This window comes from Sinohyriopsis cumingii, unplaced genomic scaffold (assembly GCF_028554795.1).
Source record: "Sinohyriopsis cumingii isolate HCF-2022 unplaced genomic scaffold, ASM2855479v2 utg000354l, whole genome shotgun sequence".
Lineage (NCBI taxonomy): Eukaryota > Metazoa > Mollusca > Bivalvia > Unionida > Unionidae > Sinohyriopsis > Sinohyriopsis cumingii.
The window spans coordinates 1,297,798-1,369,886 of NW_028315890.1; positions in this window are offsets into that span (position 1 = coordinate 1,297,798).

Genomic DNA, 72,089 nt, shown 5'->3' on the forward strand with positions numbered 1-72,089 from the left:
TCTGACGCTAGACTAATTTTGATACATCTTGCATCATTCGTTTCTCTTGACTCCAATTTGTGTCACTTATGCATTTGAAAGCAGATAGGAACTAATGTATTCTCTTCACAGTTACTTAATGTTAGATAAAGATCAACTTTTGATTACGTTTTGATTAAACTGTGGCACTTATAACACTGACTGGACTATTGGAGCCTCTTGACATCGATTTCTGGCAATCATGCTTTTGTCAGTAGACAAGAACCCTTTATATCTCTTTACAACCTCATAATGAGAATTACAAATGCACTTTGGACTACATTTTTACGACTCTCATTTATGGAACTCATTCAATGATCCTTGTCTTATTACAAAAATTACATGCTATCATGCATTTATCAGAAGAAAATAACCATTTTATTCTCTTCTCATCATCGTTATCCACTTTTGAGAACTTATTCGTCAGAATTTTGATCTTAATAATCTGATTGGGCTGTTTGAATCTCTTGACGTCCATTTCTTGCAATCACTCTTTTGTCAGTAGGAAAGGACATCTTTTGTTCGCATTACAATGATTTATTGACAAATAAAATGTCTTTTTGAGAATGTTTTTCTGACACTATTATATTAAACCTACATCTGATGTGATTCGTTTCTCTTGACGGTAATTTGTGTCATTGATGCATTCGTACGAAGATAGGAGCTAATTATTTCTCTTGACAGTTACTTAATGTTAGATAAACATCTCATTTTGAGAACGTTTTCTTTCGACTTAGTTATTTCTAAAGCTGACTTGAGTGTTCGTACCTCTTGACGACGATTTCTGGCAATCATGCATTTGTAAGTAGACTGGAAACCAATATATATCTTTACATCTTTTGTGACTAGAATTAAAAATGCATATTTGTCTACGTTAGATGACACGCATCTTTGGGACGCATTCAATGATTCTTGTCTTTTTACGCAAATTACATTCAATCATACATTTTTCAGAAGAAAAGATCCATTTTGTTCTCTTCCCAGCAACATAATGTTAGATAACTATATAGTTTCTAGAACATTTTCTTCAGACTTATGCAGTTATTAAACTGATTGGACTGTTTGAGTCCCTTGACACACATTTCTTGCACTCATGCATTTTTCAGTAGAAATGGACATCTTATTTCTCATCACAAGATTTTATTGACAATCAAAATACCTTTCTGAGAATGATTTAATGACGTTAATCTTTTTATGAGACATCTTGTATCGATGGCGTCTCTTGACGCGAATTTGTGTCATTGCTGCATTTGTTATGAGATGGAAACCAATCATTCCTCTTCATAGTTACTTAGTATTAGATAAACATCCACTTTTGAGAAAGATTTGTTTAGGCTTAGGCATTTTTTAAAGTGATATTAAAGTTCGAGTTTCTTGACATCGATTTTTGGTTATCAGACATTTGTCAATAGAGGGGAACACATTATATCTCTTCACAACTACATAATGACAGTTGCACATGCAAATTTGACTACTTTTATGACGACACTTACACATTTGCGCAACTCGTTCAAGATAATCCTCTATTCACTCAAAATACATATCATCATGCATTTGTCAGAAGGAAAGAACCATTTTATTATTTTCTCCGCAACTTAATGTTAGATAAATATCCACATCTGAGCACGTTTGCATCAGACTTATGCATTTGTTAAACTGATTTGTCTGTTTATGCCTCTTGACGTATATTTCTTGCTGTCATGCATTTTTGAGTAGAAACTGACCTCTTCTTTCCCTTCACAAGACCTTATTGACAAATACAATGCCTTTTTGAGCATGTTTTTCTGACGCTAGACTAATTTTGATACATCTTGTATCATTCTTTTCTCTTGACTCCAATTTGTGTCACTTATGCATTTGAAAGCAGATAGGAACTAATGTATTCTCTTCACAGTTACTTAATGTTAGATAAAGATCAACTTTTGATTACGTTTTGATTAAACTGTGGCATTTATAACACTGACTGGACTAATGGAGCCTCTTGACATCGGTTTCGGGCGATCATGCTTTTGTCAGTAGACAAGAACCCTTTATATCTCTTTACAACCTCATAATGAGAGTTACAAATGTACTTTGGACTACATTTTTACGACTCTCATTTATGGAACTCGTTCAATGATCCTTGTCTTATTACACAAATTACATGCTGTCATGCATTTATCAGAAGAAAATAACCATTTTATTCTCTACTCAGCAACGTTATCCACTTTTGAGAACTTATTCGTCAGAATTTTGATTTTATTAATCTGATTGGGCTGTTTGAATCTCTTGACGTCCATTTCTTGCAATCCTTCATTTGTCAGTAGAAAACGACATCTTTTGTTCGCATTACAATGATTTATTGACAGCTAAAATGTCTTTTTGAGAATGTTTTTCTGACACTATTATATTAAACCTACATCTGATGTGATTCGTTTCTCTTGACGGTAATTATGTCATTGATGCATTCGTACGAAGATAGGAGCTAATTATTTCCCTTGACAGTTACTTAATGTTAGATAAACATCTCATTTTGAGAACGTTTTCTTTCGACTTAGTTATTTATAAAACTGACTTGAGTGTTCGTACCTCTTGACGTCGTTTTCTGGCAATCATGCATTTGTCAGTAGACTGCAACCCAATATATATCTTTACATCTTTGCAATTAGAATTAAAAATGCATATTTGACTACGTTAGATGACACGCATCTTTGGGACGCATTCAATGATTCTTGTATTTTTACGCAAATTACATTCAATCATACATTTTTCAGAAGAAAAGGTCCATTTTGTTCTCTTCCCAGCAACATAATGTTAGATAACTATCTAGTTTCTAGAACATTTTCTTCAGACTTATGCAGTTATTAAACTGATTGGACTGTTTGAGTCCCTTGACACCCATTTCTTGCACTCATGCATTCTTCAGTAGAAATGGACATCTTATTTCTCATCACAAGATTTGATTGACAATCAAAATACCTTTCTGAGAATGATTTGCTGACGCTAATCTTTTTATGATACATCTTGTATCGATGATGTCTCTTGACGCGAATTTGTGTCATTGCTGCATTTGTTATGAGATGGAAACCAATCATTCCTCTAATTAGTTACTTAATATTAGATAAACATCCACTTCTGAGAAAGATTTGTTTAGGCTAAGGCATTTTTTAAAGTAATATTAAAGTTCGAGTTTCTTGACATCGATTTTTGGCTATCACACATTTGTCAATAGAGGGGAACACATTATATCTCTTCACAACTACATAATGAAAGTTGCACATGCCAATTAGACTACTTTTATGACGACACTTACACATTTGCGCAACTCGTTCAAGATAATTCTCTATTCACTCAAATTACATATCATCATGCATTTGTCAGAAGGAAAGAACCATTTTATTATTTTCTACGCAACTTAATGTTAGATAAATATCCACATCTGAGAACGTTTGCATCAGACTTATGCATTTGTTAAATTGATTTGTCTGTTTATGCCTCTTGACGTAGATTTCTTGCTGTCATGCATTTTTGAGTAGAAACTGACCTCTTATTTCTCTTCACAAGACCTTATTGACAAATACAATGCCTTTTTGAGCATGTTTTTCTGACGCTAGACTAATTTTGATACATCTTGCATCATTCGTTTCTCTTGACTCCAATTTGTGTCACTTATGCATTTGAAAGCAGATAGGAACTAATGTATTCTCTTCACAGTTATTTAATGTTAGATAAAGATCAACTTTTGATTACGTTTTGATTAAACTGTGGCATTTATAACACTGATTGGACTAATGGAGCCTCATGACATCGATTTCTGGCAATCATGCTTTTGTCAGTAGACAAGAACCTTTTATATCTCTTTACAACCTCATAATGAGAGTCACAAATGTACTTTGGACTACATTTTTACGACTCTCATTTATGGAACTCATTCAATGATCCTTGTATTATTACACAAATTACATGCTATCATGCATTTATCAGAAGAAAATAACCATTTTATTCTCTTCTCAGCAATGTTATCAACTTTTGAGAACTTATTCGTCAGAATTTTGATTTTAATAATCTGATTGGGCTATTTGAATCTCTTGACGTCCATTTCTTGTAATCACTCTTTTGTCAGTAGGAAAGGACATCTTTTGTTCGCATTACAATGATTTATTGACAAATAAAATGTCTTTTTGAGAATGTTCTTCGGACACTATTATATTAAACCTACATCTGATGTGATTCGTTTCTCTTGACGTTAATTTGTGTCATTGATGAATTCGTACGAAGATAGGAGCTAATTATTTCTCTTGACAGTTACTTAATGTTAGATAAACATCTCATTTTGAGAACGTTTTATTTCGACTTAGTTATTTATAAAACTGACTTGAGTGTTCGTACCTCTTGACGTCGTTTTCTGGCAATCATGCATTTGTCAGTAGACTGCAACCCAATACATATCTTTACATCTTTGCAATTAGAATTAAAAATGCATATTTGACTGCGTTAGATGACACGCATCTTTGGGACGCATTCATTGATTCTTGTCTTTTTACGCAAATTACATTCAATCATACATTTTTCAGAAGAAAAGGTCCATTTTGTTCTCTTCCCAGCAACATAATGTTAGATAACTATCTAGTTTCAAGAACATTTTCCTCAGACTTATGCAGTTATTAAACTGATTGGACTGTTTGAGTCCCTTGACACCCATTTCTTGCACTGATGCATTCTTCAGTAGAAATGGACGTCTTATATCTCATCACAAGATTTTATTGACAATCAAAATACCTTTCTGAGAATGATTTGCTGACGCTAATCTTTTTATGATACATCTTGTATCGATGGCGTCTCTTGACGCGAATTTGTGTCATTGCTGCATTTGTTATGAGATGGAAACCAATCATTCCTCTTCATAGTTACTTATTATTAGATAAACATCCACTTTTGAGAAAGATTTCTTTAGGCTTAGGCATTTTTTAAAGTGATATTAAAGTTCGAGTTTCTTGACATCGATTTTTGGCTAACACACATTTGTCAATAGAGGGGAACACATTATATCTCTTCACAACTACATAATTAAAGTTGCACCTGCAAATTAGACTACTTTTATGACGACACTTACACATTTGCGCAACTCGTTCTAGATAATTCTCTATTCACTCAAATTACATATCATCATGTATTTGTCAGAAGGAAAGAACCATTTTATTATTTTCTACGCAACTTAATGTTAGATAAATATCCACATCTGAGAACGTTTGCATCAGACTTATGCATTTGTTAAATTGATTTGTCTGTTTATGCCTTATGACGTATATTTCTTGCTGTCATGAATTTTTGAATAGAATCTGACCTCTTATTTTTCTTCACAGGACCTTATTGACAAATACAATGCCTTTTTGAGCATGTTTTTCTGACGATAAACTAATTTTGATACATCTTGTATCATTCGTTTCTCTTGACTCCAATTTGTGTCACTTATGCATTTGAAAGCAGATAGGAACTAATGTATTCTCTTCACAGTTACTTAATGTTAGATAAAGATCAACTTTTGATTACGTTTTGATTAAACTGTGGCACTTATAACACTGACTGGACTATTGGAGCCTCTTGACATCGATTTCTGGCAATCATGCTTTTGTCAGTAGACAAGAACCCTTTATATCTCTTTACAACCTCATAATGAGAATTACAAATGCACTTTGGACTACATTTTTACGACTCTCATTTATGGAACTCATTCAATGATCCTTGTCTTATTACAAAAATTACATGCTATCATGCATTTATCAGAAGAAAATAACCATTTTATTCTCTTCTCATCAACGTTATCCACTTTTGAGAACTTATTCGTCAGAATTTTGATCTTAATAATCTGATTGGGCTGTTTGAATCTCTTGACGTCCATTTCTTGCAATCACTCTTTTGTCAGTAGGAAAGGACATCTTTTGTTCGCATTACAATGATTTATTGACAAATAAAATGTCTTTTTGAGAATGTTTTTCTGACACTATTATATTAAACCTACATCTGATGTGATTCGTTTCTCTTGACGGTAATTTGTGTCATTGATGCATTCGTACGAAGATAGGAGCTAATTATTTCTCTTGACAGTTACTTAATGTTAGATAAACATCTCATTTTGAGAACGTTTTCTTTCGACTTAGTTATTTCTAAAGCTGACTTGAGTGTTCGTACCTCTTGACGACGATTTCTGGCAATCATGCATTTGTAAGTAGACTGGAAACCAATATATATCTTTACATATTTTGTGACTAGAATTAAAAATGCATATTTGTCTACGTTAGATGACACGCATCTTTGGGACGCATTAAATGATTCTTGTCTTTTTACGCAAATTACATTCAATCATACATTTTTCAGAAGAAAAGATCCATTTTGTTCTCTTCCCAGCAACATAATGTTAGATAACTATATAGTTTCTAGAACATTTTCTTCAGACTTATGCAGTTATTAAACTGATTGGACTGTTTGAGTCCCTTGACACCCATTTCTTGCACTCATGCATTTTTCAGTAGAAATGGACATCTTATTTCTCATCACAAGATTTTATTGACAATCAAAATACCTTTCTGAGAATGATTTGATGACGCTAATCTTTTTATGAGACATCTTGTATCGATGGCGTCTCTTGACGCGAATTTGTGTCATTGCTGCATTTGTTATGAGATGGAAACCAATCATTCCTCTTCATAGTTACTTAATATTAGATAAACATCCACTTTTGAGAAAGATTTGTTTTGGCTTAGGCATTTTTTAAAGTGATATTAAAGTTCGAGTTTCTTGACATCGATTTTTGGTTATCAGACATTTGTCAATAGAGGGGAACACATTATATCTCTTCACAACTACATAATGACAGTTGCACATGCAAATTTGACTACTTTTATGACGACACTTACACATTTGCGCAACTCGTTCAAGATAATCCTCTATTCACTCAAATTACATATCATCATGCATTTGTCAGAAGGAAAGAACCATTTTATTATTTTCTCCGCAACTTAATGTTAGATAAATATCCACATCTGAGCACGTTTGCATCAGACTTATGCATTTGTTAAACTGATTTGTCTGTTTATGCCTCTTGACGTATATTTCTTGCTGTCATGCATTTTTGAGTAGAAACTGACCTCTTCTTTCCCTTCACAAGACCTTATTGACAAATACAATGCCTTTTTGAGCATGTTTTTCTGACGCTAGACTAATTTTGATACATCTTGTATCATTCTTTTCTCTTGACTCCAATTTGTGTCACTTATGCATTTGAAAGCAGATAGGAACTAATGTATTCTCTTCACAGTTACTTAATGTTAGATAAAGATCAACTTTTGATTACGTTTTGATTAAACTGTGGCATTTATAACACTGACTGGACTAATGGAGCCTCTTGACATCGGTTTCTGGCAATCATGCTTTTGTCAGTAGACAAGAACCCTTTATATCTCTTTACAACCTCATAATGAGAGTTACAAATGTACTTTGGACTACATTTTTACGACTCTCATTTATGGAACTCGTTCAATGATCCTTGTCTTATTACACAAATTACATGCTGTCATGCATTTATCAGAAGAAAATAACCATTTTATTCTCTACTCAGCAACGTTATCCACTTTTGAGAACTTATTCGTCAGAATTTTGATTTTATTAATCTGATTGGGCTGTTTGAATCTCTTGACGTCCATTTCTTGCAATCCTTCATTTGTCAGTAGAAAACGACATCTTTTGTTCGCATTACAATGATTTATTGACAGCTAAAATGTCTTTTTGAGAATGTTTTTCTGACACTATTATATTAAACCTACATCTGATGTGATTCGTTTCTCTTGACGGTAATTTGTGTCATTGATGCATTCGTACGAAGATAGGAGCTAATTATTTCCCTTGACAGTTACTTAATGTTAGATAAACATCTCATTTTCAGAACGTTTTCTTTCGGCTTAGTTATTTATAAAACTGACTTGAGTGTTCGTACCTCTTGACGTCGTTTTCTGGCAATCATGCATTTGTCAGTAGACTGCAACCCAATATATATCTTTACATCTTTGCAATTAGAATTAAAAATGCATATTTGACTACGTTAGATGACACGCATCTTTGGGACGCATTCAATGATTCTTGTATTTTTACGCAAATTACATTCAATCATACATTTTTCAGAAGAAAAGGTCCATTGTGTTCTCTTCCCAGCAACATAATGTTAGATAACTATCTAGTTTCTAGAACATTTTCTTCAGACTTATGCAGTTATTAAACTGATTGGACTGTTTGAGTCCCTTGACACCCATTTCTTGCACTCATGCATTCTTCAGTAGAAATGGACATCTTATTTCTCATCACAAGATTTTATTGACAATCAAAATACCTTTCTGAGAATGATTTGCTGACGCTCATCTTTTTATGATACATCTTGTATCGATGATGTCTTTTGACGCGAATTTGTGTCATTGCTGCATTTGTTATGAGATGGAAACCAATCATTCCTCTAATTAGTTACTTAATATTAGATAAACATCCACTTCTGAGAAAGATTTGTTTAGGCTAAGGCATTTTTTAAAGTGATATTAAAGTTCGAGTTTCTTGACATCGATTTTTGGCTATCACACATTTGTCAATAGAGGGGAACACATTATATCTCTTCACAACTACATAATGAAAGTTGCACATGCCAATTAGACTACTTTTATGACGACACTTACACATTTGCGCAACTCGTTCAAGATAATTCTCTATTCACTCAAATTACATATCATCATGCATTTGTCAGAAGGAAAGAACCATTTTATTATTTTCTCCGCAACTTAATGTTAGATAAATATCCACATCTGAGAACGTTTGCATCAGACTTATGCATTTGTTAAATTGATTTGTCTGTTTATGCCTCTTGACGTAGATTTCTTGCTGTCATGCATTTTTGAGTAGAAACTGACCTCTTATTTCTCTTCACAAGACCTTATTGACAAATACAATGCCTTTTTGAGCATGTTTTTCTGACGCTAGACTAATTTTGATACATCTTGCATCATTCGTTTCTCTTGACTCCAATTTGTGTCACTTATGCATTTGAAAGCAGATAGGAACTAATGTATTCTCTTCACAGTTACTTAATGTTAGATAAAGATCAACTTTTGATTACGTTTTGATTAAACTGTGGCACTTATAACACTGACTGGACTATTGGAGCCTCTTGACATCGATTTCTGGCAATCATGCTTTTGTCAGTAGACAAGAACCCTTTATATCTCTTTACAACCTCATAATGAGAATTACAAATGCACTTTGGACTACATTTTTACGACTCTCATTTATGGAACTCATTCAATGATCCTTGTCTTATTACAAAAATTACATGCTATCATGCATTTATCAGAAGAAAATAACCATTTTATTCTCTTCTCATCAACGTTATCCACTTTTGAGAACTTATTCGTCAGAATTTTGATCTTAATAATCTGATTGGGCTGTTTGAATCTCTTGACGTCCATTTCTTGCAATCACTCTTTTGTCAGTAGGAAAGGACATCTTTTGTTCGCATTACAATGATTTATTGACAAATAAAATGTCTTTTTGAGAATGTTTTTCTGACACTATTATATTAAACCTACATCTGATGTGATTCGTTTCTCTTGACGGTAATTTGTGTCATTGATGCATTCGTACGAAGATAGGAGCTAAATATTTCCCTTGACAGTTACTTAATGTTAGATAAACATCTCATTTTGAGAACGTTTTCTTTCGACTTAGTTATTTATAAAACTGACTTGAGTGTTCGTACCTCTTGACGTCGTTTTCTGGCAATCATGCATTTGTCAGTAGACTGCAACCCAATATATATCTTTACATCTTTGCAATTAGAATTAAAAATGCATATTTGACTACGTTAGATGACACGCATCTTTGGGACGCATTCAATGATTCTTGTATTTTTACGCAAATTACATTCAATCATACATTTTTCAGAAGAAAAGGTCCATTGTGTTCTCTTCCCAGCAACATAATGTTAGATAACTATCTAGTTTCTAGAACATTTTCTTCAGACTTATGCAGTTATTAAACTGATTGGACTGTTTGAGTCCCTTGACACCCATTTCTTGCACTCATGCATTCTTCAGTAGAAATGGACATCTTATTTCTCATCACAAGATTTTATTGACAATCAAAATACCTTTCTGAGAATGATTTGCTGACGCTAATCTTTTTATGATACATCTTGTATCGATGATGTCTTTTGACGCGAATTTGTGTCATTGCTGCATTTGTTATGAGATGGAAACCAATCATTCCTCTAATTAGTTACTTAATATTAGATAAACATCCACTTCTGAGAAAGATTTGTTTAGGCTAAGGCATTTTTTAAAGTGATATTAAAGTTCGAGTTTCTTGACATCGATTTTTGGCTATCACACATTTGTCAATAGAGGGGAACACATTATATCTCTTCACAACTACATAATGAAAGTTGCACATGCCAATTAGACTACTTTTATGACGACACTTACACATTTGCGCAACTCGTTCAAGATAATTCTCTATTCACTCAAATTACATATCATCATGCATTTGTCAGAAGGAAAGAACCATTTTATTATTTTCTCCGCAACTTAATGTTAGATAAATATCCACATCTGAGAACGTTTGCATCAGACTTATGCATTTGTTAAATTGATTTGTCTGTTTATGCCTCTTGACGTATATTTCTTGCTGTCATGCATTTTTGAGTAGAAACTGACCTCTTATTTCTCTTCACAAGACCTTATTGACAAATACAATGCCTTTTTGAGCATGTTTTTCTGACGCTAGACTAATTTTGATACATCTTGCATCATTCGTTTCTCTTGACTCCAATTTGTGTCACTTATGCATTTGAAAGCAGATAGGAACTAATGTATTCTCTTCACAGTTACTTAATGTTAGATAAAGATCAACTTTTGATTACGTTTTGATTAAACTGTGGCACTTATAACACTGACTGGACTATTGGAGCCTCTTGACATCGATTTCTGGCAATCATGCTTTTGTCAGTAGACAAGAACCCTTTATATCTCTTTACAACCTCATAATGAGAATTACAAATGCACTTTGGACTACATTTTTACGACTCTCATTTATGGAACTCATTCAATGATCCTTGTCTTATTACAAAAATTACATGCTATCATGCATTTATCAGAAGAAAATAACCATTTTATTCTCTTCTCATCAACGTTATCCACTTTTGAGAACTTATTCGTCAGAATTTCGATCTTAATAATCGGATTGGGCTGTTTGAATCTCTTGACGTCCATTTCTTGCAATCACTCTTTTGTCAGTAGGAAAGGACATCTTTTGTTCGCATTACAATGATTTATTGACAAATAAAATGTCTTTTTGAGAATGTTTTTCTGACACTATTATATTAAACCTACATCTGATGTGATTCGTTTCTCTTGACGGTAATTTGTGTCATTGATGCATTCGTACGAAGATAGGAGCTAAATATTTCCCTTGACAGTTACTTAATGTTAGATAAACATCTCATTTTGAGAACGTTTTCTTTCGACTTAGTTATTTATAAAACTGACTTGAGTGTTCGTACCTCTTGACGTCGTTTTCTGGCAATCATGCATTTGTCAGTAGACTGCAACCCAATATATATCTTTACATCTTTGCAATTAGAATTAAAAATGCATATTTGACTACGTTAGATGACACGCATCTTTGGGACGCATTCAATGATTCTTGTATTTTTACGCAAATTACATTCAATCATACATTTTTCAGAAGAAAAGGTCCATTGTGTTCTCTTCCCAGCAACATAATGTTAGATAACTATCTAGTTTCTAGAACATTTTCTTCAGACTTATGCAGTTATTAAACTGATTGGACTGTTTGAGTCCCTTGACACCCATTTCTTGCACTCATGCATTCTTCAGTAGAAATGGACATCTTATTTCTCATCACAAGATTTTATTGACAATCAAAATACCTTTCTGAGAATGATTTGCTGACGCTAATCTTTTTATGATACATCTTGTATCGATGATGTCTTTTGACGCGAATTTGTGTCATTGCTGCATTTGTTATGAGATGGAAACCAATCATTCCTCTAATTAGTTACTTAATATTAGATAAACATCCACTTCTGAGAAAGATTTGTTTAGGCTAAGGCATTTTTTAAAGTGATATTAAAGTTCGAGTTTCTTGACATCGATTTTTGGCTATCACACATTTGTCAATAGAGGGGAACACATTATATCTCTTCACAACTACATAATGAAAGTTGCACATGCCAATTAGACTACTTTTATGACGACACTTACACATTTGCGCAACTCGTTCAAGATAATTCTCTATTCACTCAAATTACATATCATCATGCATTTGTCAGAAGGAAAGAACCATTTTATTATTTTCTCCGCAACTTAATGTTAGATAAATATCCACATCTGAGAACGTTTGCATCAGACTTATGCATTTGTTAAATTGATTTGTCTGTTTATGCCTCTTGACGTATATTTCTTGCTGTCATGCATTTTTGAGTAGAAACTGACCTCTTATTTCTCTTCACAAGACCTTATTGACAAATACAATGCCTTTTTGAGCATGTTTTTCTGACGCTAGACTAATTTTGATACATCTTGCATCATTCGTTTCTCTTGACTCCAATTTGTGTCACTTATGCATTTGAAAGCAGATAGGAACTAATGTATTCTCTTCACAGTTACTTAATGTTAGATAAAGATCAACTTTTGATTACGTTTTGATTAAACTGTGGCACTTATAACACTGACTGGACTATTGGAGCCTCTTGACATCGATTTCTGGCAATCATGCTTTTGTCAGTAGACAAGAACCCTTTATATCTCTTTACAACCTCATAATGAGAATTACAAATGCACTTTGGACTACATTTTTACGACTCTCATTTATGGAACTCATTCAATGATCCTTGTCTTATTACAAAAATTACATGCTATCATGCATTTATCAGAAGAAAATAACCATTTTATTCTCTTCTCATCAACGTTATCCACTTTTGAGAACTTATTCGTCAGAATTTCGATCTTAATAATCGGATTGGGCTGTTTGAATCTCTTGACGTCCATTTCTTGCAATCACTCTTTTGTCAGTAGGAAAGGACATCTTTTGTTCGCATTACAATGATTTATTGACAAATAAAATGTCTTTTTGAGAATGTTTTTCTGACACTATTATATTAAACCTACATCTGATGTGATTCGTTTCTCTTGACGGTAATTTGTGTCATTGATGCATTCGTACGAAGATAGGAGCTAATTATTTCTCTTGACAGTTACTTAATGTTAGATAAACATCTCATTTTGAGAACGTTTTCTTTCGACTTAGTTATTTCTAAAGCTGACTTGAGTGTTCGTACCTCTTGACGACGATTTCTGGCAATCATGCATTTGTAAGTAGACTGGAAACCAATATATATCTTTACATCTTTTGTGACTAGAATTAAAAATGCATATTTGTCTACGTTAGATGACACGCATCTTTGGGACGCATTCAATGATTCTTGTCTTTTTACGCAAATTACATTCAATCATACATTTTTCAGAAGAAAAGATCCATTTTGTTCTCTTCCCAGCAACATAATGTTAGATAACTATATAGTTTCTAGAACATTTTCTTCAGACTTATGCAGTTATTAAACTGATTGGACTGTTTGAGTCCCTTGACACCCATTTCTTGCACTCATGCATTTTTCAGTAGAAATGAACATCTTATTTCTCATCACAAGATTTTATTGACAATCAAAATACCTTTCTGAGAATGATTTGATGACGCTCATCTTTTTATGAGACATCTTGTATCGATGGCGTCTCTTGACGCGAATTTGTGTCATTGCTGCATTTGTTATGAGATGGAAACCAATCATTCCTCTTCATAGTTACTTAATATTAGATAAACATCCACTTTTGAGAAAGATTTGTTTAGGCTTAGGCATTTTTTAAAGTGATATTAAAGTTCGAGTTTCTTGACATCGATTTTTGGTTATCAGACATTTGTCAATAGAGGGGAACACATTATATCTCTTCACAACTACATAATGACAGTTGCACATGCAAATTTGACTACTTTTATGACGACACTTACACATTTGCGCAACTCGTTCATGATAATCCTCTATTCACTCAAATTACATATCATCATGCATTTGTCAGAAGGAAAGAACCATTTTATTATTTTCTCCGCAACTTAATGTTAGATAAATATCCACATCTGAGCACGTTTGCATCAGACTTATGCATTTGTTAAACTGATTTGTCTGTTTATGCCTCTTGACGTATATTTCTTGCTGTCATGCATTTTTGAGTAGAAACTGACCTCTTCTTTCCCTTCACAAGACCTTATTGACAAATACAATGCCTTTTTGAGCATGTTTTTCTGACGCTAGACTAATTTTGATACATCTTGTATCATTCTTTTCTCTTGACTCCAATTTGTGTCACTTATGCATTTGAAAGCAGATAGGAACTAATGTATTCTCTTCACAGTTACTTAATGTTAGATAAAGATCAACTTTTGATTACGTTTTGATTAAACTGTGGCATTTATAACACTGACTGGACTAATGGAGACTCTTGACATCGATTTCTGGCAATCATGCTTTTGTCAGTAGACAAGAACCCTTTATATCTCTTTACAACCTCATAATGAGAGTTACAAATGTACTTTGGACTACATTTTTACGACTCTCATTTATGGAACTCGTTCAATGATCCTTGTCTTATTACACAAATTACATGCTGTCATGCATTTATCAGAAGAAAATAACCATTTTATTCTCTACTCAGCAACGTTATCCACTTTTGAGAACTTATTCGTCAGAATTTTGATTTTATTAATCTGATTGGGCTGTTTGAATCTCTTGACGTCCATTTCTTGCAATCCTTCATTTGTCAGTAGAAAACGACATCTTTTGTTCGCATTACAATGATTTACTGACAGCTAAAATGTCTTTTTGAGAATGTTTTTCTGACACTATTATATTAAACCTACATCTGATGTGATTCGTTTCTCTTGACGGTAATTTGTGTCATTGATGCATTCGTACGAAGATAGGAGCTAATTATTTCCCTTGACAGTTACTTAATGTTAGATAAACATCTCATTTTGAGAACGTTTTCTTTCGACTTAGTTATTTATAAAACTGACTTGAGTGTTCGTACCTCTTGACGTCGTTTTCTGGCAATCATGCATTTGTCAGTAGACTGCAACCCAATATATATCTTTACATCTTTGCAATTAGAATTAAAAATGCATATTTGACTACGTTAGATGACACGCATCTTTGGGACGCATTCAATGATTCTTGTATTTTTACGCAAATTACATTCAATCATACATTTTTCAGAAGAAAAGGTCCATTGTGTTCTCTTCCCAGCAACATAATGTTAGATAACTATCTAGTTTCTAGAACATTTTCTTCAGACTTATGCAGTTATTAAACTGATTGGACTGTTTGAGTCCATTGACACCCATTTCTTGCACTCATGCATTCTTCAGTAGAAATGGACATCTTATTTCTCATCACAAGATTTTATTGACAATCAAAATACCTTTCTGAGAATGATTTGCTGACGCTAATCTTTTTATGATACATCTTGTATCGATGATGTCTTTTGACGCGAATTTGTGTCATTGCTGCATTTGTTATGAGATGGAAACCAATCATTCCTCTAATTAGTTACTTAATATTAGATAAACATCCACTTCTGAGAAAGATTTGTTTAGGCTAAGGCATTTTTTAAAGTGATATTAAAGTTCGAGTTTCTTGACATCGATTTTTGGCTATCACACATTTGTCAATAGAGGGGAACACATTATATCTCTTCACAACTACATAATGAAAGTTGCACATGCCAATTAGACTACTTTTATGACGACACTTACACATTTGCGCAACTCGTTCAAGATAATTCTCTATTCACTCAAATTACATATCATCATGCATTTGTCAGAAGGAAAGAACCATTTTATTATTTTCTCCGCAACTTAATGTTAGATAAATATCCACATCTGAGAACGTTTGCATCAGACTTATGCATTTGTTAAATTGATTTGTCTGTTTATGCCTCTTGACGTATATTTCTTGCTGTCATGCATTTTTGAGTAGAAACTGACCTCTTATTTCTCTTCACAAGACCTTATTGACAAATACAATGCCTTTTTGAGCATGTTTTTCTGACGCTAGACTAATTTTGATACATCTTGCATCATTCGTTTCTCTTGACTCCAATTTGTGTCACTTATGCATTTGAAAGCAGATAGGAACTAATGTATCCTCTTCACAGTTATTTAATGTTAGATAAAGATCAACTTTTGATTACGTTTTGATTAAACTGTGGCATTTATAACACTGATTGGACTAATGGAGCCTCATGACATCGATTTCTGGCAATCATGCTTTTGTCAGTAGACAAGAACCCTTTATATCTCTTTACAACCTCATAATGAGAGTCACAAATGTACTTTGGACTACATTTTTACGACTCTCATTTATGGAACTCATTCAATGATCCTTGTATTATTACACAAATTACATGCTATCATGCATTTATCAGAAGAAAATAACCATTTTATTCTCTTCTCAGCAATGTTATCAACTTTTGAGAACTTATTCGTCAGAATTTTGATTTTAATAATCTGATTGGGCTATTTGAATCTCTTGACGTCCATTTCTTGTAATCACTCTTTTGTCAGTAGGAAAGGACATCTTTTGTTCGCATTACAATGATTTATTGACAAATAAAATGTCTTTTTGAGAATGTTTTTCGGACACTATTATATTAAACCTACATCTGATGTGATTCGTTTCTCTTGACGCTAATTTGTGTCATTGATGAATTCGTACGAAGATAGGAGCTAATTATTTCTCTTGACAGTTACTTAATGTTAGATAAACATCTCATTTTGAGAACGTTTTATTTCGACTTAGTTATTTATAAAACTGACTTGAGTGTTCGTACCTCTTGACGTCGTTTTCTGGCAATCATGCATTTGTCAGTAGACTGCAACCCAATACATATCTTTACATCTTTGCAATTAGAATTAAAAATGCATATTTGACTGCGTTAGATGACACGCATCTTTGGGACGCATTCATTGATTCTTGTCTTTTTACGCAAATTACATTCAATCATACATTTTTCAGAAGAAAAGGTCCATTGTGTTCTCTTCCCAGCAACATAATGTTAGATAACTATCTAGTTTCAAGAACATTTTCCTCAGACTTATGCAGTTATTAAACTGATTGGACTGTTTGAGTCCCTTGACACCCATTTCTTGCACTGATGCATTCTTCAGTAGAAATGGACGTCTTATATCTCATCACAAGATTTTATTGACAATCAAAATACCTTTCTGAGAATGATTTGCTGACGCTAATCTTTTTATGATACATCTTGTATCGATGGCGTCTCTTGACGCGAATTTGTGTCATTGCTGCATTTGTTATGAGATGGAAACCAATCATTCCTCTTCATAGTTACTTATTATTAGATAAACATCCACTTTTGAGAAAGATTTGTTTAGGCTTAGGCATTTTTTAAAGTGATATTAAAGTTCGAGTTTCTTGACATCGATTTTTGGCTAACACACATTTGTCAATAGAGGGGAACACATTATATTTCTTCACAACTACATAATTAAAGTTGCACCTGCAAATTAGACTACTTTTATGACGACACTTACACATTTGCGCAACTCGTTCTAGATAATTCTCTGTTCACTCAAATTACATATCATCATGTATTTGTCAGAAGGAAAGAACCATTTTATTATTTTCTACGCAACTTAATGTTAGATAAATATCCACATCTGAGAACGTTTGCATCAGACTTATGCATTTGTTAAATTGATTTGTCTGTTTATGCCTTATGACGTATATTTCTTGCTGTCATGAATTTTTGAATAGAAACTGACCTCTTATTTTTCTTCACAGGACCTTATTGACAAATACAATGCCTTTTTGAGCATGTTTTTCTGACGATAAACTAATTTTGATACATCTTGTATCATTCGTTTCTCTTGACTCCAATTTGTGTCACTTATGCATTTGAAAGCAGATAGGAACTAATGTATTCTCTTCACAGTTAGTTAATGTTAGATAAAGATCAACTTTTGATTACGTTTTGATTAAACTGTGGCACTTATAACACTGACTGGACTATTGGAGCCTCTTGACATCGATTTCTGGCAATCATGCTTTTGTCAGTAGACAAGAACCCTTTATATCTCTTTACAACCTCATAATGAGAATTACAAATGCACTTTGGACTACATTTTTACGACTCTCATTTATGGAACTCATTCAATGATCCTTGTCTTATTACACAAATTACATGCTATCATGCATTTATCAGAAGAAAATAACCATTTTATTCTCTTCTCAGCAACGTTATCCACTTTTGAGAACTTATTCGTCAGAATTTTGATCTTAATAATCTGACTGGGCTGTTTGAATCTCTTGACGTCCATTTCTTGCAATCACTCTTTTGTCAGTAGGAAAGGACATCTTTTGTTCGCATTACAATGATTTATTGACAAATAAAATGTCTTTTTGAGAATGTTTTTCTGACACTATTATATTAAACCTACATCTGATGTGATTCGTTTCTCTTGACGGTAATTTGTGTCATTGATGCATTCGTACGAAGATAGGAGCTAATTATTTCTCTTGACAGTTACTTAATGTTAGATAAACATCTCATTTTGAGAACGTTTTCTTTCGACTTAGTTATTTCTAAAGCTGACTTGAGTGTTCGTACCTCTTGACGACGATTTCTGGCAATCATGCATTTGTAAGTAGACTGGAAACCAATATATATCTTTACATCTTTTGTGACTAGAATTAAAAATGCATATTTGTCTACGTTAGATGACACGCATCTTTGGGACGCATTCAATGATTCTTGTCTTTTTACGCAAATTACATTCAATCATACATTTTTCAGAAGAAAAGATCCATTTTGTTCTCTTCCCAGCAACATAATGTTAGATAACTATATAGTTTCTAGAACATTTTCTTCAGACTTATGCAGTTATTAAACTGATTGGACTGTTTGAGTCCCTTGACACCCATTTCTTGCACTCATGCATTTTTCAGTAGAAATGAACATCTTATTTCTCATCACAAGATTTTATTGACAATCAAAATACCTTTCTGAGAATGATTTGATGACGCTCATCTTTTTATGAGACATCTTGTATCGATGGCGTCTCTTGACGCGAATTTGTGTCATTGCTGCATTTGTTATGAGATGGAAACCAATCATTCCTCTTCATAGTTACTTAATATTAGATAAACATCCACTTTTGAGAAAGATTTGTTTAGGCTTAGGCATTTTTTAAAGTGATATTAAAGTTCGAGTTTCTTGACATCGATTTTTGGTTATCAGACATTTGTCAATAGAGGGGAACACATTATATCTCTTCACAACTACATAATGACAGTTGCACATGCAAATTTGACTACTTTTATGACGACACTTACACATTTGCGCAACTCGTTCATGATAATCCTCTATTCACTCAAATTACATATCATCATGCATTTGTCAGAAGGAAAGAACCATTTTATTATTTTCTCCGCAACTTAATGTTAGATAAATATCCACATCTGAGCACGTTTGCATCAGACTTATGCATTTGTTAAACTGATTTGTCTGTTTATGCCTCTTGACATATATTTCTTGCTGTCATGCATTTTTGAGTAGAAACTGACCTCTTCTTTCCCTTCACAAGACCTTATTGACAAATACAATGCCTTTTTGAGCATGTTTTTCTGACGCTAGACTAATTTTGATACATCTTGTATCATTCTTTTCTCTTGACTCCAATTTGTGTCACTTATGCATTTGAAAGCAGACAGGAACTAATGTATTCTCTTCACAGTTACTTAATGTTAGATAAAGATCAACTTTTGATTACGTTTTGATTAAACTGTGGCATTTATAACACTGACTGGACTAATGGAGCCTCTTGACATCGATTTCTGGCAATCATGCTTTTGTCAGTAGACAAGAACCCTTTATATCTCTTTACAACCTCATAATGAGAGTTACAAATGTACTTTGGACTACATTTTTACGACTCTCATTTATGGAACTCGTTCAATGATCCTTGTCTTATTACACAAATTACATGCTGTCATGCATTTATCAGAAGAAAATAACCATTTTATTCTCTACTCAGCAACGTTATCCACTTTTGAGAACTTATTCGTCAGAATTTTGATTTTATTAATCTGATTGGGCTGTTTGAATCTCTTGACGTCCATTTCTTGCAATCCTTCATTTGTCAGTAGAAAACGACATCTTTTGTTCGCATTACAATGATTTATTGACAGCTAAAATGTCTTTTTGAGAATGTTTTTCTGACACTATTATATTAAACCTACATCTGATGTGATTCGTTTCTCTTGACGGTAATTTGTGTCATTGATGCATTCGTACGAAGATAGGAGCTAATTATTTCCCTTGACAGTTACTTAATGTTAGATAGACATCTCATTTTGAGAACGTTTTCTTTCGACTTAGTTATTTATAAAACTGACTTGAGTGTTCGTACCTCTTGACGTCGTTTTCTGGCAATCATGCATTTGTCAGTAGACTGCAACCCAATATATATCTTTACATCTTTGCAATTAGAATTAAAAATGCATATTTGACTACGTTAGATGACACGCATCTTTGGGACGCATTCAATGATTCTTGTCTTTTTACGCAAATTACATTCAATCATACATTTTTCAGAAGAAAAGGTCCATTGTGTTCTCTTCCCAGCAACATAATGTTAGATAACTATCTAGTTTCTAGAACATTTTCTTCAGACTTATGCAGTTATTAAACTGATTGGACTGTTTGAGTCCATTGACACCCATTTCTTGCACTCATGCATTCTTCAGTAGAAATGGACATCTTATTTCTCATCACAAGATTTTATTGACAATCAAAATACCTTTCTGAGAATGATTTGCTGACGCTAATCTTTTTATGATACATCTTGTATCGATGATGTCTTTTGACGCGAATTTGTGTCATTGCTGCATTTGTTATGAGATGGAAACCAATCATTCCTCTAATTAGTTACTTAATATTAGATAAACATCCACTTCTGAGAAAGATTTGTTTAGGCTAAGGCATTTTTTAAAGTGATATTAAAGTTCGAGTTTCTTGACATCGATTTTTGGCTATCACACATTTGTCAATAGAGGGGAACACATTATATCTCTTCACAACTACATAATGAAAGTTGCACATGCCAATTAGACTACTTTTATGACGACACTTACACATTTGCGCAACTCGTTCAAGATAATTCTCTATTCACTCAAATTACATATCATCATGCATTTGGCAGAAGGAAAGAACCATTTTATTATTTTCTCCGCAACTTAATGTTAGATAAATATCCACATCTGAGAACGTTTGCATCAGACTTATGCATTTGTTAAATTGATTTGTCTGTTTATGCCTCTTGACGTAGATTTCTTGCTGTCATGCATTTTTGAGTAGAAACTGACCTCTTATTTCTCTTCACAAGACCTTATTGACAAATACAATGCCTTTTTGAGCATGTTTTTCTGACGCTAGACTAATTTTGATACATCTTGCATCATTCGTTTCTCTTGACTCCAATTTGTGTCACTTATGCATTTGAAAGCAGATAGGAACTAATGTATTCTCTTCACAGTTATTTAATGTTAGATAAAGATCAACTTTTGATTACGTTTTGATTAAACTGTGGCATTTATAACACTGATTGGACTAATGGAGCCTCATGACATCGATTTCTGGCAATCATGCTTTTGTCAGTAGACAAGAACCCTTTATATCTCTTTACAACCTCATAATGAGAGTCACAAATGTACTTTGGACTACATTTTTACGACTCTCATTTATGGAACTCATTCAATGATCCTTGTATTATTACACAAATTACATGCTATCATGCATTTATCAGAAGAAAATAACCATTTTATTCTCTTCTCAGCAATGTTATCAACTTTTGAGAACTTATTCGTCAGAATTTTGATTTTAATAATCTGATTGGGCTATTTGAATCTCTTGACGTCCATTTCTTGTAATCACTCTTTTGTCAGTAGGAAAGGACATCTTTTGTTCGCATTACAATGATTTATTGACAAATAAAATGTCTTTTTGAGAATGTTTTTCGGACACTATTATATTAAACCTACATCTGATGTGATTCGTTTCTCTTGACGTTAATTTGTGTCATTGATGAATTCGTACGAAGATAGGAGCTAATTATTTCTCTTGACAGTTACTTAATGTTAGATAAACATCTCATTTTGAGAACGTTTTATTTCGACTTAGTTATTTATAAAACTGACTTGAGTGTTCGTACCTCTTGACGTCGTTTTCTGGCAATCATGCATTTGTCAGTAGACTGCAACCCAATACATATCTTTACATCTTTGCAATTAGAATTAAAAATGCATATTTGACTGCGTTAGATGACACGCATCTTTGGGACGCATTCATTGATTCTTGTCTTTTTACGCAAATTACATTCAATCATACATTTTTCAGAAGAAAAGGTCCATTTTGTTCTCTTCCCAGCAACATAATGTTAGATAACTATCTAGTTTCAAGAACATTTTCCTCAGACTTATGCAGTTATTAAACTGATTGGACTGTTTGAGTCCCTTGACACCCATTTCTTGCACTGATGCATTCTTCAGTAGAAATGGACGTCTTATATCTCATCACAAGATTTTATTGACAATCAAAATACCTTTCTGAGAATGATTTGCTGACGCTAATCTTTTTATGATACATCTTGTATCGATGGCGTCTCTTGACGCGAATTTGTGTCATTGCTGCATTTGTTATGAGATGGAAACCAATCATTCCTCTTCATAGTTACTTATTATTAGATAAACATCCACTTTTGAGAAAGATTTGTTTAGGCTTAGGCATTTTTTAAAGTGATATTAAAGTTCGAGTTTCTTGACATCGATTTTTGGCTAACACACATTTGTCAATAGAGGGGAACACATTATATCTCTTCACAACTACATAATTAAAGTTGCACCTGCAAATTAGACTACTTTTATGACGACACTTACACATTTGCGCAACTCGTTCTAGATAATTCTCTATTCACTCAAATTACATATCATCATGTATTTGTCAGAAGGAAAGAACCATTTTATTATTTTCTACGCAACTTAATGTTAGATAAATATCCACATCTGAGAACGTTTGCATCAGACTTATGCATTTGTTAAATTGATTTGTCTGTTTATGCCTTATGACGTATATTTCTTGCTGTCATGAATTTTTGAATAGAAACTGACCTCTTATTTTTCATCACAGGACCTTATTGACAAATACAATGCCTTTTTGAGCATGTTTTTCTGACGATAAACTAATTTTGATACATCTTGTATCATTCGTTTCTCTTGACTCCAATTTGTGTCACTTATGCATTTGAAAGCAGATAGGAACTAATGTATTCTCTTCACAGTTAGTTAATGTTAGATAAAGATCAACTTTTGATTACGTTTTGATTAAACTGTGGCACTTATAACACTGACTGGACTATTGGAGCCTCTTGACATCGATTTCTGGCAATCATGCTTTTGTCAGTAGACAAGAACCCTTTATATCTCTTTACAACCTCATAATGAGAATTACAAATGCACTTTGGACTACATTTTTACGACTCTCATTTATGGAACTCATTCAATGATCCTTGTCTTATTACAAAAATTACATGCTATCATGCATTTATCAGAAGAAAATAACCATTTTATTCTCTTCTCATCAACGTTATCCACTTTTGAGAACTTATTCGTCAGAATTTCGATCTTAATAATCGGATTGGGCTGTTTGAATCTCTTGACGTCCATTTCTTGCAATCACTCTTTTGTCAGTAGGAAAGGACATCTTTTGTTCGCATTACAATGATTTATTGACAAATAAAATGTCTTTTTGAGAATGTTTTTCTGACACTATTATATTAAACCTACATCTGATGTGATTCGTTTCTCTTGACGGTAATTTGTGTCATTGATGCATTCGTACGAAGATAGGAGCTAATTATTTCTCTTGACAGTTACTTAATGTTAGATAAACATCTCATTTTGAGAACGTTTTCTTTCGACTTAGTTATTTCTAAAGCTGACTTGAGTGTTCGTACCTCTTGACGACGATTTCTGGCAATCATGCATTTGTAAGTAGACTGGAAACCAATATATATCTTTACATCTTTTGTGACTAGAATTAAAAATGCATATTTGTCTACGTTAGATGACACGCATCTTTGGGACGCATTCAATGATTCTTGTCTTTTTACGCAAATTACATTCAATCATACATTTTTCAGAAGAAAAGATCCATTTTGTTCTCTTCCCAGCAACATAATGTTAGATAACTATATAGTTTCTAGAACATTTTCTTCAGACTTATGCAGTTATTAAACTGATTGGACTGTTTGAGTCCCTTGACACCCATTTCTTGCACTCATGCATTTTTCAGTAGAAATGAACATCTTATTTCTCATCACAAGATTTTATTGACAATCAAAATACCTTTCTGAGAATGATTTGATGACGCTCATCTTTTTATGAGACATCTTGTATCGATGGCGTCTCTTGACGCGAATTTGTGTCATTGCTGCATTTGTTATGAGATGGAAACCAATCATTCCTCTTCATAGTTACTTAATATTAGATAAACATCCACTTTTGAGAAAGATTTGTTTAGGCTTAGGCATTTTTTAAAGTGATATTAAAGTTCGAGTTTCTTGACATCGATTTTTGGTTATCAGACATTTGTCAATAGAGGGGAACACATTATATCTCTTCACAACTACATAATGACAGTTGCACATGCAAATTTGACTACTTTTATGACGACACTTACACATTTGCGCAACTCGTTCATGATAATCCTCTATTCACTCAAATTACATATCATCATGCATTTGTCAGAAGGAAAGAACCATTTTATTATTTTCTCCGCAACTTAATGTTAGATAAATATCCACATCTGAGCACGTTTGCATCAGACTTATGCATTTGTTAAACTGATTTGTCTGTTTATGCCTCTTGACGTATATTTCTTGCTGTCATGCATTTTTGAGTAGAAACTGACCTCTTCTTTCCCTTCACAAGACCTTATTGACAAATACAATGCCTTTTTGAGCATGTTTTTCTGACGCTAGACTAATTTTGATACATCTTGTATCATTCTTTTCTCTTGACTCCAATTTGTGTCACTTATGCATTTGAAAGCAGATAGGAACTAATGTATTCTCTTCACAGTTACTTAATGTTAGATAAAGATCAACTTTTGATTACGTTTTGATTAAACTGTGGCATTTATAACACTGACTGGACTAATGGAGCCTCTTGACATCGATTTCTGGCAATCATGCTTTTGTCAGTAGACAAGAACCCTTTATATCTCTTTACAACCTCATAATGAGAGTTACAAATGTACTTTGGACTACATTTTTACGACTCTCATTTATGGAACTCGTTCAATGATCCTTGTCTTATTACACAAATTACATGCTGTCATGCATTTATCAGAAGAAAATAACCATTTTATTCTCTACTCAGCAACGTTATCCACTTTTGAGAACTTATTCGTCAGAATTTTGATTTTATTAATCTGATTGGGCTGTTTGAATCTCTTGACGTCCATTTCTTGCAATCCTTCATTTGTCAGTAGAAAACGACATCTTTTGTTCGCATTACAATGATTTATTGACAGCTAAAATGTCTTTTTGAGAATGTTTTTCTGACACTATTATATTAAACCTACATCTGATGTGATTCGTTTCTCTTGACGGTAATTTGTGTCATTGATGCATTCGTACGAAGATAGGAGCTAATTATTTCCCTTGACAGTTACTTAATGTTAGATAAACATCTCATTTTGAGAACGTTTTCTTTCGACTTAGTTATTTATAAAACTGACTTGAGTGTTCGTACCTCTTGACGTCGTTTTCTGGCAATCATGCATTTGTCAGTAGACTGCAACCCAATATATATCTTTACATCTTTGCAATTAGAATTAAAAATGCATATTTGACTACGTTAGATGACACGCATCTTTGGGACGCATTCAATGATTCTTGTATTTTTACGCAAATTACATTCAATCATACATTTTTCAGAAGAAAAGGTCCATTGTGTTCTCTTCCCAGCAACATAATGTTAGATAACTATCTAGTTTCTAGAACATTTTCTTCAGACTTATGCAGTTATTAAACTGATTGGACTGTTTGAGTCCATTGACACCCATTTCTTGCACTCATGCATTCTTCAGTAGAAATGGACATCTTATTTCTCATCACAAGATTTTATTGACAATCAAAATACCTTTCTGAGAATGATTTGCTGACGCTAATCTTTTTATGATACATCTTGTATCGATGATGTCTTTTGACGCGAATTTGTGTCATTGCTGCATTTGTTATGAGATGGAAACCAATCATTCCTCTAATTAGTTACTTAATATTAGATAAACATCCACTTCTGAGAAAGATTTGTTTAGGCTAAGGCATTTTTTAAAGTGATATTAAAGTTCGAGTTTCTTGACATCGATTTTTGGCTATCACACATTTGTCAATAGAGGGGAACACATTATATCTCTTCACAACTACATAATGAAAGTTGCACATGCCAATTAGACTACTTTTATGACGACACTTACACATTTGCGCAACTCGTTCAAGATAATTCTCTATTCACTCAAATTACATATCATCATGCATTTGGCAGAAGGAAAGAACCATTTTATTATTTTCTCCGCAACTTAATGTTAGATAAATATCCACATCTGAGAACGTTTGCATCAGACTTATGCATTTGTTAAATTGATTTGTCTGTTTATGCCTCTTGACGTAGATTTCTTGCTGTCATGCATTTTTGAGTAGAAACTGACCTCTTATTTCTCTTCACAAGACCTTATTGACAAATACAATGCCTTTTTGAGCATGTTTTTCTGACGCTAGACTAATTTTGATACATCTTGCATCATTCGTTTCTCTTGACTCCAATTTGTGTCACTTATGCATTTGAAAGCAGATAGGAACTAATGTATCCTCTTCACAGTTATTTAATGTTAGATAAAGATCAACTTTTGATTACGTTTTGATTAAACTGTGGCATTTATAACACTGATTGGACTAATGGAGCCTCATGACATCGATTTCTGGCAATCATGCTTTTGTCAGTAGACAAGAACCCTTTATATCTCTTTACAACCTCATAATGAGAGTCACAAATGTACTTTGGACTACATTTTTACGACTCTCATTTATGGAACTCATTCAATGATCCTTGTATTATTACACAAATTACATGCTATCATGCATTTATCAGAAGAAAATAACCATTTTATTCTCTTCTCAGCAATGTTATCAACTTTTGAGAACTTATTCGTCAGAATTTTGATTTTAATAATCTGATTGGGCTATTTGAATCTCTTGACGTCCATTTCTTGTAATCACTCTTTTGTCAGTAGGAAAGGACATCTTTTGTTCGCATTACAATGATTTATTGACAAATAAAATGTCTTTTTGAGAATGTTTTTCGGACACTATTATATTAAACCTACATCTGATGTGATTCGTTTCTCTTGACGTTAATTTGTGTCATTGATGAATTCGTACGAAGATAGGAGCTAATTATTTCTCTTGACAGTTACTTAATGTTAGATAAACATCTCATTTTGAGAACGTTTTATTTCGACTTAGTTATTTATAAAACTGACTTGAGTGTTCGTACCTCTTGACGTCGTTTTCTGGCAATCATGCATTTGTCAGTAGACTGCAACCCAATACATATCTTTACATCTTTGCAATTAGAATTAAAAATGCATATTTGACTGCGTTAGATGACACGCATCTTTGGGACGCATTCATTGATTCTTGTCTTTTTCGCAAATTACATTCAATCATACATTTTTCAGAAGAAAAGGTCCATTGTGTTCTCTTCCCAGCAACATAATGTTAGATAACTATCTAGTTTCAAGAACATTTTCCTCAGACTTATGCAGTTATTAAACTGATTGGACTGTTTGAGTCCCTTGACACCCATTTCTTGCACTGATGCATTCTTCAGTAGAAATGGACGTCTTATATCTCATCACAAGATTTTATTGACAATCAAAATACCTTTCTGAGAATGATTTGCTGACGCTAATCTTTTTATGATACATCTTGTATCGATGGCGTCTCTTGACGCGAATTTGTGTCATTGCTGCATTTGTTATGAGATGGAAACCAATCATTCCTCTTCATAGTTACTTATTATTAGATAAACATCCACTTTTGAGAAAGATTTGTTTAGGCTTAGGCATTTTTTAAAGTGATATTAAAGTTCGAGTTTCTTGACATCGATTTTTGGCTAACACACATTTGTCAATAGAGGGGAACACATTATATTTCTTCACAACTACATAATTAAAGTTGCACCTGCAAATTAGACTACTTTTATGACGACACTTACACATTTGCGCAACTCGTTCTAGATAATTCTCTATTCACTCAAATTACATATCATCATGTATTTGTCAGAAGGAAAGAACCATTTTATTATTTTCTACGCAACTTAATGTTAGATAAATATCCACATCTGAGAACGTTTGCATCAGACTTATGCATTTGTTAAATTGATTTGTCTGTTTATGCCTTATGACGTATATTTCTTGCTGTCATGAATTTTTGAATAGAAACTGACCTCTTATTTTTCTTCACAGGACCTTATTGACAAATACAATGCCTTTTTGAGCATGTTTTTCTGACGATAAACTAATTTTGATACATCTTGTATCATTCGTTTCTCTTGACTCCAATTTGTGTCACTTATGCATTTGAAAGCAGATAGGAACTAATGTATTCTCTTCACAGTTAGTTAATGTTAGATAAAGATCAACTTTTGATTACGTTTTGATTAAACTGTGGCACTTATAACACTGACTGGACTATTGGAGCCTCTTGACATCGATTTCTGGCAATCATGCTTTTGTCAGTAGACAAGAACCCTTTATATCTCTTTACAACCTCATAATGAGAATTACAAATGCACTTTGGACTACATTTTTACGACTCTCATTTATGGAACTCATTCAATGATCCTTGTCTTATTACACAAATTACATGCTATCATGCATTTATCAGAAGAAAATAACCATTTTATTCTCTTCTCAGCAACGTTATCCACTTTTGAGAACTTATTCGTCAGAATTTTGATCTTAATAATCTGACTGGGCTGTTTGAATCTCTTGACGTCCATTTCTTGCAATCACTCTTTTGTCAGTAGGAAAGGACATCTTTTGTTCGCATTACAATGATTTATTGACAAATAAAATGTCTTTTTGAGAATGTTTTTCTGACACTATTATATTAAACCTACATCTGATGTGATTCGTTTCTCTTGACGGTAATTTGTGTCATTGATGCATTCGTACGAAGATAGGAGCTAATTATTTCTCTTGACAGTTACTTAATGTTAGATAAACATCTCATTTTGAGAACGTTTTCTTTCGACTTAGTTATTTCTAAAGCTGACTTGAGTGTTCGTACCTCTTGACGACGATTTCTGGCAATCATGCATTTGTAAGTAGACTGGAAACCAATATATATCTTTACATCTTTTGTGACTAGAATTAAAAATGCATATTTGTCTACGTTAGATGACACGCATCTTTGGGACGCATTCAATGATTCTTGTCTTTTTACGCAAATTACATTCAATCATACATTTTTCAGAAGAAAAGATCCATTTTGTTCTCTTCCCAGCAACATAATGTTAGATAACTATATAGTTTCTAGAACATTTTCTTCAGACTTATGCAGTTATTAAACTGATTGGACTGTTTGAGTCCCTTGACACCCATTTCTTGCACTCATGCATTTTTCAGTAGAAATGAACATCTTATTTCTCATCACAAGATTTTATTGACAATCAAAATACCTTTCTGAGAATGATTTGATGACGCTCATCTTTTTATGAGACATCTTGTATCGATGGCGTCTCTTGACGCGAATTTGTGTCATTGCTGCATTTGTTATGAGATGGAAACCAATCATTCCTCTTCATAGTTACTTAATATTAGATAAACATCCACTTTTGAGAAAGATTTGTTTAGGCTTAGGCATTTTTTAAAGTGATATTAAAGTTCGAGTTTCTTGACATCGATTTTTGGTTATCAGACATTTGTCAATAGAGGGGAACACATTATATCTCTTCACAACTACATAATGACAGTTGCACATGCAAATTTGACTACTTTTATGACGACACTTACACATTTGCGCAACTCGTTCATGATAATCCTCTATTCACTCAAATTACATATCATCATGCATTTGTCAGAAGGAAAGAACCATTTTATTATTTTCTCCGCAACTTAATGTTAGATAAATATCCACATCTGAGCACGTTTGCATCAGACTTATGCATTTGTTAAACTGATTTGTCTGTTTATGCCTCTTGACGTATATTTCTTGCTGTCATGCATTTTTGAGTAGAAACTGACCTCTTCTTTCCCTTCACAAGACCTTATTGACAAATACAATGCCTTTTTGAGCATGTTTTTCTGACGCTAGACTAATTTTGATACATCTTGTATCATTCTTTTCTCTTGACTCCAATTTGTGTCACTTATGCATTTGAAAGCAGATAGGAACTAATGTATTCTCTTCACAGTTACTTAATGTTAGATAAAGATCAACTTTTGATTACGTTTTGATTAAACTGTGGCATTTATAACACTGACTGGACTAATGGAGCCTCTTGACATCGATTTCTGGCAATCATGCTTTTGTCAGTAGACAAGAACCCTTTATATCTCTTTACAACCTCATAATGAGAGTTACAAATGTACTTTGGACTACATTTTTACGACTCTCATTTATGGAACTCGTTCAATGATCCTTGTCTTATTACACAAATTACATGCTGTCATGCATTTATCAGAAGAAAATAACCATTTTATTCTCTACTCAGCAACGTTATCCACTTTTGAGAACTTATTCGTCAGAATTTTGATTTTATTAATCTGATTGGGCTGTTTGAATCTCTTGACGTCCATTTCTTGCAATCCTTCATTTGTCAGTAGAAAACGACATCTTTTGTTCGCATTACAATGATTTATTGACAGCTAAAATGTCTTTTTGAGAATGTTTTTCTGACACTATTATATTAAACCTACATCTGATGTGATTCGTTTCTCTTGACGGTAATTTGTGTCATTGATGCATTCGTACGAAGATAGGAGCTAATTATTTCCCTTGACAGTTACTTAATGTTAGATAAACATCTCATTTTGAGAACGTTTTCTTTCGACTTAGTTATTTATAAAACTGACTTGAGTGTTCGTACCTCTTGACGTCGTTTTCTGGCAATCATGCATTTGTCAGTAGACTGCAACCCAATATATATCTTTACATCTTTGCAATTAGAATTAAAAATGCATATTTGACTACGTTAGATGACACGCATCTTTGGGACGCATTCAATGATTCTTGTATTTTTACGCAAATTACATTCAATCATACATTTTTCAGAAGAAAAGGTCCATTGTGTTCTCTTCCCAGCAACATAATGTTAGATAACTATCTAGTTTCTAGAACATTTTCTTCAGACTTATGCAGTTATTAAACTGATTGGACTGTTTGAGTCCATTGACACCCATTTCTTGCACTCATGCATTCTTCAGTAGAAATGGACATCTTATTTCTCATCACAAGATTTTATTGACAATCAAAATACCTTTCTGAGAATGATTTGCTGACGCTAATCTTTTTATGATACATCTTGTATCGATGATGTCTTTTGACGCGAATTTGTGTCATTGCTGCATTTGTTATGAGATGGAAACCAATCATTCCTCTAATTAGTTACTTAATATTAGATAAACATCCACTTCTGAGAAAGATTTGTTTAGGCTAAGGCATTTTTTAAAGTGATATTAAAGTTCGAGTTTCTTGACATCGATTTTTGGCTATCACACATTTGTCAATAGAGGGGAACACATTATATCTCTTCACAACTACATAATGAAAGTTGCACATGCCAATTAGACTACTTTTATGACGACACTTACACATTTGCGCAACTCGTTCAAGATAATTCTCTATTCACTCAAATTACATATCATCATGCATTTGGCAGAAGGAAAGAACCATTTTATTATTTTCTCCGCAACTTAATGTTAGATAAATATCCACATCTGAGAACGTTTGCATCAGACTTATGCATTTGTTAAATTGATTTGTCTGTTTATGCCTCTTGACGTAGATTTCTTGCTGTCATGCATTTTTGAGTAGAAACTGACCTCTTATTTCTCTTCACAAGACCTTATTGACAAATACAATGCCTTTTTGAGCATGTTTTTCTGACGCTAGACTAATTTTGATACATCTTGCATCATTCGTTTCTCTTGACTCCAATTTGTGTCACTTATGCATTTGAAAGCAGATAGGAACTAATGTATTCTCTTCACAGTTATTTAATGTTAGATAAAGATCAACTTTTGATTACGTTTTGATTAAACTGTGGCATTTATAACACTGATTGGACTAATGGAGCCTCATGACATCGATTTCTGGCAATCATGCTTTTGTCAGTAGACAAGAACCCTTTATATCTCTTTACAACCTCATAATGAGAGTCACAAATGTACTTTGGACTACATTTTTACGACTCTCATTTATGGAACTCATTCAATGATCCTTGTATTATTACACAAATTACATGCTATCATGCATTTATCAGAAGAAAATAACCATTTTATTCTCTTCTCAGCAATGTTATCAACTTTTGAGAACTTATTCGTCAGAATTTTGATTTTAATAATCTGATTGGGCTATTTGAATCTCTTGACGTCCATTTCTTGTAATCACTCTTTTGTCAGTAGGAAAGGACATCTTTTGTTCGCATTACAATGATTTATTGACAAATAAAATGTCTTTTTGAGAATGTTTTTCGGACACTATTATATTAAACCTACATCTGATGTGATTCGTTTCTCTTGACGTTAATTTGTGTCATTGATGAATTCGTACGAAGATAGGAGCTAATTATTTCTCTTGACAGTTACTTAATGTTAGATAAACATCTCATTTTGAGAACGTTTTATTTCGACTTAGTTATTTATAAAACTGACTTGAGTGTTCGTACCTCTTGACGTCGTTTTCTGGCAATCATGCATTTGTCAGTAGACTGCAACCCAATACATATCTTTACATCTTTGCAATTAGAATTAAAAATGCATATTTGACTGCGTTAGATGACACGCATCTTTGGGACGCATTCATTGATTCTTGTCTTTTTCGCAAATTACATTCAATCATACATTTTTCAGAAGAAAAGGTCCATTGTGTTCTCTTCCCAGCAACATAATGTTAGATAACTATCTAGTTTCAAGAACATTTTCCTCAGACTTATGCAGTTATTAAACTGATTGGACTGTTTGAGTCCCTTGACACCCATTTCTTGCACTGATGCATTCTTCAGTAGAAATGGACGTCTTATATCTCATCACAAGATTTTATTGACAATCAAAATACCTTTCTGAGAATGATTTGCTGACGCTAATCTTTTTATGATACATCTTGTATCGATGGCGTCTCTTGACGCGAATTTGTGTCATTGCTGCATTTGTTATGAGATGGAAACCAATCATTCCTCTTCATAGTTACTTATTATTAGATAAACATCCACTTTTGAGAAAGATTTGTTTAGGCTTAGGCATTTTTTAAAGTGATATTAAAGTTCGAGTTTCTTGACATCGATTTTTGGCTAACACACATTTGTCAATAGAGGGGAACACATTATATTTCTTCACAACTACATAATTAAAGTTGCACCTGCAAATTAGACTACTTTTATGACGACACTTACACATTTGCGCAACTCGTTCTAGATAATTCTCTATTCACTCAAATTACATATCATCATGTATTTGTCAGAAGGAAAGAACCATTTTATTATTTTCTACGCAACTTAATGTTAGATAAATATCCACATCTGAGAACGTTTGCATCAGACTTATGCATTTGTTAAATTGATTTGTCTGTTTATGCCTTATGACGTATATTTCTTGCTGTCATGAATTTTTGAATAGAAACTGACCTCTTATTTTTCTTCACAGGACCTTATTGACAAATACAATGCCTTTTTGAGCATGTTTTTCTGACGATAAACTAATTTTGATACATCTTGTATCATTCGTTTCTCTTGACTCCAATTTGTGTCACTTATGCATTTGAAAGCAGATAGGAACTAATGTATTCTCTTCACAGTTAGTTAATGTTAGATAAAGATCAACTTTTGATTACGTTTTGATTAAACTGTGGCACTTATAACACTGACTGGACTAATGGAGCCTCTTGACATCGATTTCTGGCAATCATGCTTTTGTCAGTAGACAAGAACCCTTTATATCTCTTTACAACCTCATAATGAGAATTACAAATGCACTTTGGACTACATTTTTACGACTCTCATTTATGGAACTCATTCAATGATCCTTGTCTTATTACACAAATTACATGCTATCATGCATTTATCAGAAGAAAATAACCATTTTATTCTCTTCTCAGCAACGTTATCCACTTTTGAGAACTTATTCGTCAGAATTTTGATCTTAATAATCTGACTGGGCTGTTTGAATCTCTTGACGTCCATTTCTTGCAATCACTCTTTTGTCAGTAGGAAAGGACATCTTTTGTTCGCATTACAATGATTTATTGACAAATAAAATGTCTTTTTGAGAATGTTTTTCTGACACTATTATATTAAACCTACATCTGATGTGATTCGTTTCTCTTGACGGTAATTTGTGTCATTGATGCATTCGTACGAAGATAGGAGCTAATTATTTCTCTTGACAGTTACTTAATGTTAGATAAACATCTCATTTTGAGAACGTTTTCTTTCGACTTAGTTATTTCTAAAGCTGACTTGAGTGTTCGTACCTCTTGACGACGATTTCTGGCAATCATGCATTTGTAAGTAGACTGGAAACCAATATATATCTTTACATCTTTTGTGACTAGAATTAAAAATGCATATTTGTCTACGTTAGATGACACGCATCTTTGGGACGCATTCAATGATTCTTGTCTTTTTACGCAAATTACATTCAATCATGCATTTTTCAGAAGAAAAGATCCATTTTGTTCTCTTCCCAGCAACATAATGTTAGATAACTATATAGTTTCTAGAACATTTTCTTCAGACTTATGCAGTTATTAAACTGATTGGACTGTTTGAGTCCCTTGACACCCATTTCTTGCACTCATGCATTTTTCAGTAGAAATGAACATCTTATTTCTCATCACAAGATTTTATTGACAATCAAAATACCTTTCTGAGAATGATTTGATGACGCTCATCTTTTTATGAGACATCTTGTATCGATGGCGTCTCTTGACGCGAATTTGTGTCATTGCTGCATTTGTTATGAGATGGAAACCAATCATTCCTCTTCATAGTTACTTAATATTAGATAAACATCCACTTTTGAGAAAGATTTGTTTAGGCTTAGGCATTTTTTAAAGTGATATTAAAGTTCGAGTTTCTTGACATCGATTTTTGGTTATCAGACATTTGTCAATAGAGGGGAACACATTATATCTCTTCACAACTACATAATGACAGTTGCACATGCAAATTTGACTACTTTTATGACGACACTTACACATTTGCGCAACTCGTTCATGATAATCCTCTATTCACTCAAATTACATATCATCATGCATTTGTCAGAAGGAAAGAACCATTTTATTATTTTCTCCGCAACTTAATGTTAGATAAATATCCACATCTGAGCACGTTTGCATCAGACTTATGCATTTGTTAAACTGATTTGTCTGTTTATGCCTCTTGACGTATATTTCTTGCTGTCATGCATTTTTGAGTAGAAACTGACCTCTTCTTTCCCTTCACAAGACCTTATTGACAAATACAATGCCTTTTTGAGCATGTTTTTCTGACGCTAGACTAATTTTGATACATCTTGTATCATTCTTTTCTCTTGACTCCAATTTGTGTCACTTATGCATTTGAAAGCAGATAGGAACTAATGTATTCTCTTCACAGTTACTTAATGTTAGATAAAGATCAACTTTTGATTACGTTTTGATTAAACTGTGGCATTTATAACACTGACTGGACTAATGGAGCCTCTTGACATCGATTTCTGGCAATCATGCTTTTGTCAGTAGACAAGAACCCTTTATATCTCTTTACAACCTCATAATGAGAGTTACAAATGTACTTTGGACTACATTTTTACGACTCTCATTTATGGAACTCGTTCAATGATCCTTGTCTTATTACACAAATTACATGCTGTCATGCATTTATCAGAAGAAAATAACCATTTTATTCTCTACTCAGCAACGTTATCCACTTTTGAGAACTTATTCGTCAGAATTTTGATTTTATTAATCTGATTGGGCTGTTTGAATCTCTTGACGTCCATTTCTTGCAATCCTTCATTTGTCAGTAGAAAACGACATCTTTTGTTCGCATTACAATGATTTATTGACAGCTAAAATGTCTTTTTGAGAATGTTTTTCTGACACTATTATATTAAACCTACATCTGATGTGATTCGTTTCTCTTGACGGTAATTTGTGTCATTGATGCATTCGTACGAAGATAGGAGCTAATTATTTCCCTTGACAGTTACTTAATGTTAGATAAACATCTCATTTTGAGAACGTTTTCTTTCGACTTAGTTATTTATAAAACTGACTTGAGTGTTCGTACCTCTTGACGTCGTTTTCTGGCAATCATGCATTTGTCAGTAGACTGCAACCCAATATATATCTTTACATCTTTGCAATTAGAATTAAAAATGCATATTTGACTACGTTAGATGACACGCATCTTTGGGACGCATTCAATGATTCTTGTATTTTTACGCAAATTACATTCAATCATACATTTTTCAGAAGAAAAGGTCCATTGTGTTCTCTTCCCAGCAACATAATGTTAGATAACTATCTAGTTTCTAGAACATTTTCTTCAGACTTATGCAGTTATTAAACTGATTGGACTGTTTGAGTCCATTGACACCCATTTCTTGCACTCATGCATTCTTCAGTAGAAATGGACATCTTATTTCTCATCACAAGATTTTATTGACAATCAAAATACCTTTCTGAGAATGATTTGCTGACGCTAATCTTTTTATGATACATCTTGTATCGATGATGTCTTTTGACGCGAATTTGTGTCATTGCTGCATTTGTTATGAGATGGAAACCAATCATTCCTCTAATTAGTTACTTAATATTAGATAAACATCCACTTCTGAGAAAGATTTGTTTAGGCTAAGGCATTTTTTAAAGTGATATTAAAGTTCGAGTTTCTTGACATCGATTTTTGGCTATCACACATTTGTCAATAGAGGGGAACACATTATATCTCTTCACAACTACATAATGAAAGTTGCACATGCCAATTAGACTACTTTTATGACGACACTTACACATTTGCGCAACTCGTTCAAGATAATTCTCTATTCACTCAAATTACATATCATCATGCATTTGGCAGAAGGAAAGAACCATTTTATTATTTTCTCCGCAACTTAATGTTAGATAAATATCCACATCTGAGAACGTTTGCATCAGACTTATGCATTTGTTAAATTGATTTGTCTGTTTATGCCTCTTGACGTAGATTTCTTGCTGTCATGCATTTTTGAGTAGAAACTGACCTCTTATTTCTCTTCACAAGACCTTATTGACAAATACAATGCCTTTTTGAGCATGTTTTTCTGACGCTAGACTAATTTTGATACATCTTGCATCATTCGTTTCTCTTGACTCCAATTTGTGTCACTTATGCATTTGAAAGCAGATAGGAACTAATGTATTCTCTTCACAGTTATTTAATGTTAGATAAAGATCAACTTTTGATTACGTTTTGATTAAACTGTGGCATTTATAACACTGATTGGACTAATGGAGCCTCATGACATCGATTTCTGGCAATCATGCTTTTGTCAGTAGACAAGAACCCTTTATATCTCTTTACAACCTCATAATGAGAGTCACAAATGTACTTTGGACTACATTTTTACGACTCTCATTTATGGAACTCATTCAATGATCCTTGTATTATTACACAAATTACATGCTATCATGCATTTATCAGAAGAAAATAACCATTTTATTCTCTTCTCAGCAATGTTATCAACTTTTGAGAACTTATTCGTCAGAATTTTGATTTTAATAATCTGATTGGGCTATTTGAATCTCTTGACGTCCATTTCTTGTAATCACTCTTTTGTCAGTAGGAAAGGACATCTTTTGTTCGCATTACAATGATTTATTGACAAATAAAATGTCTTTTTGAGAATGTTTTTCGGACACTATTATATTAAACCTACATCTGATGTGATTCGTTTCTCTTGACGTTAATTTGTGTCATTGATGAATTCGTACGAAGATAGGAGCTAATTATTTCTCTTGACAGTTACTTAATGTTAGATAAACATCTCATTTTGAGAACGTTTTATTTCGACTTAGTTATTTATAAAACTGACTTGAGTGTTCGTACCTCTTGACGTCGTTTTCTGGCAATCATGCATTTGTCAGTAGACTGCAACCCAATACATATCTTTACATCTTTGCAATTAGAATTAAAAATGCATATTTGACTGCGTTAGATGACACGCATCTTTGGGACGCATTCATTGATTCTTGTCTTTTTCGCAAATTACATTCAATCATACATTTTTCAGAAGAAAAGGTCCATTGTGTTCTCTTCCCAGCAACATAATGTTAGATAACTATCTAGTTTCAAGAACATTTTCCTCAGACTTATGCAGTTATTAAACTGATTGGACTGTTTGAGTCCCTTGACACCCATTTCTTGCACTGATGCATTCTTCAGTAGAAATGGACGTCTTATATCTCATCACAAGATTTTATTGACAATCAAAATACCTTTCTGAGAATGATTTGCTGACGCTAATCTTTTTATGATACATCTTGTATCGATGGCGTCTCTTGACGCGAATTTGTGTCATTGCTGCATTTGTTATGAGATGGAAACCAATCATTCCTCTTCATAGTTACTTATTATTAGATAAACATCCACTTTTGAGAAAGATTTGTTTAGGCTTAGGCATTTTTTAAAGTGATATTAAAGTTCGAGTTTCTTGACATCGATTTTTGGCTAACACACATTTGTCAATAGAGGGGAACACATTATATTTCTTCACAACTACATAATTAAAGTTGCACCTGCAAATTAGACTACTTTTATGACGACACTTACACATTTGCGCAACTCGTTCTAGATAATTCTCTATTCACTCAAATTACATATCATCATGTATTTGTCAGAAGGAAAGAACCATTTTATTATTTTCTACGCAACTTAATGTTAGATAAATATCCACATCTGAGAACGTTTGCATCAGACTTATGCATTTGTTAAATTGATTTGTCTGTTTATGCCTTATGACGTATATTTCTTGCTGTCATGAATTTTTGAATAGAAACTGACCTCTTATTTTTCTTCACAGGACCTTATTGACAAATACAATGCCTTTTTGAGCATGTTTTTCTGACGATAAACTAATTTTGATACATCTTGTATCATTCGTTTCTCTTGACTCCAATTTGTGTCACTTATGCATTTGAAAGCAGATAGGAACTAATGTATTCTCTTCACAGTTAGTTAATGTTAGATAAAGATCAACTTTTGATTACGTTTTGATTAAACTGTGGCACTTATAACACTGACTGGACTATTGGAGCCTCTTGACATCGATTTCTGGCAATCATGCTTTTGTCAGTAGACAAGAACCCTTTATATCTCTTTACAACCTCATAATGAGAATTACAAATGCACTTTGGACTACATTTTTACGACTCTCATTTATGGAACTCATTCAATGATCCTTGTCTTATTACACAAATTACATGCTATCATGCATTTATCAGAAGAAAATAACCATTTTATTCTCTTCTCAGCAACGTTATCCACTTTTGAGAACTTATTCGTCAGAATTTTGATCTTAATAATCTGACTGGGCTGTTTGAATCTCTTGACGTCCATTTCTTGCAATCACTCTTTTGTCAGTAGGAAAGGACATCTTTTGTTCGCATTACAATGATTTATTGACAAATAAAATGTCTTTTTGAGAATGTTTTTCTGACACTATTATATTAAACCTACATCTGATGTGATTCGTTTCTCTTGACGGTAATTTGTGTCATTGATGCATTCGTACGAAGATAGGAGCTAATTATTTCTCTTGACAGTTACTTAATGTTAGATAAACATCTCATTTTGAGAACGTTTTCTTTCGACTTAGTTATTTCTAAAGCTGACTTGAGTGTTCGTACCTCTTGACGACGATTTCTGGCAATCATGCATTTGTAAGTAGACTGGAAACCAATATATATCTTTACATCTTTTGTGACTAGAATTAAAAATGCATATTTGTCTACGTTAGATGACACGCATCTTTGGGACGCATTCAATGATTCTTGTCTTTTTACGCAAATTACATTCAATCATACATTTTTCAGAAGAAAAGATCCATTTTGTTCTCTTCCCAGCAACATAATGTTAGATAACTATATAGTTTCTAGAACATTTTCTTCAGACTTATGCAGTTATTAAACTGATTGGACTGTTTGAGTCCCTTGACACCCATTTCTTGCACTCATGCATTTTTCAGTAGAAATGAACATCTTATTTCTCATCACAAGATTTTATTGACAATCAAAATACCTTTCTGAGAATGATTTGATGACGCTCATCTTTTTATGAGACATCTTGTATCGATGGCGTCTCTTGACGCGAATTTGTGTCATTGCTGCATTTGTTATGAGATGGAAACCAATCATTCCTCTTCATAGTTACTTAATATTAGATAAACATCCACTTTTGAGAAAGATTTGTTTAGGCTTAGGCATTTTTTAAAGTGATATTAAAGTTCGAGTTTCTTGACATCGATTTTTGGTTATCAGACATTTGTCAATAGAGGGGAACACATTATATCTCTTCACAACTACATAATGACAGTTGCACATGCAAATTTGACTACTTTTATGACGACACTTACACATTTGCGCAACTCGTTCATGATAATCCTCTATTCACTCAAATTACATATCATCATGCATTTGTCAGAAGGAAAGAACCATTTTATTATTTTCTCCGCAACTTAATGTTAGATAAATATCCACATCTGAGCACGTTTGCATCAGACTTATGCATTTGTTAAACTGATTTGTCTGTTTATGCCTCTTGACGTATATTTCTTGCTGTCATGCATTTTTGAGTAGAAACTGACCTCTTCTTTCCCTTCACAAGACCTTATTGACAAATACAATGCCTTTTTGAGCATGTTTTTCTGACGCTAGACTAATTTTGATACATCTTGTATCATTCTTTTCTCTTGACTCCAATTTGTGTCACTTATGCATTTGAAAGCAGATAGGAACTAATGTATTCTCTTCACAGTTACTTAATGTTAGATAAAGATCAACTTTTGATTACGTTTTGATTAAACTGTGGCATTTATAACACTGACTGGACTAATGGAGCCTCTTGACATCGATTTCTGGCAATCATGCTTTTGTCAGTAGACAAGAACCCTTTATATCTCTTTACAACCTCATAATGAGAGTTACAAATGTACTTTGGACTACATTTTTACGACTCTCATTTATGGAACTCGTTCAATGATCCTTGTCTTATTACACAAATTACATGCTGTCATGCATTTATCAGAAGAAAATAACCATTTTATTCTCTACTCAGCAACGTTATCCACTTTTGAGAACTTATTCGTCAGAATTTTGATTTTATTAATCTGATTGGGCTGTTTGAATCTCTTGACGTCCATTTCTTGCAATCCTTCATTTGTCAGTAGAAAACGACATCTTTTGTTCGCATTACAATGATTTATTGACAGCTAAAATGTCTTTTTGAGAATGTTTTTCTGACACTATTATATTAAACCTACATCTGATGTGATTCGTTTCTCTTGACGGTAATTTGTGTCATTGATGCATTCGTACGAAGATAGGAGCTAATTATTTCCCTTGACAGTTACTTAATGTTAGATAAACATCTCATTTTGAGAACGTTTTCTTTCGACTTAGTTATTTATAAAACTGACTTGAGTGTTCGTACCTCTTGACGTCGTTTTCTGGCAATCATGCATTTGTCAGTAGACTGCAACCCAATATATATCTTTACATCTTTGCAATTAGAATTAAAAATGCATATTTGACTACGTTAGATGACACGCATCTTTGGGACGCATTCAATGATTCTTGTATTTTTACGCAAATTACATTCAATCATACATTTTTCAGAAGAAAAGGTCCATTGTGTTCTCTTCCCAGCAACATAATGTTAGATAACTATCTAGTTTCTAGAACATTTTCTTCAGACTTATGCAGTTATTAAACTGATTGGACTGTTTGAGTCCATTGACACCCATTTCTTGCACTCATGCATTCTTCAGTAGAAATGGACATCTTATTTCTCATCACAAGATTTTATTGACAATCAAAATACCTTTCTGAGAATGATTTGCTGACGCTAATCTTTTTATGATACATCTTGTATCGATGATGTCTTTTGACGCGAATTTGTGTCATTGCTGCATTTGTTATGAGATGGAAACCAATCATTCCTCTAATTAGTTACTTAATATTAGATAAACATCCACTTCTGAGAAAGATTTGTTTAGGCTAAGGCATTTTTTAAAGTGATATTAAAGTTCGAGTTTCTTGACATCGATTTTTGGCTATCACACATTTGTCAATAGAGGGGAACACATTATATCTCTTCACAACTACATAATGAAAGTTGCACATGCCAATTAGACTACTTTTATGACGACACTTACACATTTGCGCAACTCGTTCAAGATAATTCTCTATTCACTCAAATTACATATCATCATGCATTTGGCAGAAGGAAAGAACCATTTTATTATTTTCTCCGCAACTTAATGTTAGATAAATATCCACATCTGAGAACGTTTGCATCAGACTTATGCATTTGTTAAATTGATTTGTCTGTTTATGCCTCTTGACGTAGATTTCTTGCTGTCATGCATTTTTGAGTAGAAACTGACCTCTTATTTCTCTTCACAAGACCTTATTGACAAATACAATGCCTTTTTGAGCATGTTTTTCTGACGCTAGACTAATTTTGATACATCTTGCATCATTCGTTTCTCTTGACTCCAATTTGTGTCACTTATGCATTTGAAAGCAGATAGGAACTAATGTATTCTCTTCACAGTTATTTAATGTTAGATAAAGATCAACTTTTGATTACGTTTTGATTAAACTGTGGCATTTATAACACTGATTGGACTAATGGAGCCTCATGACATCGATTTCTGGCAATCATGCTTTTGTCAGTAGACAAGAACCCTTTATATCTCTTTACAACCTCATAATGAGAGTCACAAATGTACTTTGGACTACATTTTTACGACTCTCATTTATGGAACTCATTCAATGATCCTTGTATTATTACACAAATTACATGCTATCATGCATTTATCAGAAGAAAATAACCATTTTATTCTCTTCTCAGCAATGTTATCAACTTTTGAGAACTTATTCGTCAGAATTTTGATTTTAATAATCTGATTGGGCTATTTGAATCTCTTGACGTCCATTTCTTGTAATCACTCTTTTGTCAGTAGGAAAGGACATCTTTTGTTCGCATTACAATGATTTATTGACAAATAAAATGTCTTTTTGAGAATGTTTTTCGGACACTATTATATTAAACCTACATCTGATGTGATTCGTTTCTCTTGACGTTAATTTGTGTCATTGATGAATTCGTACGAAGATAGGAGCTAATTATTTCTCTTGACAGTTACTTAATGTTAGATAAACATCTCATTTTGAGAACGTTTTATTTCGACTTAGTTATTTATAAAACTGACTTGAGTGTTCGTACCTCTTGACGTCGTTTTCTGGCAATCATGCATTTGTCAGTAGACTGCAACCCAATACATATCTTTACATCTTTGCAATTAGAATTAAAAATGCATATTTGACTGCGTTAGATGACACGCATCTTTGGGACGCATTCATTGATTCTTGTCTTTTTCGCAAATTACATTCAATCATACATTTTTCAGAAGAAAAGGTCCATTGTGTTCTCTTCCCAGCAACATAATGTTAGATAACTATCTAGTTTCAAGAACATTTTCCTCAGACTTATGCAGTTATTAAACTGATTGGACTGTTTGAGTCCCTTGACACCCATTTCTTGCACTGATGCATTCTTCAGTAGAAATGGACGTCTTATATCTCATCACAAGATTTTATTGACAATCAAAATACCTTTCTGAGAATGATTTGCTGACGCTAATCTTTTTATGATACATCTTGTATCGATGGCGTCTCTTGACGCGAATTTGTGTCATTGCTGCATTTGTTATGAGATGGAAACCAATCATTCCTCTTCATAGTTACTTATTATTAGATAAACATCCACTTTTGAGAAAGATTTGTTTAGGCTTAGGCATTTTTTAAAGTGATATTAAAGTTCGAGTTTCTTGACATCGATTTTTGGCTAACACACATTTGTCAATAGAGGGGAACACATTATATTTCTTCACAACTACATAATTAAAGTTGCACCTGCAAATTAGACTACTTTTATGACGACACTTACACATTTGCGCAACTCGTTCTAGATAATTCTCTATTCACTCAAATTACATATCATCATGTATTTGTCAGAAGGAAAGAACCATTTTATTATTTTCTACGCAACTTAATGTTAGATAAATATCCACATCTGAGAACGTTTGCATCAGACTTATGCATTTGTTAAATTGATTTGTCTGTTTATGCCTTATGACGTATATTTCTTGCTGTCATGAATTTTTGAATAGAAACTGACCTCTTATTTTTCTTCACAGGACCTTATTGACAAATACAATGCCTTTTTGAGCATGTTTTTCTGACGATAAACTAATTTTGATACATCTTGTATCATTCGTTTCTCTTGACTCCAATTTGTGTCACTTATGCATTTGAAAGCAGATAGGAACTAATGTATTCTCTTCACAGTTAGTTAATGTTAGATAAAGATCAACTTTTGATTACGTTTTGATTAAACTGTGGCACTTATAACACTGACTGGACTAATGGAGCCTCTTGACATCGATTTCTGGCAATCATGCTTTTGTCAGTAGACAAGAACCCTTTATATCTCTTTACAACCTCATAATGAGAATTACAAATGCACTTTGGACTACATTTTTACGACTCTCATTTATGGAACTCATTCAATGATCCTTGTCTTATTACACAAATTACATGCTATCATGCATTTATCAGAAGAAAATAACCATTTTATTCTCTTCTCAGCAACGTTATCCACTTTTGAGAACTTATTCGTCAGAATTTTGATCTTAATAATCTGACTGGGCTGTTTGAATCTCTTGACGTCCATTTCTTGCAATCACTCTTTTGTCAGTAGGAAAGGACATCTTTTGTTCGCATTACAATGATTTATTGACAAATAAAATGTCTTTTTGAGAATGTTTTTCTGACACTATTATATTAAACCTACATCTGATGTGATTCGTTTCTCTTGACGGTAATTTGTGTCATTGATGCATTCGTACGAAGATAGGAGCTAATTATTTCTCTTGACAGTTACTTAATGTTAGATAAACATCTCATTTTGAGAACGTTTTCTTTCGACTTAGTTATTTCTAAAGCTGACTTGAGTGTTCGTACCTCTTGACGACGATTTCTGGCAATCATGCATTTGTAAGTAGACTGGAAACCAATATATATCTTTACATCTTTTGTGACTAGAATTAAAAATGCATATTTGTCTACGTTAGATGACACGCATCTTTGGGACGCATTCAATGATTCTTGTCTTTTTACGCAAATTACATTCAATCATACATTTTTCAGAAGAAAAGATCCATTTTGTTCTCTTCCCAGCAACATAATGTTAGATAACTATATAGTTTCTAGAACATTTTCTTCAGACTTATGCAGTTATTAAACTGATTGGACTGTTTGAGTCCCTTGACACCCATTTCTTGCACTCATGCATTTTTCAGTAGAAATGAACATCTTATTTCTCATCACAAGATTTTATTGACAATCAAAATACCTTTCTGAGAATGATTTGATGACGCTCATCTTTTTATGAGACATCTTGTATCGATGGCGTCTCTTGACGCGAATTTGTGTCATTGCTGCATTTGTTATGAGATGGAAACCAATCATTCCTCTTCATAGTTACTTAATATTAGATAAACATCCACTTTTGAGAAAGATTTGTTTAGGCTTAGGCATTTTTTAAAGTGATATTAAAGTTCGAGTTTCTTGACATCGATTTTTGGTTATCAGACATTTGTCAATAGAGGGGAACACATTATATCTCTTCACAACTACATAATGACAGTTGCACATGCAAATTTGACTACTTTTATGACGACACTTACACATTTGCGCAACTCGTTCATGATAATCCTCTATTCACTCAAATTACATATCATCATGCATTTGTCAGAAGGAAAGAACCATTTTATTATTTTCTCCGCAACTTAATGTTAGATAAATATCCACATCTGAGCACGTTTGCATCAGACTTATGCATTTGTTAAACTGATTTGTCTGTTTATGCCTCTTGACGTATATTTCTTGCTGTCATGCATTTTTGAGTAGAAACTGACCTCTTCTTTCCCTTCACAAGACCTTATTGACAAATACAATGCCTTTTTGAGCATGTTTTTCTGACGCTAGACTAATTTTGATACATCTTGTATCATTCTTTTCTCTTGACTCCAATTTGTGTCACTTATGCATTTGAAAGCAGATAGGAACTAATGTATTCTCTTCACAGTTACTTAATGTTAGATAAAGATCAACTTTTGATTACGTTTTGATTAAACTGTGGCATTTATAACACTGACTGGACTAATGGAGCCTCTTGACATCGATTTCTGGCAATCATGCTTTTGTCAGTAGACAAGAACCCTTTATATCTCTTTACAACCTCATAATGAGAGTTACAAATGTACTTTGGACTACATTTTTACGACTCTCATTTATGGAACTCGTTCAATGATCCTTGTCTTATTACACAAATTACATGCTGTCATGCATTTATCAGAAGAAAATAACCATTTTATTCTCTACTCAGCAACGTTATCCACTTTTGAGAACTTATTCGTCAGAATTTTGATTTTATTAATCTGATTGGGCTGTTTGAATCTCTTGACGTCCATTTCTTGCAATCCTTCATTTGTCAGTAGAAAACGACATCTTTTGTTCGCATTACAATGATTTATTGACAGCTAAAATGTCTTTTTGAGAATGTTTTTCTGACACTATTATATTAAACCTACATCTGATGTGATTCGTTTCTCTTGACGGTAATTTGTGTCATTGATGCATTCGTACGAAGATAGGAGCTAATTATTTCCCTTGACAGTTACTTAATGTTAGATAAACATCTCATTTTGAGAACGTTTTCTTTCGACTTAGTTATTTATAAAACTGACTTGAGTGTTCGTACCTCTTGACGTCGTTTTCTGGCAATCATGCATTTGTCAGTAGACTGCAACCCAATATATATCTTTACATCTTTGCAATTAGAATTAAAAATGCATATTTGACTACGTTAGATGACACGCATCTTTGGGACGCATTCAATGATTCTTGTATTTTTACGCAAATTACATTCAATCATACATTTTTCAGAAGAAAAGGTCCATTGTGTTCTCTTCCCAGCAACATAATGTTAGATAACTATCTAGTTTCTAGAACATTTTCTTCAGACTTATGCAGTTATTAAACTGATTGGACTGTTTGAGTCCATTGACACCCATTTCTTGCACTCATGCATTCTTCAGTAGAAATGGACATCTTATTTCTCATCACAAGATTTTATTGACAATCAAAATACCTTTCTGAGAATGATTTGCTGACGCTAATCTTTTTATGATACATCTTGTATCGATGATGTCTTTTGACGCGAATTTGTGTCATTGCTGCATTTGTTATGAGATGGAAACCAATCATTCCTCTAATTAGTTACTTAATATTAGATAAACATCCACTTCTGAGAAAGATTTGTTTAGGCTAAGGCATTTTTTAAAGTGATATTAAAGTTCGAGTTTCTTGACATCGATTTTTGGCTATCACACATTTGTCAATAGAGGGGAACACATTATATCTCTTCACAACTACATAATGAAAGTTGCACATGCCAATTAGACTACTTTTATGACGACACTTACACATTTGCGCAACTCGTTCAAGATAATTCTCTATTCACTCAAATTACATATCATCATGCATTTGGCAGAAGGAAAGAACCATTTTATTATTTTCTCCGCAACTTAATGTTAGATAAATATCCACATCTGAGAACGTTTGCATCAGACTTATGCATTTGTTAAATTGATTTGTCTGTTTATGCCTCTTGACGTAGATTTCTTGCTGTCATGCATTTTTGAGTAGAAACTGACCTCTTATTTCTCTTCACAAGACCTTATTGACAAATACAATGCCTTTTTGAGCATGTTTTTCTGACGCTAGACTAATTTTGATACATCTTGCATCATTCGTTTCTCTTGACTCCAATTTGTGTCACTTATGCATTTGAAAGCAGATAGGAACTAATGTATTCTCTTCACAGTTATTTAATGTTAGATAAAGATCAACTTTTGATTACGTTTTGATTAAACTGTGGCATTTATAACACTGATTGGACTAATGGAGCCTCATGACATCGATTTCTGGCAATCATGCTTTTGTCAGTAGACAAGAACCCTTTATATCTCTTTACAACCTCATAATGAGAGTCACAAATGTACTTTGGACTACATTTTTACGACTCTCATTTATGGAACTCATTCAATGATCCTTGTATTATTACACAAATTACATGCTATCATGCATTTATCAGAAGAAAATAACCATTTTATTCTCTTCTCAGCAATGTTATCAACTTTTGAGAACTTATTCGTCAGAATTTTGATTTTAATAATCTGATTGGGCTATTTGAATCTCTTGACGTCCATTTCTTGTAATCACTCTTTTGTCAGTAGGAAAGGACATCTTTTGTTCGCATTACAATGATTTATTGACAAATAAAATGTCTTTTTGAGAATGTTTTTCGGACACTATTATATTAAACCTACATCTGATGTGATTCGTTTCTCTTGACGTTAATTTGTGTCATTGATGAATTCGTACGAAGATAGGAGCTAATTATTTCTCTTGACAGTTACTTAATGTTAGATAAACATCTCATTTTGAGAACGTTTTATTTCGACTTAGTTATTTATAAAACTGACTTGAGTGTTCGTACCTCTTGACGTCGTTTTCTGGCAATCATGCATTTGTCAGTAGACTGCAACCCAATACATATCTTTACATCTTTGCAATTAGAATTAAAAATGCATATTTGACTGCGTTAGATGACACGCATCTTTGGGACGCATTCATTGATTCTTGTCTTTTTCGCAAATTACATTCAATCATACATTTTTCAGAAGAAAAGGTCCATTGTGTTCTCTTCCCAGCAACATAATGTTAGATAACTATCTAGTTTCAAGAACATTTTCCTCAGACTTATGCAGTTATTAAACTGATTGGACTGTTTGAGTCCCTTGACACCCATTTCTTGCACTGATGCATTCTTCAGTAGAAATGGACGTCTTATATCTCATCACAAGATTTTATTGACAATCAAAATACCTTTCTGAGAATGATTTGCTGACGCTAATCTTTTTATGATACATCTTGTATCGATGGCGTCTCTTGACGCGAATTTGTGTCATTGCTGCATTTGTTATGAGATGGAAACCAATCATTCCTCTTCATAGTTACTTATTATTAGATAAACATCCACTTTTGAGAAAGATTTGTTTAGGCTTAGGCATTTTTTAAAGTGATATTAAAGTTCGAGTTTCTTGACATCGATTTTTGGCTAACACACATTTGTCAATAGAGGGGAACACATTATATTTCTTCACAACTACATAATTAAAGTTGCACCTGCAAATTAGACTACTTTTATGACGACACTTACACATTTGCGCAACTCGTTCTAGATAATTCTCTATTCACTCAAATTACATATCATCATGTATTTGTCAGAAGGAAAGAACCATTTTATTATTTTCTACGCAACTTAATGTTAGATAAATATCCACATCTGAGAACGTTTGCATCAGACTTATGCATTTGTTAAATTGATTTGTCTGTTTATGCCTTATGACGTATATTTCTTGCTGTCATGAATTTTTGAATAGAAACTGACCTCTTATTTTTCTTCACAGGACCTTATTGACAAATACAATGCCTTTTTGAGCATGTTTTTCTGACGATAAACTAATTTTGATACATCTTGTATCATTCGTTTCTCTTGACTCCAATTTGTGTCACTTATGCATTTGAAAGCAGATAGGAACTAATGTATTCTCTTCACAGTTAGTTAATGTTAGATAAAGATCAACTTTTGATTACGTTTTGATTAAACTGTGGCACTTATAACACTGACTGGACTAATGGAGCCTCTTGACATCGATTTCTGGCAATCATGCTTTTGTCAGTAGACAAGAACCCTTTATATCTCTTTACAACCTCATAATGAGAATTACAAATGCACTTTGGACTACATTTTTACGACTCTCATTTATGGAACTCATTCAATGATCCTTGTCTTATTACACAAATTACATGCTATCATGCATTTATCAGAAGAAAATAACCATTTTATTCTCTTCTCAGCAACGTTATCCACTTTTGAGAACTTATTCGTCAGAATTTTGATCTTAATAATCTGACTGGGCTGTTTGAATCTCTTGACGTCCATTTCTTGCAATCACTCTTTTGTCAGTAGGAAAGGACATCTTTTGTTCGCATTACAATGATTTATTGACAAATAAAATGTCTTTTTGAGAATGTTTTTCTGACACTATTATATTAAACCTACATCTGATGTGATTCGTTTCTCTTGACGGTAATTTGTGTCATTGATGCATTCGTACGAAGATAGGAGCTAATTATTTCTCTTGACAGTTACTTAATGTTAGATAAACATCTCATTTTGAGAACGTTTTCTTTCGACTTAGTTATTTCTAAAGCTGACTTGAGTGTTCGTACCTCTTGACGACGATTTCTGGCAATCATGCATTTGTAAGTAGACTGGAAACCAATATATATCTTTACATCTTTTGTGACTAGAATTAAAAATGCATATTTGTCTACGTTAGATGACACGCATCTTTGGGACGCATTCAATGATTCTTGTCTTTTTACGCAAATTACATTCAATCATACATTTTTCAGAAGAAAAGATCCATTTTGTTCTCTTCCCAGCAACATAATGTTAGATAACTATATAGTTTCTAGAACATTTTCTTCAGACTTATGCAGTTATTAAACTGATTGGACTGTTTGAGTCCCTTGACACCCATTTCTTGCACTCATGCATTTTTCAGTAGAAATGAACATCTTATTTCTCATCACAAGATTTTATTGACAATCAAAATACCTTTCTGAGAATGATTTGATGACGCTCATCTTTTTATGAGACATCTTGTATCGATGGCGTCTCTTGACGCGAATTTGTGTCATTGCTGCATTTGTTATGAGATGGAAACCAATCATTCCTCTTCATAGTTACTTAATATTAGATAAACATCCACTTTTGAGAAAGATTTGTTTAGGCTTAGGCATTTTTTAAAGTGATATTAAAGTTCGAGTTTCTTGACATCGATTTTTGGTTATCAGACATTTGTCAATAGAGGGGAACACATTATATCTCTTCACAACTACATAATGACAGTTGCACATGCAAATTTGACTACTTTTATGACGACACTTACACATTTGCGCAACTCGTTCATGATAATCCTCTATTCACTCAAATTACATATCATCATGCATTTGTCAGAAGGAAAGAACCATTTTATTATTTTCTCCGCAACTTAATGTTAGATAAATATCCACATCTGAGCACGTTTGCATCAGACTTATGCATTTGTTAAACTGATTTGTCTGTTTATGCCTCTTGACGTATATTTCTTGCTGTCATGCATTTTTGAGTAGAAACTGACCTCTTCTTTCCCTTCACAAGACCTTATTGACAAATACAATGCCTTTTTGAGCATGTTTTTCTGACGCTAGACTAATTTTGATACATCTTGTATCATTCTTTTCTCTTGACTCCAATTTGTGTCACTTATGCATTTGAAAGCAGATAGGAACTAATGTATTCTCTTCACAGTTACTTAATGTTAGATAAAGATCAACTTTTGATTACGTTTTGATTAAACTGTGGCATTTATAACACTGACTGGACTAATGGAGCCTCTTGACATCGATTTCTGGCAATCATGCTTTTGTCAGTAGACAAGAACCCTTTATATCTCTTTACAACCTCATAATGAGAGTTACAAATGTACTTTGGACTACATTTTTACGACTCTCATTTATGGAACTCGTTCAATGATCCTTGTCTTATTACACAAATTACATGCTGTCATGCATTTATCAGAAGAAAATAACCATTTTATTCTCTACTCAGCAACGTTATCCACTTTTGAGAACTTATTCGTCAGAATTTTGATTTTATTAATCTGATTGGGCTGTTTGAATCTCTTGACGTCCATTTCTTGCAATCCTTCATTTGTCAGTAGAAAACGACATCTTTTGTTCGCATTACAATGATTTATTGACAGCTAAAATGTCTTTTTGAGAATGTTTTTCTGACACTATTATATTAAACCTACATCTGATGTGATTCGTTTCTCTTGACGGTAATTTGTGTCATTGATGCATTCGTACGAAGATAGGAGCTAATTATTTCCCTTGACAGTTACTTAATGTTAGATAAACATCTCATTTTGAGAACGTTTTCTTTCGACTTAGTTATTTATAAAACTGACTTGAGTGTTCGTACCTCTTGACGTCGTTTTCTGGCAATCATGCATTTGTCAGTAGACTGCAACCCAATATATATCTTTACATCTTTGCAATTAGAATTAAAAATGCATATTTGACTACGTTAGATGACACGCATCTTTGGGACGCATTCAATGATTCTTGTATTTTTACGCAAATTACATTCAATCATACATTTTTCAGAAGAAAAGGTCCATTGTGTTCTCTTCCCAGCAACATAATGTTAGATAACTATCTAGTTTCTAGAACATTTTCTTCAGACTTATGCAGTTATTAAACTGATTGGACTGTTTGAGTCCATTGACACCCATTTCTTGCACTCATGCATTCTTCAGTAGAAATGGACATCTTATTTCTCATCACAAGATTTTATTGACAATCAAAATACCTTTCTGAGAATGATTTGCTGACGCTAATCTTTTTATGATACATCTTGTATCGATGATGTCTTTTGACGCGAATTTGTGTCATTGCTGCATTTGTTATGAGATGGAAACCAATCATTCCTCTAATTAGTTACTTAATATTAGATAAACATCCACTTCTGAGAAAGATTTGTTTAGGCTAAGGCATTTTTTAAAGTGATATTAAAGTTCGAGTTTCTTGACATCGATTTTTGGCTATCACACATTTGTCAATAGAGGGGAACACATTATATCTCTTCACAACTACATAATGAAAGTTGCACATGCCAATTAGACTACTTTTATGACGACACTTACACATTTGCGCAACTCGTTCAAGATAATTCTCTATTCACTCAAATTACATATCATCATGCATTTGGCAGAAGGAAAGAACCATTTTATTATTTTCTCCGCAACTTAATGTTAGATAAATATCCACATCTGAGAACGTTTGCATCAGACTTATGCATTTGTTAAATTGATTTGTCTGTTTATGCCTCTTGACGTAGATTTCTTGCTGTCATGCATTTTTGAGTAGAAACTGACCTCTTATTTCTCTTCACAAGACCTTATTGACAAATACAATGCCTTTTTGAGCATGTTTTTCTGACGCTAGACTAATTTTGATACATCTTGCATCATTCGTTTCTCTTGACTCCAATTTGTGTCACTTATGCATTTGAAAGCAGATAGGAACTAATGTATTCTCTTCACAGTTATTTAATGTTAGATAAAGATCAACTTTTGATTACGTTTTGATTAAACTGTGGCATTTATAACACTGATTGGACTAATGGAGCCTCATGACATCGATTTCTGGCAATCATGCTTTTGTCAGTAGACAAGAACCCTTTATATCTCTTTACAACCTCATAATGAGAGTCACAAATGTACTTTGGACTACATTTTTACGACTCTCATTTATGGAACTCATTCAATGATCCTTGTATTATTACACAAATTACATGCTATCATGCATTTATCAGAAGAAAATAACCATTTTATTCTCTTCTCAGCAATGTTATCAACTTTTGAGAACTTATTCGTCAGAATTTTGATTTTAATAATCTGATTGGGCTATTTGAATCTCTTGACGTCCATTTCTTGTAATCACTCTTTTGTCAGTAGGAAAGGACATCTTTTGTTCGCATTACAATGATTTATTGACAAATAAAATGTCTTTTTGAGAATGTTTTTCGGACACTATTATATTAAACCTACATCTGATGTGATTCGTTTCTCTTGACGGTAATTTGTGTCATTGATGAATTCGTACGAAGATAGGAGCTAATTATTTCTCTTGACAGTTACTTAATGTTAGATAAACATCTCATTTTGAGAACGTTTTATTTCGACTTAGTTATTTATAAAACTGACTTGAGTGTTCGTACCTCTTGACGTCGTTTTCTGGCAATCATGCATTTGTCAGTAGACTGCAACCCAATACATATCTTTACATCTTTGCAATTAGAATTAAAAATGCATATTTGACTGCGTTAGATGACACGCATCTTTGGGACGCATTCAATGATTCTTGTCTTTTTACGCAAATTACATTCAATCATACATTTTTCAGAAGAAAAGGTCCATTTTGTTCTCTTCCCAGCAACATAATGTTAGATAACTATCTAGTTTCAAGAACATTTTCCTCAGACTTATGCAGTTATTAAACTGATTGGACTGTTTGAGTCCCTTGACACCCATTTCTTGCACTGATGCATTCTTCAGTAGAAATGGACGTCTTATATCTCATCACAAGATTTTATTGACAATCAAAATACCTTTCTGAGAATGATTTGCTGACGCTAATCTTTTTATGATACATCTTGTATCGATGGCGTCTCTTGACGCGAATTTGTGTCATTGCTGCATTTGTTATGAGATGGAAACCAATCATTCCTCTTCATAGTTACTTATTATTAGATAAACATCCACTTTTGAGAAAGATTTGTTTAGGCTTAGGCATTTTTTAAAGTGATATTAAAGTTCGAGTTTCTTGACATCGATTTTTGGCTAACACACATTTGTCAATAGAGGGGAACACATTATATCTCTTCACAACTACATAATTAAAGTTGCACCTGCAAATTAGACTACTTTTATGACGACACTTACACATTTGCGCAACTCGTTCTAGATAATTCTCTATTCACTCAAATTACATATCATCATGTATTTGTCAGAAGGAAAGAACCATTTTATTATTTTCTACGCAACTTAATGTTAGATAAATATCCACATCTGAGAACGTTTGCATCAGACTTATGCATTTGTTAAATTGATTTGTCTGTTTATGCCTTATGACGTATATTTCTTGCTGTCATGAATTTTTGAATAGAAACTGACCTCTTATTTTTCTTCACAGGACCTTATTGACAAATACAATGCCTTTTTGAGCATGTTTTTCTGACGATAAACTAATTTTGATACATCTTGTATCATTCGTTTCTCTTGACTCCAATTTGTGTCACTTATGCATTTGAAAGCAGATAGGAACTAATGTATTCTCTTCACAGTTAGTTAATGTTAGATAAAGATCAACTTTTGATTACGTTTTGATTAAACTGTGGCACTTGTAACACTGAGTGGACTATTGGAGCCTCTTGACATCGATTTCTGGCAATCATGCTTTTGTCAGTAGACAAGAACCCTTTATATCTCTTTACAACCTCATAATGAGAATTACAAATGCACTTTGGACTACATTTTTACGACTCTCATTTATGGAACTCATTCAATGATCCTTGTCTTATTACACAAATTACATGCTATCATGCATTTATCAGAAGAAAATAACCATTTTATTCTCTTCTCAGCAACGTTATCCACTTTTGAGAACTTATTCGTCAGAATTTTGATCTTAATAATCTGACTGGGCTGTTTGAATCTCTTGACGTCCATTTCTTGCAATCACTCTTTTGTCAGTAGGAAAGGACATCTTTTGTTCGCATTACAATGATTTATTGACAAATAAAATGTCTTTTTGAGAATGTTTTTCTGACACTATTATATTAAACCTACATCTGATGTGATTCGTTTCTCTTGACGGTAATTTGTGTCATTGATGCATTCGTACGAAGATAGGAGCTAATTATTTCTCTTGACAGTTACTTAATGTTAGATAAACATCTCATTTTGAGAACGTTTTCTTTCGACTTAGTTATTTCTAAAGCTGACTTGAGTGTTCGTACCTCTTGACGACGATTTCTGGCAATCATGCATTTGTAAGTAGACTGGAAACCAATATATATCTTTACATCTTTTGTGACTAGAATTAAAAATGCATATTTGTCTACGTTAGATGACACGCATCTTTGGGACGCATTCAATGATTCTTGTCTTTTTACGCAAATTACATTCAATCATACATTTTTCAGAAGAAAAGATCCATTGTGTTCTCTTCCCAGCAACATAATGTAAGATAACTATATAGTTTCTAGAACATTTTCTTCAGACTTATGCAGTTATTAAACTGATTGGACTGTTTGAGTCCCTTGACACCCATTTCTTGCACTCATGCATTTTTCAGTAGAAATGGACATCTTATTTCTCATCACAAGATTTTATTGACAATCAAAATACCTTTCTGAGAATGATTTGATGACGCTAATCTTTTTATGAGACATCTTGTATCGATGGCGTCTCTTGACGCGAATTTGTGTCATTGCTGCATTTGTTATGAGATGGAAACCAATCATTTATCTTCATAGTTACTTAATATTAGATAAACATCCACTTTTGAGAAAGATTTGTTTAGGCTTAGGCATTTTTTAAAGTGATATTAAAGTTCGAGTTTCTTGACATCGATTTTTGGTTATCAGACATTTGTCAATAGAGGGGAACACATTATATCTCTTCACAACTACATAATGACAGTTGCACATGCAAATTTGACTACTTTTATGACGACACTTACACATTTGCGCAACTCGTTCAAGATAATCCTCTATTCACTCAAATTACATATCATCATGCATTTGTCAGAAGGAAAGAACCATTTTATTATTTTCTCCGCAACTTAATGTTAGATAAATATCCACATCTGAGCACGTTTGCATCAGACTTATGCATTTGTTAAACTGATTTGTCTGTTTATGCCTCTTGACGTATATTTCTTGCTGTCATGCATTTTTGAGTAGAAACTGACCTCTTCTTTCCCTTCACAAGACCTTATTGACAAATACAATGCCTTTTTGAGCATGTTTTTCTGACGCTAGACTAATTTTGATACATCTTGTATCATTCTTTTCTCTTGACTCCAATTTGTGTCACTTATGCATTTGAAAGCAGATAGGAACTAATGTATTCTCTTCACAGTTACTTAATGTTAGATAAAGATCAACTTTTGATTACGTTTTGATTAAACTGTGGCATTTATAACACTGACTGGACTAATGGAGCCTCTTGACATCGGTTTCTGGCAATCATGCTTTTGTCAGTAGACAAGAACCCTTTATATCTCTTTACAACCTCATAATGAGAGTTACAAATGTACTTTGGACTACATTTTTACGACTCTCATTTATGGAACTCGTTCAATGATCCTTGTCTTATTACACAAATTACATGCTGTCATGCATTTATCAGAAGAAAATAACCATTTTATTCTCTTCTCAGCAACGTTATCCACTTTTGAGAACTTATTCGTCAGAATTTTGATTTTATTAATCTGATTGGGCTGTTTGAATCTCTTGACGTCCATTTCTTGCAATCCTTCATTTGTCAGTAGAAAACGACATCTTTTGTTCGCATTACAATGATTTATTGACAGCTAAAATGTCTTTTTGAGAATGTTTTTCTGACACTATTATATTAAACCTACATCTGATGTGATTCGTTTCTCTTGACGGTAATTTGTGTCATTGATGCATTCGTACGAAGATAGGAGCTAATTATTTCCCTTGACAGTTACTTAATGTTAGATAAACATCTCATTTTGAGAACGTTTTATTTCGACTTAGTTATTTATAAAACTGACTTGAGTGTTCGTACCTCTTGACGTCGTTTTCTGGCAATCATGCATTTGTCAGTAGACTGCAACCCAATATATATCTTTACATCTTTGCAATTAGAAATAAAAATGCATATTTGACTACGTTAGATGACACGCATCTTTGGGACGCATTCAATGATTCTTGTATTTTTACGCAAATTACATTCAATCATACATTTTTCAGAAGAAAAGGTCCATTGTGTTCTCTTCCCAGCAACATAATGTTAGATAACTATCTAGTTTCTAGAACATTTTCTTCAGACTTATGCAGTTATTAAACTGATTGGACTGTTTGAGTCCCTTGACACCCATTTCTTGCACTCATGCATTCTTCAGTAGAAATGGACATCTTATTTCTCATCACAAGATTTTATTGACAATCAAAATACCTTTCTGAGAATGATTTGCTGACGCTAATCTTTTTATGATACATCTTGTATCGATGATGTCTTTTGACGCGAATTTGTGTCATTGCTGCATTTGTTATGAGATGGAAACCAATCATTCCTCTAATTAGTTACTTAATATTAGATAAACATCCACTTCTGAGAAAGATTTGTTTAGGCTAAGGCATTTTTTAAAGTGATATTAAAGTTCGAGTTTCTTGACATCGATTTTTGGCTATCACACATTTGTCAATAGAGGGGAACACATTATATCTCTTCACAACTACATAATGAAAGTTGCACATGCCAATTAGACTACTTTTATGACGACACTTACACATTTGCGCAACTCGTTCAAGATAATTCTCTATTCACTCAAATTACATATCATCATGCATTTGGCAGAAGGAAAGAACCATTTTATTATTTTCTCCGCAACTTAATGTTAGATAAATATCCACATCTGAGAACGTTTGCATCAGACTTATGCATTTGTTAAATTGATTTGTCTGTTTATGCCTCTTGACGTAGATTTCTTGCTGTCATGCATTTTTGAGTAGAAACTGACCTCTTATTTCTCTTCACAAGACCTTATTGACAAATACAATGCCTTTTTGAGCATGTTTTTCTGACGCTAGACTAATTTTGATACATCTTGCATCATTCGTTTCTCTTGACTCCAATTTGTGTCACTTATGCATTTGAAAGCAGATAGGAACTAATGTATTCTCTTCACAGTTATTTAATGTTAGATAAAGATCAACTTTTGATTACGTTTTGATTAAACTGTGGCATTTATAACACTGATTGGACTAATGGAGCCTCATGACATCGATTTCTGGCAATCATGCTTTTGTCAGTAGACAAGAACCCTTTATATCTCTTTACAACCTCATAATGAGAGTCACAAATGTACTTTGGACTACATTTTTACGACTCTCATTTATGGAACTCATTCAATGATCCTTGTATTATTACACAAATTACATGCTATCATGCATTTATCAGAAGAAAATAACCATTTTATTCTCTTCTCAGCAATGTTATCAACTTTTGAGAACTTATTCGTCAGAATTTTGATTTTAATAATCTGATTGGGCTATTTGAATCTCTTGACGTCCATTTCTTGTAATCACTCTTTTGTCAGTAGGAAAGGACATCTTTTGTTCGCATTACAATGATTTATTGACAAATAAAATGTCTTTTTGAGAATGTTTTTCGGACACTATTATATTAAACCTACATCTGATGTGATTCGTTTCTCTTGACGTTAATTTGTGTCATTGATGAATTCGTACGAAGATAGGAGCTAATTATTTCTCTTGACAGTTACTTAATGTTAGATAAACATCTCATTTTGAGAACGTTTTATTTCGACTTAGTTATTTATAAAACTGACTTGAGTGTTCGTACCTCTTGACGTCGTTTTCTGGCAATCATGCATTTGTCAGTAGACTGCAACCCAATACATATCTTTACATCTTTGCAATTAGAATTAAAAATGCATATTTGACTGCGTTAGATGACACGCATCTTTGGGACGCATTCATTGATTCTTGTCTTTTTACGCAAATTACATTCAATCATACATTTTTCAGAAGAAAAGGTCCATTTTGTTCTCTTCCCAGCAACATAATGTTAGATAACTATCTAGTTTCTAGAACATTTTCTTCAGACTTATGCAGTTATTAAACTGATTGGACTGTTTGAGTCCCTTGACACCCATTTCTTGCACTCATGAATTATTCAGTAGAAATGGACGTCTTATTTCTCATCACAAGATTTTATTGACAATCAAAATACCTTTCTGAGAATGATTTGCTGACGCTAATCTTTTTATGATACATCTTGTATCGATGGCGTCTCTTGACGCGAATTTGTGTCATTGCTGCATTTGTTATGAGATGGAAACCAATCATTCCTCTTCATAGTTACTTATTATTAGATAAACATCCACTTTTGAGAAAGATTTGTTTAGGCTTAGGCATTTTTTAAAGTGATATTAAAGTTCGAGTTTCTTGACATCGATTTTTGGCTAACACACATTTGTCAATAGAGGGGAACACATTATATCTCTTCACAACTACATAATTAAAGTTGCACCTGCAAATTAGACTACTTTTATGACGACACTTACACATTTGAGCAACTCGTTCTAGATAATTCTCTATTCACTCAAATTACATATCATCATGTATTTGTCAGAAGGAAAGAACCATTTTATTATTTTCTACGCAACTTAATGTTAGATAAATATCCACATCTGAGAACGTTTGCATCAGACTTATGCATTTGTTAAATTGATTTGTCTGTTTATGCCTTATGACGTATATTTCTTGCTGTCATGAATTTTTGAATAGAAACTGACCTCTTATTTTTCTTCACAGGACCTTATTGACAAATACAATGCCTTTTTGAGCATGTTTTTCTGACGATAAACTAATTTTGATACATCTTGTATCATTCGTTTCTCTTGACTCCAATTTGTGTCACTTATGCATTTGAAAGCAGATAGGAACTAATGTATTCTCTTCACAGTTACTTAATGTTAGATAAAGATCAACTTTTGATTACGTTTTGATTAAACTGTGGCACTTATAACACTGACTGGACTAATGGAGCCTCTTGACATCGATTTCTGGCAATCATGCTTTTGTCAGTAGACAAGAACCCTTTATATCTCTTTACAACCTCATAATGAGAATTACAAATGCACTTTGGACTACATTTTTACGACTCTCATTTATGGAACTCATTCAATGATCCTTGTCTTATTACACAAATTACATGCTATCATGCATTTATCAGAAGAAAATAACCATTTTATTCTCTTCTCAGCAACGTTATCCACTTTTGAGAACTTATTCGTCAGAATTTTGATCTTAATAATCTGATTGGGCTGTTTGAATCTCTTGACGTCCATTTCTTGCAATCACTCTTTTGTCAGTAGGAAAGGACATCTTTTGTTCGCATTACAATGATCTATTGACAAATAAAATGTCTTTTTGAGAATGTTTTTCTGACACTATTATATTAAACCTACATCTGATGTGATTCGTTTCTCTTGACGGTAATTTGTGTCATTGATGCATTCGTACGAAGATAGGAGCTAATTATTTCTCTTGACAGTTACTTAATGTTAGATAAACATCTCATTTTGAGAACGTTTTCTTTCGACTTAGTTATTTCTAAAGCTGAATTGAGTGTTCGTACCTCTTGACGACGATTTCTGGCAATCATGCATTTGTAAGTAGACTGGAAACCAATATATATCTTTACATCTTTTGTGACTAGAATTAAAAATGCATATTTGTCTACGTTAGATGACACGCATCTTTGGGACGCATTCAATGATTCTTGTCTTTTTACGCAAATTACATTCAATCATACATTTTTCAGAAGAAAAGATCCATTTTGTTCTCTTCCCAGCAACATAATGTTAGATAACTATATAGTTTCTAGAACATTTTCTTCAGACTTATGCAGTTATTAAACTGATTGGACTGTTTGAGTCCCTTGACACCCATTTCTTGCACTCATGCATTTTTCAGTAGAAATGGACATCTTATTTCTCATCACAAGATTTTATTGACAATCAAAATACCTTTCTGAGAATGATTTGATGACGCTAATCTTTTTATGAGACATCTTGTATCGATGGCGTCTCTTGACGCGAATTTCTGTCATTGCTGCATTTGTTATGAGATGGAAACCAATCATTTATCTTCATAGTTACTTAATATTAGATAAACATCCACTTTTGAGAAAGATTTGTTTAGGCTTAGGCATTTTTTAAAGTGATATTAAAGTTCGAGTTTCTTGACATCGATTTTTGGTTATCAGACATTTGTCAATAGAGGGGAACACATTATATCTCTTCACAACTACATAATGACAGTTGCACATGCAAATTTGACTACTTTTATGACGACACTTACACATTTGCGCAACTCGTTCAAGATAATCCTCTATTCACTCAAATTACATATCATCATGCATTTGTCAGAAGGAAAGAACCATTTTATTATTTTCTCCGCAACTTAATGTTAGATAAATATCCACATCTGAGCACGTTTGCATCAGACTTATGCATTTGTTAAACTGATTTGTCTGTTTATGCCTCTTGACGTATATTTCTTGCTGTCATGCATTTTTGAGTAGAAACTGACCTCTTCTTTCCCTTCACAAGACCTTATTGACAAATACAATGCCTTTTTGAGCATGTTTTTCTGACGCTAGACTAATTTTGATACATCTTGCATCATTCTTATCTCTTGACTCCAATTTGTGTCACTTATGCATTTGAAAGCAGATAGGAACTAATGTATTCTCTTCACAGTTACTTAATGTTAGATAAAGATCAACTTTTGATTACGTTTTGATTAAACTGTGGCATTTATAACACTGACTGGACTAATGGAGCCTCTTGACATCGGTTTCTGGCAATCATGCTTTTGTCAGTAGACAAGAACCCTTTATATCTCTTTACAACCTCATAATGAGAGTTACAAATGTACTTTGGACTACATTTTTACGACTCCCATTTATGGAACTCGTTCAATGATCCTTGTCTTATTACACAAATTACATGCTGTCATGCATTTATCAGAAGAAAATAACCATTTTATTCTCTTCTCAGCAACGTTATCCACTTTTGAGAACTTATTCGTCAGAATTTTGATTTTATTAATCTGATTGGGCTGTTTGAATCTCTTGACGTCCATTTCTTGCAATCGTTCATTTGTCAGTAGAAAACGACATCTTTTGTTCGCATTACAATGATTTATTGACAGCTAAAATGTCTTTTTGAGAATGTTTTTCTGACACTATTATATTAAACCTACATCTGATGTGATTCGTTTCTCTTGACGGTAATTTGTGTCATTGATGCATTCGTACGAAGATAGGAGCTAATTATTTCCCTTGACAGTTACTTAATGTTAGATAAACATCTCATTTTGAGAACGTTTTCTTTCGACTTAGTTATTTATAAAACTGACTTGAGTGTTCGTACCTCTTGACGTCGTTTTCTGGCAATCATGCATTTGTCAGTAGACTGCAACCCAATATATATCTTTACATCTTTGCAATTAGAATTAAAAATGCATATTTGACTACGTTAGATGACACGCATCTTTGGGACGCATTCAATGATTCTTGTATTTTTACGCAAATTACATTCAATCATACATTTTTCAGAAGAAAAGGTCCATTGTGTTCTCTTCCCAGCAACATAATGTTAGATAACTATCTAGTTTCTAGAACATTTTCTTCAGACTTATGCAGTTATTAAACTGATTGGACTGTTTGAGTCCCTTGACACCCATTTCTTGCACTCATGCATTCTTCAGTAGAAATGGACATCTTATTTCTCATCACAAGATTTTATTGACAATCAAAATACCTTTCTGAGAATGATTTGCTGACGCTAATCTTTTTATGATACATCTTGTATCGATGATGTCTTTTGACGCGAATTTGTGTCATTGCTGCATTTGTTATGAGATGGAAACCAATCATTCCTCTAATTAGTTACTTAATATTAGATAAACATCCACTTCTGAGAAAGATTTGTTTAGGCTAAGGCATTTTTTAAAGTGATATTAAAGTTCGAGTTTCTTGACATCGATTTTTGGCTATCACACATTTGTCAATAGAGGGGAACACATTATATCTCTTCACAACTACATAATGAAAGTTGCACATGCCAATTAGACTACTTTTATGACGACACTTACACATTTGCGCAACTCGTTCAAGATAATTCTCTATTCACTCAAATTACATATCATCATGCATTTGTCAGAAGGAAAGAACCATTTTATTATTTTCTCAGCAACTTAATGTTAGATAAATATCCACATCTGAGAACGTTTGCATCAGTCTTATGCATTTGTTAAACTGATTTGTCTGTTTATGCCTCTTGACGTAGATTTCTTGCTGTCATGCATTTTTGAGTAGAAACTGACCTCTTATTTCTCTTCACAAGACCTTATTGACAAATACAATGCCTTTTTGAGCATGTTTTTTCTGACGCTAGACTAATTTTGATACATCTTGTATCATTCGTTTCTCTTGACTCCAATTTGTGTCACTTATGCATTTGAAAGCAGATAGGAACTAATGTATTCTCTTCACAGTTACTTAATGTTAGATAAAGATCAACTTTTGATTACGTTTTGATTAAACTGTGGCATTTATAACACTGATTGGACTAATGGAGCCTCATGACATCGATTTCTGGCAATCATGCTTTTGTCAGTAGACAAGAACCCTTTATATCTCTTTACTACCTCATAATGAGAGTCACAAATGTACTTTGGACTACATTTTTACGACTCCCATTTATGGAACTCGTTCAATGATCCTTGTCTTATTACACAAATTACATGCTGTCATGCATTTATCAGAAGAAAATAACCATTTTATTCTCTTCTCAGCAACGTTATCCACTTTTGAGAACTTATTCATCAGAATTTTGATTTTATTAATCTGATTGGGCTGTTTGAATCTCTTGACGTCCATTTCTTGCAATCCTTCATTTGTCAGTAGAAAAGGACATCTTTTGTTCGCATTACAATGATTTATTGACAAATAAAATGTCTTTTTGAGAATGTTTTTCGGACACTATTATATTAAACCTACATCTGATGTGATTCGTTTCTCCTGACGGTAAGTTGTGTCGTTGATGCATTCGTACGAAGATAGGAGCTAATTATTTCTCTTGACAGTTACTTAATGTTAGATAAACATCTCATTTTGAGAACGTTTTCTTTCGACTTAGTTATTTATAAAACTGACTTGAGTGTTCGTACCTCTTGACGTCGTTTTCTGGCAATCATGCATTTGTCAGTAGACTGCAACCCAATATATATCTTTACATCTTTGCAATTAGAATTAAAAATGCATATTTGACTACGTTAGATGACACGCATCTTTGGGACGCATTCAATGATTCTTGTATTTTTACGCAAATTACATTCAATCATACATTTTTCAGAAGAAAAGGTCCATTGTGTTCTCTTCCCAGCAACATAATGTTAGATAACTATCTAGTTTCTAGAACATTTTCTTCAGACTTATGCAGTTATTAAACTGATTGGACTGTTTGAGTCCCTTGACACCCATTTCTTGCACTCATGCATTCTTCAGTAGAAATGGACGTCTTATTTCTCATCACAAGATTTTATTGACAATCAAAATACCTTTCTGAGAATGATTTGCTGACGCTAATCTTTTTTATGATACATCTTGTATCGATGATGTCTCTTGACGCGAATTTGTGTCATTGCTGCATTTGTTATGAGATGGAAACCAATCATTCCTCTTCATAGTTACTTAATATTAGATAAACATACACTTCTGAGAAACATTTGTTTAGGTTAAGGCATTTTTTAAAGTGATATTAAAGTTCGAGTTTCTTGACATCGATTTTTGGCTATCACACATTTGTCAATAGAGGGGAACACATTATATCTCTTCACAACTACATAATGAAAGTTGCACATGCCAATTAGACTACTTTTATGACGACACTTACACATTTGCGCAACTCGTTCAAGATAATTCTCTATTCACTCAAATTACATATCATCATGTATTTGTCAGAAGGAAAGAACCATTTTATTATTTTCTACGCAACTTAATGTTAGATAAATATCCACATCTGAGAACGTTTGCATCAGACTTATGCATTTGTTAAATTGATTTGTCTGTTTATGCCTTATGACGTATTTTTCTTGCTGTCATGAATTTTTGAATATAAACTGACCTCTTACTTTTTTTCACAGGACCTTATTGACAAATACAATGCCTTTTTGAGCATGTTTTTCTGACGATAAACTAATTTTGATACAGCTTGTATCATTCGTTTCTCTTGACTCCAATTTGTGTCACTTATGCATTTGAAAGCAGATAGGAACTAATGTATTCTCTTCACAGTTACTTAATGTTAGATAAAGATCAACTTTTGATTACGTTTTGATTAAACTGTGGCACTTATAACACTGACTGGACTATTGGAGCCTCTTGACATCGATTTCTGGCAATCATGCTTTTGTCAGTAGACAAGAACCCTTTATATCTCTTTACAACCTCATAATGAGAATTACAAATGCACTTTGGACTACATTTTTACGACTCTCATTTATGGAACTCATTCAATGATCCTTGTCTTATTACACAAATTGCATGCTGTCATGCATTTATCAGAAGAAAATAACCATTTTATTCTCTTCTCAGCAACGTTATCCACTTTTGAGAACTTATTCGTCAGAATTTTGATTTTATTAATCTGATTGGGCTGTTTGAATCTCTTGACTTCCATTTCTTGCAATCACTCTTTTGTCAGTAGGAAAGGACATCTTTTGTTCGCATTACAATGATTTATTGACAAATAAAATGTCTTTTTGAGAATGTTTTTCTGACACTATTATATTAAACCTACATCTGATGTGATTCGTTTCTCTTGATGGTAATTTGTGTCATTGATGCATTCGTACGAAGATAGGAGCTAATTATTTCTCTTGACAGTTACTTAATGTTAGATAAACATCTCATTTTTAGAACGTTTTCTTTCGACTTAGTTATTTATAAAACTGACTTGAGTGTTCGTACCTCTTGACGTCGTTTTCTGGCAATCATGCATTTGTCAGTAGACTGCAACCCAATACATATCTTTACATCTTTGCAATTAGAATTTAAAATGCATATTTGACTGCGATAGATGACACGCATCTTTGGGACGCATTCAATGATTCTTGTCTTTTTACGCAAATTACATTCAATCATACATTTTTCAGTAGAAAAGGTCCATTTTGTTCTCTTCCCAGCAACATAATGTTAGATAACTATCTAGTTTCTAGAACATTTTCTTCAGACTTATGCAGTTATTAAACTGATTGGACTGTTTGAGTCCCTTGACACCCATTTCTTCCACTCATGCATTCTTCAGTAGAAATGGACGTCTTATTTCTCATCACAAGATTTTATTGACAATCAAAATACCTTTCTGAGAATGATTTGCTGACGGTAATCTTTTTATGATACATCTTGTATCGATGATGTCTCTTGACGCGAACTTGTGTCATTGCTGCATTTGTTATGAGATGGAAACCAATCATTCCTCTTCATAGTTACTTAATATTAGATAAACATCCACTTCTGAGAAAGATTTGTTTAGGCTTAGGCATTTTTTAAAGTGATATTAAAGTTCGAGTTTCTTGACATCGATTTTTGGCTATCACACATTTGTCAATAGAGGGGAACACATTATATCTCTTCACAACTACATAATGAAAGTTGCACATGCCAATTAGACTACTTTTATGACGACACTTACACATTTGCGCAACTCGTTCAAGATAATTCTCTATTCACTCAAATTACATATCATCATGCATTTGTCAGAAGGAAAGAACCATTTTATTATTTTTTCAGCAACTTAATGTTAGATAAATATCCACATCTGAGAACGTTTGCATCAGTCTTATGCGTTTGTTAAACTGATTTGTCTGTTTATGCCTCTTGACGTAGATTTCTAGCTGTCATGCATTTTTGGGTAGAAACTGACCTCTTATTTCTCTTCACAAGACCTTATTGACAAATACAATGCCTTTTTGAGCATGTTTTTCTGACGCTAGACTAATTTTGATACATCTTGTATCATTCGTTTCTCTTGACTCCAATTTGTGTCACTTATGCATTTGAAAGCAGATAGGAACTAATGTATTCTCTTCACAGTTACTTAATGTTAGATAAAGATCAACTTTTGATTACGTTTTGATTAAACTGTGGCATTTATAACACTGATTGGACTAATGGAGCCTCATGACATCGATTTCTGGCAATCATGCTTTTGTCAGTAGACAAGAACCCTTTATATCTCTTTACAACCTCATAATGAGAGTCACAAATGTACTTTGGACTACATTTTTACGACTCCCATTTATGGAACTCGTTCAATGATCCTTGTCTTATTACACAAATTACATGCTGTCATGCATTTATCAGAAGCAAATAACCATTTTATTCTCTTCTCAGCAACGTTATCCACTTTTGAGAACTTATTCGTCAGAATTTTGATTTTATTAATCTGATTGGGCTGTTTGAATCTCTTGACGTCCATTTCTTGCAATCGTTCATTTGTCAGTAGAAAACGACATCTTTTGTTCGCATTACAATGATTTATTGACAGCTAAAATGTCTTTTTGAGAATGTTTTTCTGACACTATTATATTAAACCTACATCTGATGTGATTCGTTTCTCTTGACGGTAATTTGTGTCGTTGATGCATTCGTACGAAGATAGGAGCTAATTATTTCCCTTGACAGTTACTTAATGTTAGATAAACATCTCATTTTGAGAACGTTTTCTTTCGACTTAGTTATTTATAAAACTGACTTGAGTGTTCGTACCTCTTGACGTCGTTTTCTGGCAATCATGCATTTGTCAGTAGACTGCAACCCAATATATATCTTTGCATCTTTGCAATTAGAATTAAAAATGCATATTTGACTACGTTAGATGACACGCATCTTTGGGACGCATTCAATGATTCTTGTCTTTTTACGCAAATTACATTCAATCATACATTTTTCAGAAGAAAAGGTCCATTGTGTTCTCTTCCCAGCAAATAATGTTAGATAACTATCTAGTTTCTAGAACATTTTCTTCAGACTTATGCAGTTATTAAACTGATTGGACTGTTTGAGTCCCTTGACACCCATTTCTTGCACTCATGCATTCTTCAGTAGAAATGGACGTCTTATTTCTCATCACAAGATTTTATTGACAATCAAAATAACTTTCTGAGAATGATTTGCTGACGCTAATCTTTTTATGATACATCTTGTATCGATGATGTCTCTTGACGCGAATTTGTGTCATTGCTGCATTTGTTATGAGATGGAAACCAATCATTCCTCTTCATAGTTACTTAATATTAGATAAACATCCACTTCCGAGAAAGATTTGTTTAGGCTTAGGCATTTTTTAAAGTGATATTAAAGTTCGAGTTTCTTGACATCGATTTTTGGCTATCACACATTTGTCAATAGAGGGGAACACATTATATCTCTTCACAACTACATAATGAAAGTTGCACATGCCAATTAGACTACTTTTATGACGACACTTACACATTTGCGCAACTCGTTCAGGATAATTCTCTATTCACTCAAATTACATATCATCATGCATTTGTCAGAAGGAAAGAACCATTTTATTTTTTTCTACGCAACTTAATGTTAGATAAATATCCACCTCTGAGAACGTTTGCATCAGACTTATGCATTTGTTAAATTGATTTGTCTGTTTATGCCTTATGACGTATATTTCTTGCTGTCATGAATTTTTGAATATAAACTGACCTCTTATTTTTCTTCACAGGACCTTATTGACAAATACAATGCCTTTTTGAGCATGTTTTTCTGACGATAAACTAATTTTGATACATCTTGTATCATTCGTTTCTCTTGACTCCAATTTGTGTCACTTATGCATTTGAAAGCAGATAGGAACTAATGTATTCTCTTCACAGTTACTTAATGTTAGATAAAGATCAACTTTTGATTACGTTTTGATTAAACTGTGGCACTTATAACACTGACTGGACTATTGGAGCCTCTTGACATCGATTTCTGGCAATCATGCTTTTGTCAGTAGACAAGAACCCTTTATATCTCTTTACAACCTCATAATGAGAATTACAAATGCACTTTGGACTACATTTTTACGACTCTCATTTATGGAACTCATTCAATGATCCTTGTCTTATTACACAAATTACATGCTATCATGCATTTATCAGAAGAAAATAACCATTTTATTCTCTTCTCAGCAACGTTATCCACTTTTGAGAACTTATTCGTCAGAATTTTGATCTTAATAATCTGATTGGGCTGTTTGAATATCTTGACGTCCATTTCTCGCAATCACTCTTTTGTCAGTAGGAAAGGACATCTTTTGTTCGCATTACAATGATTTATTGACAAATAAAATGTCTTTTTGAGAATGTTTTTCTGACACTATTATATTAAACCTACATCTGATGTGATTCGTTTCTTTTGACGGCAATTTGTGTCATTGATGCATTCGTACGAAGATAGGAGCTAATTATTTCTCTTGACAGTTACTTAATGTTAGATAAACATCTCATTTTGAGAACGTTTTCTTTCGACTTAGTTATTTCTAAAACTGACTTGAGTGTTCGTACCTCTTGACGACGATTTCTGGCAATCATGCATTTGTAAGTAGACTGGAAACCAATATATATCTTTACATCTTTTGTGACTAGAATTAAAAATGCATATTTGTCTACGTTAGATGACACGCATCTTTGGGACGCATTCAATGATTCTTGTCTTTTTACGCAAATTACATTCAATCATACATTTTTCAGAAGAAAAGGTCCATTTTGTTCTCTTCCCAGCAACATAATGTTAGATAACTATCTAGTTTCTAGAACATTTTCTTCAGACTTATGCAGTTATTAAACTGATTGGACTGTTTGAGTCCCTTGACACCCATTTCTTGCACTCATGCATTTTTCAGTAGAAATGGACATCTTATTTCTCATCACAAGATTTTATTGACAATCAAAATACCTTTCTGAGAATGATTTGATGACGCTAATCTTTTTATGAGACATCTTGTATCGATGGCGTCTCTTGACGCGAATTTGTGTCATTGCTGCATTTGTTATGAGATGGAAACCAATCATTCCTCTTCATAGTTACTTAATATTAGATAAACATCCACTTTTGAGAAAGATTTGTTTAGGCTTAGGCATTTTTTAAAGTGATATTAAAGTTGGAGTTTCTTGACATCGATTTTTGGTTATCAGACATTTGTCAATAGAGGGGAACACATTATATCTCTTCACAACTACATAATGACAGTTGCACATGCAAATTTGACTACTTTTATGACGACACTTACACATTTGCGCAACTCGTTCAAGATAATTCTCTATTCACTCAAATTACATATCATCATGCATTTGTCAGAAGGAAAGAACCATTTTATTATTTTCTCCGCAACTTAATGTTAGATAAATATCCACATCTGAGAACGTTTGCATCAGACTTATGCATTTGTTAAATTGATTTGTCTGTTTATGCCTCTTGACGTAGATTTCTTGCTGTCATGCATTTTTGAGTAGAAACTGACCTCTTATTTCTCTTCACAAGACCTTATTGACAAATACAATGCCTTTTTGAGCATGTTTTTCTGACGCTAGACTAATTTTGATACATCTTGCATCATTCGTTTCTCTTGACTCCAATTTGTGTCACTTATGCATTTGAAAG